Source organism: Megascapheus bottae, chromosome 16, assembly GCF_031878675.1.
Source record: "Megascapheus bottae isolate mThoBot1 chromosome 16, mThoBot2.hap1, whole genome shotgun sequence".
In the NCBI taxonomy this organism is placed as follows: domain Eukaryota; kingdom Metazoa; phylum Chordata; class Mammalia; order Rodentia; family Geomyidae; genus Megascapheus; species Megascapheus bottae.
The window spans coordinates 28803821-28866745 of NC_143524.1; the positions used below are offsets into that span (position 1 = coordinate 28803821).

The 62925-nt window shown below is 36.7% G+C and overlaps 1 protein-coding gene across 1 annotated transcript; it reads right to left on the minus strand.

Moving 5' to 3' along the window:
- Nucleotides 1-18013: 18013 nt before the first annotated feature.
- Nucleotides 18014-55726, minus strand: Slc17a6 (solute carrier family 17 member 6). The gene is made up of 12 exons (XM_090348939.1): nucleotides 55466-55726; nucleotides 52553-52805; nucleotides 50934-51052; nucleotides 36843-36957; nucleotides 35910-35997; nucleotides 34550-34636; nucleotides 31396-31538; nucleotides 27401-27550; nucleotides 21757-21889; nucleotides 21335-21445; nucleotides 20665-20792; nucleotides 18014-20109 (listed from the first exon to the last, which is right to left on the minus strand). Exons 1-12 carry the CDS (start codon nucleotides 55549-55551, stop codon nucleotides 19774-19776), a joined length of 1749 nt encoding a protein of 582 aa, XP_090205065.1. The 5' UTR covers nucleotides 55552-55726; the 3' UTR covers nucleotides 18014-19773.
- Nucleotides 55727-62925: the final 7199 nt, after the last annotated feature.

The following is a 62925-nucleotide window of genomic DNA, read 5'->3' on the forward strand; positions in this document are numbered from 1 at the left end:
TTTTCCTTTTTCCCTTCACCTGACTTCCATGAACCTTTTCAGGTCAGTTTATTACTATGACTTAGAAGAGTCTCTTGACTCCAAAGATTGGCTATATGTTTCTATTCTGTTTCCTAGTTTTTGTTTTTCTTTATTACAATATCTTTCACTTTGGATACTGAAAATTTCTCTACTTTTAGTTTTCTGTTTCCTAGTTTTTGTTTTTCTTTATTACAATATCTTTCACTTTGGATACTGAAAATTTCTCTACTTTAGTATTCTGTTTCCTAGTTTTTGTTTTTCTTTATTACAATATCTTTCACTTTGGATACTGAAAATTTCTCTACTTTTAGTATTCCTCACTTAACTATCTAAAGACAGAAGAGTACCTTCCCCATCTCTGTAGCTCATGTCAGGTGTGTCAGGTGTAGGCCTGGCTGAAAGGAAGGCCTTTATACATGTGCTTTGAACTAGATGGATAAATGCTATTTTTAGAAGAGGTCAAAGGAGATTTCTTCATGTCTCCCAGATCATGCAAGTGAGAGGGAGCGCTTACATTCTCATATAATGCATTAGCCCAGCACGCAGAATTACTTTTCCTAGGCTTTATTCTACTGTCCTATAAAATAATACAGATTATTCTTTGGCATAAAGTGCTTTAACCTTTCTCAATTCCTGACTGCTTTGCAGCACTGCTCTTATTAGGACCAAGAGTAAGATAAACAAATGAAATGAAGGTAAACACTGAAATAAAATAATGCCAATTTAATGGCATTTAATAAAATACATTAGACAAATGATGTTCATAAATTCTGACATTCTTTTCCTGAACTATCCAGGAATAAATGATATTTTGAAATGATTTTTTTCCTCTGATCTTTGAAAAATATTTAATTTTTTATTTTTAAATACATACAAGAGATCTATGTATGAATGAATAAATACATTTAAATAAAATAATTTAAGTGTATAGTAACAAAAGTGTTGCCCATGGTTTCCAAAATGAAATAGATACAAAGAAGAAAGTTTTTCAAAAAATATTGTGAAAAGTTGCATTTTAATGAAATTATTATTATTATATATTTTTTTTCCACCAGGTTGGGCTTGAGCTTAGGGCCTGAGCACTATCCTTTTGGACTTTCTCAAGGCTAGACTTCTACCACTTGAGCCTCAGCACCACTTCCAGTTTTTTTTTTCTACGCTTGTGGTACCGAAGAATTGAACCCGGGCCTTAGTGCATGCTAGGCAAGCACTCTACCACTAGGCAAAACTCCCAGCCCCTGAAATTATTTTTAAATTAAAAAATAAATATCACCTGTGTTCTTATGTAAAACGAAGTTTTGCATTATATATAACCCAAAGATCTATGTATTACACAATTTTATTTGGGGGGAACCACTTTACTTTCTTAGTGATTTTTGTTTTGTTTTGTGGGTCATGGGGCTTGAACTCGGCCTATGCGTCCTCCCTGAGCTCTTCAACTCAAAGCTACTTCCCTACCCCTGGGCCTGAGCACTGTCCCAGAGCTCTTCAGCTGAAGGCTACTGCTCTACCTTTGAGCCCAGCCCCACTTCCCACTTTCTAGAGGTTAATTGTGCCGGGCAGGCTTTGATCCTTGATCCTCAGATCTCAAGCCTCCTAAGTAGCTAGGATTACAGGCCTGAGTCACCGTGCCTGGCTTCTTAGTGATTTTTAAGCACATAGTGCATTGTCATTAACAACAATCACCATGATTTGCATAGTGGAACCACCACCATCTTAAATATTTGATATCCTTCTTACTCCTTCCCTCACTTCTTTCATTTTTTCCCCATTGATTCTATGACACGAATTTCTTGTTCAACGAACACACAGGTAAGAGCATGGGAATTTGTTCAACACAATATTCTTTAGTATGGCCCATTGCTACAAATGACAGGATTCTTGAAGCTAAATATTATGTGTATGCATGCATGCATGCATGCATGTATGTATGTGCATGCATGCATGCATGTAACTATGTATACCTGCATGAATGTATGAGTTTGAATGTTAGTGTTTGTGTACTATTTTAACTATTCAGTAAAGTCAGTTCCATCATATATTGTAAACTATACAACAAACAAGAAAAAAATGTTCATTTGATATGCTAATTTTGTTTCATTTTTCCACATATCTAATGACATGATTCCTGCAAAAATAAATAACTTTCAAATGCATTTGTATTGTAACTATAAGTTATGATTATTAAATAATTTATAACATAATTACATTACATTATAAATATTTATCATGTTAAAATACAATGACCCATTGTTGAGAACCGCTATATTACTTTCCGAAATGATTTACTAATTAAAATTCCCACCTGGTTCTCCACATTCTTCCCAACAATAGCTAGATTTCATCTTTATTATATTATCCACTCTTTATTATATTGGCCACTTTGTTTTGCATTTTTCTAATGGATTTTTGTTAATGAGCAGTTGTTTGTATTCCTGTTGTCTATTTGTATATTCTGTTTTGAGAAATGTCTTTTTAGGCTCTTTACCAATTTCTCATTCATTTTAGGCTATTTTCCCACTTCATATTTTTCTACTATTTAGCTATGTGTGATCCTTATAATAATATACTGCGTATAAGTTTTGGAAATTAACCCCTATCAGACATAACTAGCCATCACATTGCTTAAAAGGTAACATTATTTCTTTGGCTGTACAAAAGCTTTTCAGTAAGATGTAATTCCATACATCTCTCTTTGTTTTTGCTCTATTAGTTTGGGATTATATGCAAAGAAAAACAGGAAAAATCTATTTAGAGTGATGATTTATAAATTTATTTCTTTGTTTCCTGCTGGTAGTTTTCTAGTTTCAGTGTATCATTCTTATATCTTAAATGTATTTGTGCTCAATTTTGATTGGATGCTATCATGGATCTAATTCTATGCTTCTGAAGTTGTGTGTTCTATGTATCACCATTAATTACCAATAACACTGTCCTTTCCCTATTGTGTCTGCATAATAGATTTGCTGAAAAGAACTTGACTGGGATGTGTGTAATTATTTCTATTCTCCATTCTAGCCCTTTGTCTATGTCTGCTGTCCTACTGTTGAGGGCTTCTACTGGTTGTACTCATTTACTGAGGATTGTTTTGGCTGTTTTGAATCATATATGGGTCCATAAAAAACTAATTTTCATTCCTTTTTTTAAGGTTTTTTTTTTGTTTGCCCATCCTGGGGCTTGAACTCAGGACTTGAGAACTGTCCTTGGGCATTCTCAAGGCTAGAGATCTACCACTTGAGCCACAGCTCCACTTCTGGCTTTTTTTTCTATGTATATGCTACTGAGGAGTCAAAACTAGGTCTTCATGCGTGCTAGACAAGCATTCTACCACTATGCCAAACTCCCGCCCTAATTTTCATCTGTTAAAATTTTCCATGAGATTATGATAGATTGCACATTATTTATAGATTGCTTCAGCAACATTATTTTAATAAATGAACCTGAGATATTGTCCCATTTTCTTCTGTTTACTTCAGTTTATGTCATTGTAATTTTAAGTGTACAGTTATCACATCCTTGATTACCTAAGTGATTTTACTATATATATCAATTTTAAATTAAATTACTTATTGATTTTTTGAATATTTTTCTTTGTTTAGTTTTGCTGTTAAGTGTATAGAAATGCTACTAGCTTGGCACCAGTGGCTAATACCTATAATTGTAGCTACTCAGGAAGCTGAGATCTGATGATCATGACTGAAGCCAGGCAGGGAAGACAATTCCATTATATACTTACATCCAATGAGTCAGAAGTGAGCAAAAATGCCAGGAAAGAATGAAAGGCCTGAAGTTCAACCCCATGTACTTGAAGAAGTTAAAAAAAAAAAAAGGAGGAGGAGGAGGAGGAGGAGAAGGAGGAGGAGCAGGAGGGGGGAGGAGGAGGAGGAGGAGGAGGAGGAGGAGGAGGAGGAGGAGGAGGAGGAGGAGGAGGAGGAAGGGCTACTGATGATGGTGAGTGGAGGAGTGAAAATACTGAAGTTTTGAACTGAGGGTGTCTCCCTTACTTGGCAGAACTGGACCACTAAATACTATATCCACCAATGAAATATTCATAACTTTCATAGATTGGTTCTGTTTCTTTCAACTTTTCTGTATTACTTTCTTTGTTTTAATTTTTTTCCATGGAGTCTTTGGGGTCTTTTCCTATGTGAGAATACATCATCTATAAAAAAAAGTAATTTCTTCCTTTGGTAATGCTTTTTTTTTTTTTTTGCCAGTCCTGGGCTTGAGCTCAGGGCCTGAGCTCTGTCTTTGGACTTTCTCAAGGCTAGAGCTCTACCACTTGAGCCTCAGCACCACTTCTGGCTTTTTTTCTATGTATGTGGTACCAAGGAATTGAACCCGGGTCTTTGTACATACTAGGCAAGCAATCTACCACTAGGCCAAACTCCTGGTCCCTGGTAATGCTTTTTTACTTCTTTCTTCTCTTTCATTGTATAGACTAGAGAATCACCAATACTGCAGTTTATTTATGTTACTAAAGGTTCAAATTTCTAACATCAAGTATTATTTTAGGTACAGCTTTGTGGTATATGATTTTTATTGGTATATCCTTTTTATATCCAATGCATTAAGTGTTTTTCACTTATAAAACATTGAGCCTTGTCATGTGTCTTTTCTACATTTATGGATTTGAGCTTAATAGATTCAATTTCTATTCTGTGAATATTCACAATGCTTTGCATATATTGATTCACTATTTCAAGTCAGATGCAAATTCCCTGGTGAAATACCCTTTGCATATGTTGTTGAATGCCATTTGCTTGGATTTGACTGAGAATTTTTGCATATACATTTGTCAGGGATATTGACCTCTTCTTGTGTTGTCTTTGGCTGAATACCTTAGGATGTACTAACTTCATAATAACTTCTTTTTAAATATTTTTTATTGTAATTAATAAAAGGGTTACATGATATTTGTCAGATAGAAGGTGCATTAATTCACATACATTGATACCCTTTCACATGTCTTGTTCCCCATTACCCTCCCCCCCCCACCCCCTTCTTGGTTTTCCCCCCTTCCCTGTCCAATTTCAAGTAACCAAATACAAATGTATCCAATATATCAGATAACAAAGTGAGATATTGTGAACTTCTTTTAAAATATTTATTTATTTGCCGGTCCTAGGGCTTGGACTCAGGGCCTGAGCACTGTCCTTGGGCTTTTCCTCAAGGCTTCCACTCTACCACTTGAGCCATAGCACCACTTCTGGCTTTTTTTTTTCTTTTCTGTGTATGTGGTACTGAGGAATTGAACCCAGGCCTTCATACATGCTATGCAAGCACTCTAACCCTAGGCGATACTCCCTGCCCATAATATCTTCTTAAGTATTACTTCTTTAATCTTTTTGAAGAGTTTGAGGACTGGCCTTAGTTCCTTAAGTATTGGGTAGAACTTAGCAGTGAAGCTATCCAGTGGGGTTTTGTTTGATGGGAGGTTTTCCATTACTGGTTAAATTTTCTTGCACATTTGTTTGTACTCCTCGATTTGTTTCATTGTTTTTGTTTTTTCATTAGTTCTCATGACAAGTTACAGATGCATGTGCATATATGGTCGCAAGTGGCTCCTTTCTTCTATATTATAAAATTTCTTGGCCAGAACTTAATTATTATAGTCTGTCATTATACTTTGTATTCATCTAGTATCTGTTATAATGTCTCCTCTTTTGTCTGTCCTGGGAAAAATTCCATATACATTTAAGAATAATGTGTTTTCTGATGCTGTTGGATAGAATTTTCTGCATATGTGTAGAATCCATTGGTCTAAATCTAAGCCCAATGCTTCCTTATTCATTTAATATTTATTTATTTATCTAGTTAGCTAGCTACCTATCCATATATTTATTTTTTGGTCAGGATGCTCTGCCTATTGCTGAAAGAAGGAAGTAGAAGTCTCATACATTATTTTGTTCAAATTCTCCCCCCCCCTCTCCCTCCATTCCATGTTCTTTCTGGATCTCTTTAGATTTAGATTTTCAGTGCTCTAAAATTGAGGGTTTGTATTTGTTTATTTATAATTGTTAACCACTTTTTAAAAATCAATCCCTTTATTATAATAAATATCTTTGTCTCATTTTACAGTTCTAAATCTTATTTTGCCTAAATAGCTACTTGTGTACTCTTTTGTTTCAGTTTGCAATGAAGTTCTGTTTCCAGTCTTTCACTTTCATTTTATTCTTATCCTTAAAAATCTGTCTCTTTTATGCATTATATCTTGTCTATTTCTTGTATTTTATTTTTGGATTGAAAAATTAAAGTTCAAGGTAATTACTAGTATGTTAGAAATCCTACTGTTACTGTATTCATTGTTTCACAGACTTTTTTATTCTTAACTTCCTTTCTCACTGCCTTTCTTTGTGATAGGGTCATTTTTTTCCTAGTAGTGTGTTTTGATACTTCAGTTTTAAAATGTTGTTATATCTATCATATATTTTTGGTTTATGCTTACCACAAGGCTTACATAAAATGCCTTCACTGTTTTATCAGTCTATTTTAACCTGATAGCAATTATGATCATGTTTAAGGAGATAATATTTTTACCTCAAAATTCTTTTGATGCCACAATTTATACCTAATTGTACTACATGTCACGCAAGATATTAAATATATAAATATATAAAGAAATAAATGTGTTTTTTCCCATCTTGGGCTCGAGTTCAGGGCCTGAGCAGTATCTTTGGACTTTCTCAAGGCTAGAGGTCTATCACTTGAGCCTCAGCACTATTTCCAGCTTTTTTTTTTTTGTATGTGGTAACAAGGAATCAAACCTGGGTTTTCATGCATGTTTAGTAAGCACTCTACCACTAGGCCAAAATCCTGTTCCCAGAAATAAATGTTTCACACATTATTATTGTTATAATAGAATATGGTTAGGATGTTTCCTGTTTAAATACTAAAACAGTGAATTGTATCCTTTAAGATAAATTTTTAATGAGCATGGTTTGCACTTAATCAAATATTTTTTTCCTCAAGAAAGTTTCTTGGGTGGTGGAAGAGTCATTGGTATTTGTGTTACAAATGAGATATCAGGTAGGATCATTTTTCTGTGTGTGCATTTCGGTTAGTGAGCCTCACTTCACAGCTTGATAGAGAAGAAAGCAGGAGTTTTTGAAGGGAGAGCATTCTGAAATGATTTTGAATTATTAGGACTTGTAGTAAAAAAAAAAAGTCCTGCTTTTAGCCTGGAGAACTGTTCTGAAGCTGTGAAACTGTCACCAACCTTATTAAATTAAAAACCTAAAAGACCATATCCTCGTATGGATTAGAACCAGGTTCAAACAGCTGCTGAACCGTGAGGGGTCTGCTTTGTCCCCAATAGCTATCAAGGTGTTCTTTGAAAGTATTGTCTTCTAAGCAAATGGAAGAAAGGTACAAGAGCTCTCCAGCCCGACTGAGCACACGGAAACAAAAGCTATGTAGGACGAGTGCTTTTAGAGTAGTACAGCTTCACTCAGGGACACTGAGACATGTTGCCTTCTTTCTTGTGAGGTGGAGATGGGAAGTGAGGGACACACAGCCAATTAATAGAATTAAACCAAAGATTTCATAGTGTGGTAAATCAAATTCACTAAAAGAATATATTCAATCATCCTCAATAATGTTTTCCACAGGTATATGTTTTCAGTTCTTAAGCTTACCAGATTGCTGGCACTTAAAACTTCCCACAAACTTCATGTGTATTTTTTCAAACTGAAGGTTGCTATTTCTAATTTTTAATGAATTAGAAGAATCTGTTCAATGGTAGCTAATCGTTTGTTGATTCTGTAAGGAAATGGTAGTTGTTTTAAAGTTCAATTTATTAGAAAGGTGCTAACACCAAGAGATAAATTAAATTGCTATTTGTATTTATTACCCTGAAGATGAAAAGAATTACTTGGAAATAAGCTGCAAATCTGCTCCAGTCAAAATGCAAGTGAAAATCAATAATTCATCCTCATATATCTTGCTGCACTTTGCTGGCAATTGCAGACAAAATTAACAGCAAGTCTGACAGCAAAAAAGGAATGACTCTATGATCCCCCTCTTGCCCCCCAGGGATGGAGGTAACACCATTTCAATCCTAGTGGCATGCTGTCCTTGTTTTCCACACTCTTTACTCTGGGAATCTATGGTTAGATTTTTCTTATGGCATTGCGCAGTTTATTATTGGGACAATTATTATTTTCATATAATCAAAAATAACAAGTTAATACTTCTTGCAAGAAACAGTCATTTATTGGGCATGCTAGTACGAAAATTCAATATGATTAAATTAGTAAAGATCAATTATGAGCTCTGGTAAGAAGCATCAATACTTTATAGTGATTGTGAGCAACTGGAGAAGAAGGTCACTGCAAGTCCTCCACAGAAATGTTTTGAAACCCTACTGTCACTAATCTAGAAGCAATCTCATAAACACCTAGAATGAGAAGTGTAATGTATCTCTCTCTCTCTCTCTCTCTCTCTCTCTCTCTCTCTCTCTCTCTCTCTCTCTCTCTCTCTCTCTCTCTCTCTCCCTGCCCCCCTCTATCTCTCCTGCTTTACTAAAAGACTAGACTATCCAATATTTGGTTTAGATGTTGAGAATAATAATACTATAGTTATTTGTGAAGAAACTGAGAAGATGTGTTTATTATCCACAAAATTGAGCATTTTTAACAAAAGTAGATAGCTTCTTAAACACATCCAAAATGACATGAGACACGAGAGTGGCCATAGATCTTTTGGTTTTATCTTGAATTGTGTTGCTAAGTGAGAATTGTCAGAAAGATTTCAACTTTCCACCAGTGTCAAGGGAAGGGGATTCGGGGCTCTCTTATCAACTTGTTAAAAATGTGCAACAGGAAAGAAAGCAGGTTTTAGGGTTAAATGCTTTCTATTAACCTTTCTGAAGGTCTACTACTTCTTCAAAGTCCCTTGTTTTCCTGCATGTCTGTTAGGATTCAGTTAATGTTGGCAAATGCTCATACCTTGTAAAGATAAGACTTAGCATCCTGACTAAATATCTGTACCTTAATTCTGGAATGTAAAGAGAAAGGGAAAAGGGAAAAAGAGACAAGAAAAATAAATCCTATGCTTGTATTTCTCCTGGGCAATATAATCATGGCAGACTATGAAGTTATATTCCCCTGCCAAGATCATGTAGTTTAAATATAGCCACCTAAGTGCTAAAAGTCTTGTGGTTGAGGTCATTCTCAATAAAGAGTCACTGGCCTTAACACTAAATGTGCTTAGATACTAAATCATTTGTTTTCTTTTACTATATTACAATGTGAAGAATATCTTATTCGTAGATTATTTTTTACTAAACATGTTTCCTACAGATGCAAAGATTAGATTCAACTAATTTATGAAGAATTGTATTAGTGAATGGTATCATTTCTGATACTGTCTGCAAACTTATATCTTTACAAACTAAAGACAATGAGAAGACAGGAAAGCGAAAAACATCCTTGTCATACCCACCTTCTTATTTTCATTTTGACAAGGTCTCCTCAACTGGAATTCAAACTGTTTCTCATTATCTTTTACCAAAACCTATTCTCAGAGATATTATTTTTATTTAGGTTTCATTAGTTGACAGAACGTGACTTACTATTGGAAACAATTTATTCCAACACTCTCAATCCTATTTGTATTGACTCATCAAAGATTCTCAAAGTGAAGGCTCATGGCATGTGTACTAGGCCCCAAGACAGCACTGTTTTATACTAATGACCCTTATTTGTTGAGTAGCCCGTATGTTGATTACCTACTGTGGGCCAGGCCCTGTCCTTGACCTTTTATACATAGCCTTACATTGAATCTTGACAGTACCTATAACTGTCTTTTTTCTTATCAAAGCTTTTAGATGAAAATTTTCAAACATTATGCTCCTTTGACAGAGTTTTGAAGTCAACTTAGTAAGAAATGTTGGATTACACAGTACAGTTCTGGATTGTCATTGGACGTTTAGGGCATACTTATTCAATACATAACTTTAATATCAGATCTTCTTTTCCAGAAGAAATGAGAGGAGATTTTTATAAGATATTCTCTGTCTCACTGGGGCTTAGACTTCTATTTTCTATTCTAATTTTCTTTGCAAGAAGAGACCAATAATTGTGTGAGGCTAATGATGAATTGTGAAATTTCTCTTGACCATGATTTCATAGGCAATCCTACTCACATCAAATAGATTTGAAAAATGACTGAACTTTAAACTGTCTGTCTTAATCAAATCTTTATTTGAGTATACACTCTTCTCTTGTATTTAAAGAGCACAATCTCTGTGGTCCTTAAGCTTATCAAAAGGTCACAGTCAGATAAATTATAAGAAGCGAACTGTAGCAAGCAAAAGGAGTGGAGATTTGTAGCAAAGGGAAATAGCAAATACAGCTATTGAAGAAACTCAAGCAGTCAGGGTTGGTGAATGAAGGAAGAAAAGTAAACTAATTTCTATGCGTATCTATACTGACAGAAGTGAAAAAGGTAGATCCAGTGCTACGTCATTCTAAGGAAGGCTTCCTTGGAGACCATTTCACAGTCCAGTTTTTAGTATAGACCGATTGTCCTGGGAACTTCCTTCACTCATTTATGACTTTGAAAGTTACCAACTGCACACTATGGACACATTTTTAGGAGCATCAACTTTGTAATATCTAATAAGCTATAAATAATATATAGTGACAATTTGCTCTTAACTCTTTTCTTCCTTTTACCTATTGTTTATTCCTGACCTATCTGATTGTTTCTATTTACCCTCTTGTGCTTTTCTAATTGCCCAGGATACTTCTGTACTTCGGATGTAATCCTAGATAATTCCTATAGCTTGTTCATCTGCTTTTGTTTTTAATAAGAAATGTTTTAATTCTGTATGTATGCATCAAGATAAGCACTTTATATGCCCATATTTATGTATCAAATGATGGAATACAAACAGAGCAATATGTCTGACTATTTGAACCTTGCATTTTCCTTTAAGGCTGGAATATGAAAGTGAAGGAGTAGCATTTGTGAACACAGACACACTAAAGACAGAAGGACAGCAAGTTAAATATGTTTTGGTCTTCTGTTTTCTCAAATCATCCTGCTAACCCTGGATCTCCTAGAAGGAGATGTTCTTAGGTAAGCCATAGAAGGCATTATGGTTGTATGTACACAAGCAAGCCAAAAATAGAAGTGCTATAATAGATGCTCATTTTTCCACTGGATCGGTCACTCTGTAATCACAAATCCTTATGGATTAAGCGTTCAAAGGATCTGTATTAGATTTATTACCCCCCACAGCAAATTCAACAGTGGTACTCACTGGACATTATGTTGAAAATAAACTATAAACTTGTGTGTGGGAAAAAAATCTTGTGGATGGGTAGGCAAAACTGTGAGAGAGCAAGGGAAAGGGTGACATTGTCCAAAATGAAATATAACCTTACCTGACTTATGTAACTGTAACCGCTCTGTACATTACCAGTACAATAACAATTAAAATTTAAGGAAAAATAAAACAAATGAGAGAGGTCATTAGAAAAAATAAGATTAAATTGCAATAACCTGAGAATCCAGGATCATTCATCATATTTTTGATTATAGCTTCCTGTTCTATTTCTGTTTTTTTTTACCAAATAAATGTGATACATCCAATTTTATATTCAGTGATCAACTTTACCTTGTATCTTGTGTCTTAGGTGCTATATAACAAAGGAATCTCCCTCACATAATGATAGTTAAATATGCTTTATTTGAGACATGCTGCCTTTGGCCATGAATCAAGGCCCTTTCAACAGGTGGTTATGCCATCTTGAGTTCTTTCAGACTCCTATTATGGATTTCACTGACAGGTAAGACATGAGTTAGCATAAAGGTATGAATTTCATATGAGATTTTAAGAGGAAGGCTCAAATGTGGTTTCTATAACTTCTATCTACAACACTTTTTTTTTAGCAAAATGCAGTCACCTTGGGATACTTAACTACAAGCCTAAACGACAAATTTTTGCCTTCACAATATTTTATTCCACTGGCATTAAGTTTTCCTTATGTTTGACAACACATAACAAAAAAGTGATACTTCACATAGGAAATGGTACTTCCATTCCTTGGGGAAAACTTTCTTTTAATACACATCATTTCCACATGAGTAAAGTCTGCTGGGAATGAGTCTGCTCCTGGCAGACTAGTATATTTTTTCCTATTTTCCTTCCCTACTAAATGCTCTCCTTCCTTTGCACAACATGCTTGGTTTCTGCAGGCTGTAGTGTTTGGAGTCTCCAGAGCGACCAGCTGAAAACTGCTTTTTATAAACCTGGATTCTTTCCATGAAATACCTTTGCTAAGAACTTTAGCTTGTCTTGAGCTGTGAGCATCAAAAGGAAAGATAAAATACATCCCATACTTTTGTGGAAGATTAGAGCAAAATCTCCCAGCCCCCAAGAGGCCAGGTTTAAGAGATCTATCAGAGGTGAAAATTCATCCAGAACTCTGTACCAAAGCAACATGACCTGAAATTAGGCAGCTTCATGCAGAAGGAAAGGATATGCTTTCAAAACTCATATGTTTCTATCTTATTCATTGTCGAATAGTCATATATAGACGTTGTGGCTATGGACCAGCAACACCAGGCCAAGGAGGCCATCATCTTACATCAGTAAGAATTCCTGCAGGTCCTCTTAATGTCAGCACAGCCAGGGGCCTGCAAGTGAATTGGCTTCCCAACACCTCATACAGCAGAAGCCTATTGGGCATGGAAGTCGAAGGAAATCTCTTCAACAAGAAAGCTGGACATAGAGAAGGAAGAAGGCTTTCCAACTTGACTGTGGAGTGCCTTCACTGAATACTAGAACCTAAATTGTTTAGAAGAGTTCAGATTGTATTTGATTTTCAAACCCAATTTTCATTCTTAGCATACTTGGCTGACCTACTGAGGTACTCACAATTACTTATTCTTCTTTTAAGCACTAAGGATCAAACTCAAGACCTTGCGTTTGCCAGGCAGGGGCTCTAGCACTTGAGTCATGGGCTACAATTTTTTTGAGTAGGGTTCTTCATCAGCCAGGACTGTGATCCTCTGGCTTGTGTTTTCCTATGTTGCTAGAGAAAACAGATGTGTGCCACTGTGTCCAGTCATTGCATTTCCCCTGTAAGTTAGGATAACAGGCTTGTGGCATCACATAATCAATTAGTTGAGATGGAGTCTCATAAACTTCTTTTTCCCAGGGTTGGCCTTGAACCATGATGCCCTAATCTCCACCAAGTAGTTATGAGTACTCTCTTGAGTTGCCAGGCCTGGCTTTAACAGATGCTGTTTACAAATAAATACAAGACAAAAAAGAAATAAGTAAAACTTGTACCTTCTGGAAGTTGTTATTATAGTGAATTCCTTCCCGTAAGTTTCTGAGTAATGTGAAGCATCGACTACAGCGGAAAAGAAAATCACCAAGTGAAGGAAAGCAGACTTTTGAATGATTTGGAAATCCAGTCACACAGCCAAGTACACTTGTTTTATGCCCTTGTCTCCAGTGCTCATTTTATTTCTTGCCCTTTGATACAGGACTTCTGCCTTCTGATCCTTGAGGGAATCGACAACGTGTCTTGTCAGACAGACTTCTTGTCAACACCGTGGCAGCCATGCATCTCTGTGATATCTTCCTCACAGTCAGGAATCTGTGCTCACTTTTCCATTGTGTTTGCTGGCTTGTTTACGGGGTAGGAGTATTGCATGACCACATTCCTTCACAGTTCAACGACAATGCCAGGAAACCAAGGCACACAATAATCCAAGCCTAAAAGGGCTGATCAAATTGCCCATAATAAAAGAGAGGAAAGGAGAGGCTAACATTAAGAGCAACTGTGTTGTAGTCACAAATTGAATAAAAACTTAAAAGCTAAGAGCCTGTTAGATTCTCTAAGAACAGAGAAAGGCTATTACATATTACATTGTAGCTTCCAAAAATTTATGTTGAAATCCTAACCTCATTTGTCATAATCAGTAGAAACCTAGGGCTCTCCTAGCAGTGATTTACAATAGAGCAAAGCCTAGATACATAAGGCCATATAGGATGAGGCTAAATGAAAAGATCTCCAGGATATAGAAACAACAGCCATATAATGTGTGATTGTTTTTCTTAATGTACTATGTTATCTCTCATCTCTTTTGCTGTCCCTTGGCTATTTCATATTGCTACAGTATTTCACCTTGTTATCTGATATTTTGTATATATGCGTATTTGGTTATTTGAAATCAGATAAGGAAGGGGGGAAAACAAGATGAGGGCTGAGTGTGGGGGAGGGAAATGGAGACCAACCTATGAGAAAGGGTATCAATGTATGTGAAGTAATACACCCTCTATCTGGTGAACATAATGTAACTACTCTACTAATTGCAATAAAAATCTATGAAAAAAAGAAATCTTACAAAAGATACTTTAAAAGACACATATTTTTATGTGTCTGACACACAAGGCAGAGACATAGGATCACAAGTTCAAGGCTACCTCTGGTTAGTTTGTGAGACTATCTCATAAACAAAATATAAAAATAAGGGCTGGGGGCCAGGAGTTTGGACTAGTGGTAGAGTGCTTGCGTAGCATGCACAAAGACCTGGGTTCGATTCCTCAGTACCACATACATAGAAAAAAAAGCCGGAAATGGTGCTAAGGCTCAAGAGGTAGAGCTCTAGCCTTGAGAAACTCCAAGGACAGTGCTCAGGTCCTGAGTTTAAGCCCTGGACTGGCAAAAAAAATAGGGCTAGGAATATGGATCAAGTAATAAGTTACTTATATGTGTGGCCAGAGAAAAGGAAGAGAAAGAAAATGAGAAGAAAGAAAAAAGGAAGGAAAGAAGAAAAAGAAACAAATGAGGGAAGGAAAGAAGGAAGGAAGGGAGAGAGGGAAGGGATGGAAAAGAGAGGAAAAGAAGGGAGAAAGGAAAGCAGGGAGGGGAAGGAAAGGAAGTGAGAAAGGAAAAGAAGGAAGGGGAGGAAGAAGAGACAGAAGAGGGAAAGGAAAAAGAAGGTGGAGGTCTATCCAATCAAGGGATATTTTTAAAAATCCAAAGAAGAAAGAACCAACGTTAATGAAGCCACAATTTGAAGTTACCATTAAGATGAGTGTATTGTTCCTTGGTTTGAGTGCATTACAAATTTTGACAGAAGACACTAAGCTGGAGATATCTCCAGAATAAATATGCTCCAAAGTATGAGAGAGAAACTCAAATCAATATTTGTACTTTCTCATTCCCCGATGTATAACCCTTCTATTTGAGACTGAATGTTCAAAGAGAACATTTTTTACAATAAATACTATATGTAGTGCTTTCCGTGTAGAGGCAAGTCTGCTTTGGAATCATTACAAAAAATGTACAAGACATGACTCATGCCTTTCCCCCTGCATTTGGGTCATCCACTTTCTTCTGTGGGTATTGAGTCAGACTGGAAGGAACAATTGTGCTGTGCTTTTGTTCCGACATCTGTAAATAACCCATGGCCCATCAGCTTTGCCCATCTTGTCTTTTTCAGCAATTGTGCAGAAGTTGCTTTCTAGTCCATTTGTCCCAATTCCTGGATAACAGTCTCCCAGACAATCTGACCATCTCAGAACTAGCTTAAATTTATTTTTATTTCAATTATGAGATACCACCTGGACACTGGTAAGATCTCTAAGGTGCTGAATGATAAGCTTCGTAGTCTTATATGGCTTCATATCTGCTTCCAAGCATACCTGATACTCCCCATTTCCTAGCTGTTTTGCCAAACACACCATCGTTATATGTCTGTATGATGTGTTAATGATGTTGTATCTTCCTGTATGTCTACCTTTTGTTTATCAGGAGGAGAAATACTTATTCCACCTTAGATATCCAACTCGGTGTTTTCTATCTTTTGAATAAATCCAGTGTGGAGAATATTCACTACACTTACCTCTATAATTCATTGTGTGTGTATTTCTATTTTCATTATTGTTTCTGGAATCCCTCTCTATATCCGTGTGTGTGTGTGTGTGTGTGTGTGTGTGTGTGTGTGTGTGTGTGTGTGTTTGCATGTATTTGCCAGTCCAGGGGCTTGAACTCAGAGCCTGAGCACTGTCCATGTGCTTTCTCAAGGCTAGTGCTTTTGATTCAAGCACCAATTCCAGCTCCTTCTGTGTATGTGGTACCGAGGAATCAAATCCAAGACTTTTTGCATGCTATGCAAGCATTCTACCACTAGGCTATACCCCCAGCCCCTGAAATATCGTTATATTATGTAGGACTATGGTTCATACTATGGAATAAAAAACCAAACTACAATAATTTCATATAGGGTAGCCACAAGATTAACTTCGTAATGGCCATCATATCAAATGATTAGCTGGAAGTAAGATGCAATAGCAAATCAACTATAATTTTGAATTTGCAAGTCTTGACGTTTATGTGTAAATTATCTTTGTTTTTTCATGGAATAAATCCCAGAAATGTTTGCTCATTTCTAGCCAACAAAATGATTGGTTATGCTTATTAGTGAAGCACTGATTTTTATCTAATGAAACTCCTAGTCAAGCAGTAAGTTTTAAGTAGATGGGTTATGAAGGGATTTAGAAATAAAAAAAAAAAGTACTTTCTTGTCAGGGCCCACATAGTCATATCCGGCTTCCCTTTGCATAGACAATGCATAGGAAGTTAAAAATAGGCTCTCATATACCTGCCATCCTTATGTAGAAAACAGAATTTCTAATAATAAAATATAGACTTTCAATATTACAAGGCAGATATTAGGGTTAAATGAAGCAATGCATGGGTAAGTATGTTGTAAGCTATAAAATAGTAGGTGTATATGATAATAAAAATGAAGTAGTCAAAAATGGAGGATGGGAGGAAGGAGAAAAGCAGTGTAAATATTGCACAACTGGGGAATGTTATGGAAGTGGGGAAATAGTGCATGAGTCATAACATTTTCACTCCTGCCTTCCTTCTTATGAAGATGAGACTGAGAAGGGAGAGATATCCCCCACTTCCCAACTGACAAAACTCTGGGGCTTATTTTAGTGGGGTATGGAGGTAGTGACTGAAGCAATGTATACTGGTTTAATGAATTACTTGAAAAATAACTGGATATATAGCCATCTATTTTTTCTTCGAGTCAGTTTCCATATTGACCTTCAGTCTCCTCATCTGTAAGGAATGTCAACCAAATTAGCCCAAAATTCTTTGAGCAGTACAGTTTCCCAAGTCTCAGATTCTATGTCTCCTACACATAGAAAATAACAGATTGTATGATAATTACATAATTCTCTTTCAGCATACATGTAGAATAAGGGCCAGAGGCTAATTTGATCACTTTTCCAATGACAAAGATATCCTATTGGGTGTTCAGCTTACTGCTTATTGGTTTACTTAAGATATTTTAATATACTATTTTAATGCACTATTTTATCTTGGTAAAGTCATTTTTTTACATTTTTTTATATTTTTTATTGTAATTAATAGAAGGGTTACATGATATTTGCCAGATAAATGGTGCATTAATTCCCATACATTGATACCCTTTCACATGTCTTGGTCCCCATTTCCCTTCCCCCTTGGCAAAGTCATTTTAAACTCTAAATTTCCCTTTCTGTTTTTTTGTGTGTAGCCTGGAAATTAACAGATATATGCCTTCGTGGGTCAGTATGAAATTAAAGTAGTATTCAAAAATAAATAACCAGCATAGGCCGGGTGTGCAATGAAATTTAAGTCATGGTGTTGTTCTGAGAACTTCGTTTGTTTCCTAATATTTTGTCTGTTTCTCTAAATTTAGCATCAGCTAGGACAATACTGATTGGGAAAACGGAGCTCAACTAAACAACTATTGTTTAGCTTAATACTCTACAGAATTATATCGCACACAATCTACAGAATATTATGTTTTTCCACTAAATCCGAAGAGCCTAAAGTGGCTGCTACTCTTAAATTTAGCTTCATTGGAATATTCACAAGGTAAATTCACATTAAAGCTACAAACTAAGCAAAAAGAAAGCCCAAATTAATGTGTATTTTTTAACAAAAGGATAAATAGAGCATTTTATTAACACTTTTTGATGCCACAAAATGACAGTTCACATATTTTTATTCAACACAACAAAGTTATGGTCACATGATATCACTTTGAGACACAAAGCATAAAGTATTTTTTATTTTCATGAAGTTGAGAAGAATTTGCATTTTTAAAAACAAATTTTATGTTTTATATTTGCAGTAGCAGGGCCTGCACTCACTACTAGCACAACACAATGAACAGACAAAATATCCAGAACAGACAATTAAATACACCTATAATATTTTGTGTTGACTTGGGAAATGCATTAGTATCTTTTTATAACATTATAAAGAAATCTGAAGGTAGCAGTTTTCCAAAGAAAATAGTCATTCCAACCACCCAAACAGCTACTATAAGAAAAATGAAGTTACTATACAGAGAGGAAATTTTATACATTGCACTTATTGCTTGGTACACAAATGTTGCAATTCCTGTTGAGTTATATTAAGAAATGACAAGCAAAATGCCTCTTCCTCATCTAAAATTGTGACTCTATGAAAGCAGAAATTGCAGTCCCCTAACCCAACATTAGGTGTATGCTATATTTGGTATTGTGTGAAAATTGTTTGTTTTTATATGTTTATGAATATGTATAAGATATACAGATATATAGATATAGACATAGCTATCATTTTAATATAATTTATTGTCCTATCTAAGACAAATATCTCTTTAATGGGACTTTAAATAATAAAATTTTCTACTTATAATATCTCTATTGTTTATTTTCCCATATTACATAGAGCTCTGTGGTACAGCTTTCATATAATATTTAATTGTTAAAGAAGGACTCTAAACCATTTTCTATTTCTTTTGGTGTTAGTATTGCATTTTAAGGGCTATATTTTCATAGTAAATTCTCTCTTAGATTCTTTATGGTGTATATTTATATATCTTTTTTTCTATGCAAGTTACAACCAGTACAAAGTTGTAATAAAAATACGTTGAAGTCTATTGATTTTTATAATTTTTTGCAAAAAATTTTGTAATATGCTACATGTAAAGTTGAACTTCATTGAAATGTAAAGTGTTTTATACTGTCAGGTAATGAATGAAGAACATGAAGCATACCCCTCACTTTACAAATTCTCTTTCACAAAAATAAGTGTTTGTGTCCTAGCATTTTATATAAACACTGCACAATATTCTTTTTTGAGGCACACAAAATATCCAAACCATTTAATTAATCCTCAGAATTTTCCAGTCGTTGCAATTTGCTAGCTGTTCACATACCCAATGCTTCTTCAGTTGAAAGACATCTCAATTTCTCAAGCATACTAAATATTCTCAACAGCTGATGTCGCCAATTTGAAATTTTCATTATTTTTTAAACAGGACTTCTGCATGATATCTTGCAATATAGTGTAACAAATATATAAGTGCATTTTGCATGATCAAGTAGCTTTGGCTTCCTAACTTCTGTAGGATGAGATGTGCCAACTGCTGTAGTTGTGCTTTATTGAATGGTAATGAGTTTTAGTTCATAGGAATCCAGTGAAGAACTATGTGTTTCTACACTGGTCCTTCAAATCACGAACGGAAGAATGATGGCCTGAATGGAAAGGGTGAATGTCACAACTTCTACAGATTGCACTTGATGGTAATTTCATGGGTTTGGATTTCATTTTTACAGCAAACTTGCCTGGTTGATATGTTTAAATTGTTTACACCACTCTTTGTTATATTTGTGTGCAATCACAATTAATTTAATCACAAACACTAAAAGGACACCCAGTATTAGTTTTGTTATGAATAATCATCTCGGTCTTTATAGGCATATGCATCTTGTACCTCCTCTTGTACAAATTCTTCCTTCTTTTCCCAGCCATTGGGCCAACCTCCATTGGCCTGTGTTGTGGCACCATAAGATTTGGTGGTACCATAATTTATATAATTTTGAGTAATATCTCCTGTTTCTTCATCAAGTTCATCTTCATGGATAAAGCCACACTTTTCCTCACTTGTTTCCTCAGGGTCTGCCCACGGTTGTTTCTCTCCCGAGGCAAATATTGCATAAAAGATTACTCCACCATAGTGGACTAGAGCAGCGATCAGGAAAACATACTGCCACTCTTCACGTGACTGTGGAAACAGAAAAGGAACTGTGATAATAGGCACTCCATGATGGAAAAATTGTACCTCTTCTTTTCAGGAAATGCTATCTTTGGAGATAGCCAAGACCTGTTTACATAAAGCAATCGCTCTTATTATCGCATTATTATATAATATGCCTTGCTAGTGATAAAATAAAATTTTCTATACATGAAAGGACAAATAGCTGTCAATAATATTCTTCCAAGGACAACTGAAAATTAGTATAAATTGGGGTTGCAAATAAAGCTGGGGAGACATCTTGGCTGTTTTAATGACCAATGAGGAAAGGTGTTTTCTTTGACTCACAAACATAATATAAATAGTTGTTATATACAAGGCCACACTCTGAAAAAATAAATAAGCGTTGAGAAGCACCTTGCTTCTACATTAGGGAAGGCTACTGCCTCAGATCCTAGAGAAATAAGTTCTTCTAGGCCATTGCTATCTTTCTTACTTAGAATATGCCAAGGAGAATACAATAATTTTTTCCCAGCCATGGCAGAGATTCTTCTATGACTGAATACTTACTCTGTTCTACCTTACCTTGTTTTTTGTCATCGCACCAACAATAATAGGACAAACCATTCCTGACAATGTGCCAACACCGTTTGAAATGCCCATTAAGATACTAGCATATCTTGGAGCAATATCCAGGTGGTTCACATTAAAGCCTGAAACACACACACACACACACACACACAAGCTTTGACTAAAGGAACCATAGAACTCTATGATATAGAAACATCACCACACAACTCCTTAAAAAGATATCAGGCAACAGCATATGTCTCACAACTACATCTCCATCATTTAACTAGAAGACATATTAGAAAGGAGTGAGGTATGGTTTGCCATCCAAAACTTAATATATGAGATGTGAAAATGTTCTCTTCACAAGAAACAAAAAAGAACAGAAACAATGAGAAAAACAGTAAATGGGGGAAACTCAGTATTAACACATCTATAAATATTTCTAAATGTTTTGACTATAAGAATACTTATATTTATTTTTTCCAATTATATTTTATTGTCAGGGTGATGTATAGAAGGATTAAAGTTGTATTTGTTAGGTATTGGGTACATTACTTCTTGAACATTGATACCCCTTCCTGTGTTTTTCTCCCAGTTTCCCTCCCCCACCCATATTTATATCGATCATAAGCATATATACTACCAATATCATTATGTCCAATGTATAAAATATATATCTTACCAGATATAGCAAATCCGCTAAATCCCACTGCGAGTACCAAAAATGAGATAGCCACACCCCTAGTATGAGAATAGCCAACCACCAGAAGCAATGTGGCTTCCATTCCAAAACCTTTGGAAATAAACACAATGAAACATGTTAAATAATCTTAAGAGAGTATTGAGGCCTTCATGGGTTTAATTTTTTAAACCCTCAGACAATCCAGAAATCAATGGTCATTAAAGTTAAATTAGTTCAAACACAGACTATCATTATTATTCAATGTGGAAAAATTGAAGATGGGAAAATGGCTTGATATGAACAATGAAAGCACAAATTAAGCAGCAAATAAGTCATTCAATGCATTTAGAAGCCCCAGTCACTTAGATAGTTGAGAAGCAAGTGAACTAAGCACATGTCTTGGCTGCCATGTATCCACTTACCCCCACAATTCATGATCTTTCTCACTGTAGTAGTTGAAAGGATTTGTTTGCTTCTGAGGAAATCTGCGATTTGCCCCCCAATAGGCACAATAATCGTCATGACTAAGTGTGGCACAGCAGAGAGCATGCCGACCTGAAGAAAAAGAAGGGGGAATTATATGTACCCATAAATAATGTGAACAACTTCATGGCTCTGGGTTTCTCAATCCATCTTCAACTGTTTATGTGTAAATAGGCAACATGGGGAGTTCAGAAAACTACTTATTCCTGGAATGAACCATGACTGCTGCAAAATAAACAATGAAATCTAAGGACATTTAATTTTTTTCTTTAATTTTCTTGAAAAAAAGTATTGCTATGAGTCAGTAAATTTTGAATTCATGAATCAAGTCTCCTGAATGAGTCACCTTTATTTGTCCATTTTATTTTCTTAAATGTTCATACCCAAATTTATCCTCAATGTTAGGGAAGAAGAGGGAAAGGAAAAAGATACAAAAGGATAAATGAATCTTATATACCTTGAAAAGGCTGTAAAGCTTGATTTTTATTCATAAGGTTTAAATTGGATATGTAGTGTGTAAATGAGCACATATATATGTGTGTATATATTAGATATTAATACACTTTCATAACATGGATTTATTTCCAGTTAATTCAAATCAGTTCTTCATTTGGGGGCATTTTCTGTCAGAATCAATATGTGGTTACATTGTTATATGATAGCATATGGTTTCTTAAATAATCTCATAGTAAGTATTCTAATTTAAAACCTAACCCTAAAGCATCAACACATTTTTAGCCATGCATTGTGGATAAAACAGTGTTCCCTAAGTATTGTGAGGATACAAAGTACAAATAAAATGTATGTAACTTGGGTATTAGCACATATATGCAATGTAAATGTACAAAGAAGTTTTATAGACATGCTTTCTTCAAGTATATGGAGCCAGGCACTGGTGGCTCAAGCCTGCAATCCTAGCTAGTCAAGCGGCTTAGGTCTAAGGTTTGCTGTTCAAAGCTAGCCTAGGCAGGAAAAATCTATGAGACTTACTTCTCCAATTAATCACAGGAAAAGCCAAAAGTGGTCCTATGACTCAAGCGGTAGAGCAGAAAGAGCTCAGAGACAGTGCCCAGAACTGAGAACAAGGTCGAGGACTAACCATTTTACAGTGATGAAGATTGCAGCGTAATAGTCACAATTTGGATTGTCCATGACTAAATAAAGTATTGAATGACTAAGTAAATGCTCAGGTATTTTAGTTATCTCTTCCACACAGAGTGGACATTTTAAATTTTATCATTAAATGAAGAAAATGAGACTTAGTCAGGGTTAGCTTTTGCCAGGGATAAGTTTCAAGCCAATTCTACATTATAAAGACTTGAACTCTTAACTCATATGTGTAATATAAGTGCTTTCTGAGAAAGCAAAACAATAAAATAAGACAATGCATGTAAATGTTTTTGGGTTTTGGTGTGTGTACATATATATGTATATATATATAGGGCTCGGGCTTTGAACTCAGGGCCTGGACACTGTCCTTGGACACTTTTGCTCAAGGCTAGCTCTCTGCCACTTGAGCCACAGCACTACTTCTGGCATTTTCTGTGTATGTGTTTCCAGGTAATTGATCCCAGGGCTTTGTGCATGCTAGGTGAGTGTGCTACCACTAGGTCATGCTCATGGCCCCTAAAATATATTTTAAAAAATATGTGAGCTGTGCATTGGTGGGTGTTATTCTAGCTACTCAGAAAGCTGATATCTGAGGAGCTCAGATAGAAGTCAGCCTGGGCAGATAAATTCAATACTGTTACCTCTAAATAATTAGTAAGAAGCTAGAAGTGTACTTGTGGCTCAAGTTGTAGAGCCTTGAATAAAAAAGCCAAGCAAAAGTCCAAGGCTTTGAATTCAGTCCTCACTATCATCATCTATACACACAAATACCTTAAACACAGCATGCGAAGGATTTGTATGAATTAACACTCCATGCTTTTTTTTTTTTTGCCAGTTCTAAGGCCTTGAACTCAAGGCCTATGCACTGTCCCTGAGTGCCTTTTGCTCAAGGCTACTACTCTACAACTTGAGCCACAGCATCACTTCCAGTCTTTTCTATGTATGTGGTCCTGAGGAATGGAACCCAAGGCCTTGTGTATGCTAGGCAAGCACTGTCTCACTAAGCCACATTCATAGCCACAAATCATGCCTTTTCTATTCAGCCAAAAACCTTAAGAGTGGATGTATTTCCTAAATCTACATTAATTGGCTTATATTTTGTCTCAATTTTGAAACATCTGCCAAAAAATAAACTTTTGGGGGCCATCATTAGGCTTTCAACTCAGACTTCCCAACTGCCAGGGAGGTGTTCTACACCTGTACCTTCCTCCTCCTTATTCATTTTGATTTGGTTATTTTACATAGGGCCCCCTTTGCCATGAGCCAGCCTTGAACCTTCTACCTATCAACCCTATGTATTCTAATAGCTAGACTTACAGAGTCACTAAGCTCTCTTCATCTTTCAAGTAATAAGTGAAAAATTATTCACTTGGATATCCTCCACTTATTATTTATTCAAATGAATATTTTGGTTACTTTGACTAAGCTATGATAATCATTTATTATTTGTTTCTGAAAATACTGTGTGAAAAACACTATGGAAAATGCACGGCTTTAACAAGGTGAAATATTCCACATCACTGGCTAGCATTTACATGTATCCTATAGCATAGATCCTTAGGTAACATGTGAATATAGTCTGTATGTAATCTCAGCAAGTCAAGAGAAGTTCGCAAGCTTCAGGAAAATTTTCTTAAATGTCACCTCAAGTTAGGTAACTTATCATAAGCAATCACCACATGACTGGAGTGCATTACTGATGAGAAGAATCACACAACAGTTGGCTCATTATTTTAAGGTTTTGCAAGAATAAACTAATTTTATTTGAATCTAAAATTTACTCTGCAAAGAAATCACAGAGGGACATCGATCCCTCCTCTATGTTTCTCAGGGCCAAAATTAGGATGACATCTCTCTGCAGCCAATGTGTTTTCACAAATTGGGAATCTCCCAGAAGAAATGAGCAGCTAGCCATTCAATCTGTGATTTCTCTCCCCTATATATGATGCTCAAAGAAACCATTTCTCTATCTATTGTGATGTGCTCTGTAGTCAGACCTTTAGAAGTGTTTATTAATCTTTGCATTGGTCTTCCTCCATAAAATCATCTCAAGTGAATTGAAAAATGTTTGAATAAAATACAAAAGTAACATGTAGACAAATACACATAGATGTGTATATTAATATACACTCATATAATATACATTATATAACATAAAATATATGTTACATATAATATACAATACATTACATATAATATATATTCTATAATAGCATTAGAATATATAATTGTAGCATATACCTTATATTATATATTACATATATTACCTATATTACATTATTTATATTAGTATCTAATCCTATATACATGATTCACTTACATAGCTTGGTTACCCTAATACATATTTGTAGTGAAATATTATATAAACTTCATAGGGTACTTAGCTCATTTTGTGTATGTATGCGCATATCTTATATTTGTATGTATATACCAGTATTTCACTGTGAAGCCCAAATTCAAAGACTTGGATGCAAAATGCAGAGGATTATTCCTCCATTTCCTCCCCTATACGTATTTCAAGTAAATTTGATTTTTTTTGAGAGTCTAATAAAAATTCTGCCAGGCACCAGTGACTCACGCCTGTAATTCTAGCTATTCAGAAGGTTGAGATATGAGGATTGAGATTCCACACCAGCCAACATAGACCCATACGAAAGACTCTTATTGCCAATGAATCACACACACACACACACACACACACACACACACACACACACACACACACACACACACGGGCACGCGCGCACCAGAAATGAAGCTGTAGCTCAAGTGGTAGAGCACTAGCTTTGAGAAATTTCTGTATGGCATCCAGGCCCTGAGCCCAGGACCAGCATAATACAAATAATTAAGCAAAAATAAATTTTAAAAGAGCAAAACCTTCAGACAAACCTGTCTGTGTAGAATGTATCTATAATTTTAGTTTACAAATATAATAGGTGAATCAAGTAACCCGTGTGTATTATATATTTCTGGTTGTTTTTCTTTAAAATATCATTGAGTTCTTAAAGCAATTGCAATTAATTGAAGGAACAGGGTCAGAATGATCACACAGTTCTATTAACATCTGTCATCTCCTTCACTTCCCCCACCAAGAGACCTGGCTTTATGAATAGCTTCTCAGTGTCATATTTGTCCTAGATTATGAAAATGGACTCACACCTCCAGCCTCCTTTGTGAAGAAGTGTAACACCTCTCAGAGCTCCAAAGACTACCCTGCGACTTCTGATCTGCTTCAGAGAGAAGAACCCTGTCGAAAGCAGCCATTTTTTCTCAGGGATAGGTACCACAGTTTCCTTAGAAACGGGGATTACAAAAGAGCTCTTAGAATAGCTACTCCTAAACTCAAGCTTCCTTCAGTTCCAAGCTTCAGATAGTCTTTTAAGCAGGGACATAATATGAATAGCAGGAGCCCAGCTGGATTTATGTAAGGACACAGAGTGAAATGGCAAGACCATTGCCAGTGCAGACAAGTGCATTCAGGCTCAACAAAAGGGTTAGCAAGGGGCTGGCATTTAGTAAACCTTGATAAATGCTTGAATGGATCTGTGATTTACCTCGATTTGAATGGCATAGTAAAGAGAATTAACACCAAAATAAATGATCACAGCCTCGATTCTGTTATGTACAAATGTGACTTTAGGTACACTTAAATCATTTTGACAGTTGCTCTTTCACCATTAGCAGAATGGAAATGATAGTTTCCCACCTAGCCAATCAAACAAGATGGTCTGTGAAAATGAGCGGACTTTCAAACCCATAAATAAAGTCGTATTTCAAAGCTCATCTATCCTTACTGAAAATCTCAAGATAATTTTATTTCTTGAACAAAGGTCTGGGGAACTCAACAGGCTGTGCTGGAACTGGTAATTGCATGTTTTGTCTCAATCAATGAACTGTGGACATTTGGGGATAAAACCATGGTTTTCTTTATGAATCAACAGAAAGATTCATAAATTCTATTCAACAAATGCTTGCTAAAATAAACAAGAGTAAAAAAATACAAGGATATTCCTAGTTTTTTGCCAAACTTACATCTATTAATGGAATGGGTCAGTGAAAACATTGAAGAAGAGTTGTATTAGCAATTACCATTTTTTGGTAATTATTCTATGTACCAATTTCATTCAAATACTGAATCTTTTGTTGTCGTTTTTATTATTATGTTTGTTGTATTCTGAGGCTTAACTGAAATAACATGTATTGACAGGGGAGGTCTGCATTGTTTCTTACAATTAAGACAAAAGTTCCAGAAAGAAAAGGACAAGATTTGTTTTGCTGAATTCCTAGCACTAGAGAGCAATTTCATTTAAGCAGTAGAATAGACTAGACAGGCAGGCAACCTACTCTATTTCCCAGCAGATAACTGCTGAATAAATAAATGAAGGTTAGAATATAAACTCTTTGCAAACAAAATTAATACCTACTTACATACAAAAATTATCAACTATTTAAACAAGGCCAAATGTTACATACCTTGCTGATTTCAAATCCAAATACTTCCTCAAAATATGCTGGCTGACTAATTAGCAACAGATAGAAAGTCCAGCTCCTGCAGAAGTTGGCAACAATGATTGCGTAGACTGGCATCGATGTAAAAAATTTCCTCCATGGTGTCTTGAATTTCTGAAATACCCCAAAGAGAATATTTTGACTATTTTCAAGTATTTTTATACAAATGGGAATGACTGTTGCTTTGGATTTTCAGGATGCATTAAGCAAGGGATGAATGAAGTAATTGTTTCAACCTCTCAGTTAGCCTTAGCTATTTGAATAAGTATTGAAAATGTGAAAAATAAAAATCAACCCCTTTTTTCTAATTAAATTGTTCTAGCTTTAAGAATTATGCAGCAGTTTGTGTTTATGGAGTCTCAATTTCCAAAAGCACAGATTCTGGTTTCTAAGAATTTTCCATATGTTTCAGCTAAATTACTTCTGCCAAATGACAGGTCTGGCACTATCCCAAATATTTTCATTTAAATGCTGTTAATATATTTCAGAAGAAGAAATCAGAAGAAACTAAGGTTGTGATATTTGAGATGCTCTCTTAAGTCATTTACACCACTACATGTGTTTATGTTCTCTGAATAGTTAGTAGCACAATGTTCTGTGACTCTGGAGTGCAGAACTTGCGAATGTCACGTGACATACAGCTGAGTGTGCCATCCAGCATTCCCTAGCCCATGGCAATCAGTTGTTTAGAATATTGGAAACATCAAAATTACTAACCTGTGTATGATTGGCTTAAGTTAGTAGGTGTATAAAGCAATCAGTTATAGGAAATACAAAGTTGCAAATTACACTGTTTTGTCAGCCTATTTGTTATTCTTTGGGGTTTTCTTGGGGGGACTGGATTTCACATACTAAATTTCTAGGGTTTTTTTCACCTAATTATCTTTAATTCTTTTACTTCTTTTTCCACTGTGCCAGGCTTGTTTTTCATGCCAAAAATCCATGAAAATGGATTACAAAAGTGCAAGAAAAAGATGTTTTTAAAGTTTCTTATTAATTTTTACTCATGAAAATAAGCAAGTAAATCATTAGTCTTAATTTTCTAAGATGGTTTATTATTAATCATAGGTTCAGACTTCAGCATTTTAAATATTAAACTTTTCATGAATTTAATTGCTGAAAGAAAACCACACCTCTATGTTGGTTTTAATACTTCATTGTATTTGAGAAGCATACAGTCATGCTTATCACAACTGCATTTGACATGTTGTTTAGACATCCACTCTGGACATTGAAATAATAGGTTTGAAAAAACTGCATAGTATTACATTTATAGCTGAATCAGAAAACAATTATTTGGAACTGTTGGTAAGATAAATTGTTGCTGTTTAGTAGACTATCTTTTAGCTAGAAATTGTAGCTAGAGTCAAAACTACTAGCCTGTATTTAGCGTCTGCTCACAGCCCCTGCCGGTAGGGGGCGCTAGGGCCCACTGTAAGCCCATGTCCCACCCATCCCAGTCCTGCATGATGTCTTATTTCTGGAGTAGCCAACAAGAGAAGTCATCAGACTGCTTTAAATGGTCTTTCTTCAGTAAGGAGGGTGTTCTAATGCTGACCTATCAAGTTCATGGAACTAAAATGTGAGGGTTTTTTTTTTCTTTTTAGCCCTGGAATTTTCACTTCAGTATATTTCACAGGAAATGTCTCATATTCATTAAAGGCCCTGATATGCTCAGTAACAATAGATGGCAGTCTTTTAGCCTGGGATGAAATACCAAAAACAGGTGTTTTCTGAAAATCACTTCAAGACACATGTCACATGGAAGCATATTTAGAATAGAGGGAAGTACTTAAAAGAGAGGAGGAGGGAAAGGGAGTAAAGGAGAGAACTTTTGACAGAAGGAAATTATTGGTTGTTGGTTAAGATTCTGAGGTGCTTGATTTATTTGTCACACTTTATGCAAACTAGTTTTTTCCTCTTTTTTTTTTTTTCCTTAACTCGAACTGGACACTGTCCTTGAGCTCTTCAGCTCAAGGCTACCGCCCTACCCTTGAGTCAAGCACCACTTCCCATTGTTTAGAGGTTAATTGGAGATGAGTCTCAGGTCCTTTTGTACCAGGGCTGGCTTTGAAACTTGATCCTTAGATCTCAGCCTCCTGAGTTGCTAGGATTACAGATGTGTGCCACTGCACCAGCTCCTCTTTTTTTTGGAACTCTCTGATAGCTGTTTATTAACTTCTGCATATTAATGGTGCATGAAATGAAAAGTTTGCATTATTTAATTGCATTTTCAGTGCAGGCAAATCCTAAGAAACCAAATAATTACAAAAAGCTTCAAAATACTTGATATGCATAATAAGAATCCTTAAAGATAATATTTTATTATTAAAAAATAAATATATGATAAGAATATTTTCCATATAAATTCTATTACTAGCATTTTAATGCTTCAGTATTTCCTAAAACATGTGCAATATAAATGCACATGTGTAAAATCTACATTTAGAATATTTCAATAAAACAGATCTTTTTCATAACTGATATTGAATTTTCCAGTTTTTAAAATTAAATCTTAATTGAAATTGTCTAAAACTTGATTATATTGAACTATGTCTAAAACTCATTTTGCTTTACAGATAGAGTTATATTTCAGGTTCCAGGTAAAGATTCTTATGGAAGTTGAGCACTGGTGGCTCATACTTGTAATTCCACTACTTAAGAGGCTGAGATCTGAGGATCACAGTCAAAGCCAGCTGGAGTAGAAAAGTTCATGAGACTCTTATTTACAATTAACCACCAGCAAACTGGAAATAGCAGTGTGGCTCAAAATGGTAGAGCACTGACCTTGAGCCAAACAGCTTGGGGATAGTGCCAAGTCAATGAGTTCAAGCCCCATGATAGTGAAATAAAAGAAATTACCTGTGGATTTGCATTTCTTTTATGACCAGAGATGTCGAGCATTTCTTCATGTGTCTATAGGCCATTTTTATTTCTTCTTCAGAGAAGACTCTCTTTAAGTCTTTGGCCCATCTTTTAATGGGATGGTTGTTACTTTGGAGATTAGTTTTGGAGTGATTCAATTTTTTGAGCTGTTGATATATTTTAGATATGAGGCCTTTGTCTGTTGTATGGTTAGTGAAGATCTTCTCCCATTCTGTAGGCTTCCTAATTAATTTAGTAGCTATGTCCTTTGCCATACAAAAGCTCTGCAGTTTAATGCAGTCCCACTTATCCAGCCTTTCTCTGATTTGTTGTGATTCTTGGTCCTTATTAAGAAAGTTTCGACCTGTGCAAAGGAGGCCTAGTGTATTTCTTATTCTTGTTAGGAAATGGAAAGACTTAGAAAAAATCATATTAAGTGAAGTAAGCCAGACTCAAAGGAACATAGGCCCAAGAGTCTCCCGCATTTGTCATAATCAGTAGAAACCTTGGGCTCTCCTAGCAGAGATTTACAATAGAACAAAATCTAGAGACATAAGGCCAAATAGTATGACACTAAATGTAAGGACCTCCAGGATAAGGAAACAAAAGCCATATAATGAGTGATGGTTGTCCTTAATGTACTAAGTTATCTCATCGCTTTTGCTATCCCTTGGTTATATCATTTTGTTACAATACTTCACCTTATTATCTGATATATTTTATATGTGCTTAATTGGTTATTTGAAATTGGATAGGGAAGGGGGAAATCAAAAAGAGCAGGGGGAGGGGGGGAAAGAACTGGGGACCATGTCATGAGAAAGGGTATCAATGTTTGTGAAGTAATACACCTTCTATCTAGTGAATTTAATGTAACCTTTCTATTAATTACAATAAAAATAAATTTTTTAAAAAAAGACATTACAGGTGGAGGAAGTCACAGACATCCTTAAGTAAGTTAAGGAATGTGTGTGGATATAAAAGAAAGATACCATTGATAACAGATTGCTTTGGTTGCACAGTTCTTATAAAAGAGCCAGTTAAGGATAATGAGAGCTCAGTAGGATTGGGAATAGACACCATAAGAAGATTCTTACCTCCATTGCACCTAGAAGATTTGCACTCTCCCCAATACTTTCTTCTATGTACCTACGCTCTTCATCTGTAATAGTAGGGTGCTTTGCAGGGCTCTCATAGGATACCAAAAGCCAGAACATATACCAGACCATTCCAAAACTTCCTGAGAGAAACAGTTTAAAAGAAGCAAGTCAAAGGAAGTCAGTACTTACGTTATTACATGATGAAATACTAGCCTAATCTCAAAACCAAAAGATTCTATATAACAAGAACTGTTTTTGCTTTTTGTCTAAATGATGACTACCATTTCTTCTTGCATCTTGCCACCAGATTTTAAGTTTCTCTAAGGCTAAGCTTGTGGCTGTATTTCTTCATTTCTATTTGACAATAATGATACTCAAGAATCTTTCAAGAAGTAAATAGTGAATGGTGTAATTTGGAAGGTATTTAGAAGTCCAATAAACAGTCCCTGGGTAATTCCTATTTCAAGTAATCTGGAAATTCATGTCCTCAGATAATTTTTGTGGGATTGGATCCTTTTCTCATTTACCTTGAATATATGAAAACAATCTGCATTTAAAGTAGCTCATTGCCATTTCCTGATATCACCTTCAGACCTGACAAACAGATCCAAGCAAAATTTTCATGGTAAAATTTTACACTGTTGGTGCCTTTGCATACCATTTTGTTTTCTGTAATACTATTGCTTAATGATTATTCTTTGAGAAAATTAAAGTTATGAAATCCAAGGCCACAATCCAAGGATTGTTTACAACTCCTTTTCATCATATTTTTATTTAGAATTCTCATTATTAAAACATTTTTGAGGGGGTCATGGGGCTTGAACTCTGGCCTGGGCTCCATCCCTGAGCTCTTCAGCTCAAGGCTACCACCCCATCTCTTGAGCCAGAGCCCCACTTGCCATTGCCTAGTGATTAACGAGATAATATTCTCTTGGCTTTGTATTCCCCGGGCTGGCTTTGAACCTTGATCCTCAGATCTCAGCCTCCTTAGTAGCTAGGATTACAGGCATGAGCCACTGTGCTCAGCTTATTAAAACATATTCTTATTTCATAATATAAATCTGTACACACTAATAATAGAAAGAATTTTCCCTGCATCTGGTGATTTGGGTTTTCTTTGACACTACTCTCATTTTTCCCTGAGTAACAATTTAAATGTCCCTGATCACTATAACATACTTTTGGCTCATTCAGTCTCAAAGATGTCGTACATATTGCAATACATACCTGCTGATATATTGTATACTGAACATGGAAGTAAGGTAAACACCATGTGAAAGTTTGCATAATGTAGTTGAGCCTAAGAATCTCCAAACTCACATAATGGCTAACTAGGTACATGAGCCAATCAGTAACAGAATCTATAGGAACTGCCATTATCAAATGGAAAAGAAGTTCAATTTTATAAGATTGTGGCAAAGTTAAAGGAGATAATAGTATGTATGTCATCGAGCATAACGGAGAGTTCAAACTAAGCACCTGACACATAAGAATTGATTGATTCAAAATCCATTGTCCTTCTGTAGCAATTCAACTAAAGTGTCATATGTCCCCTTAATGTTTTGTATGCATTATTAGCCTTTTCAGTTTACTCTACTATTTAAGTTTAACCTGTTCATTTTCAAGTATGAATTGAATGCATGGCCCAATTACAGAAAATAATTTACAGAGAAGTATAGCAAATAAATAAGCATGATTTATCGTGTGGTATTTTCAGATTAATATTTTGACTTTGAATTTCTTGCTCAACTATAAATATCAGATATCTTGAAAGAAGTGTGTGTAAATTACTGTTTTTAATGTTTGATAGGTATTGATTACTTCAGTGTTTCATAATATTTTAAATTATGTAGTGAGCTAAAGCACAATCAGAATATTTCATGTATAGCCATACAAACTATTACCATATAGGTAATATTGCAAATGCTTTAGGAAAATTTAGGCAATTTAGGCAAATACTTTTAAACTTTGTTGAATTTGGACTCCTCAGAAAACTTTCCTAGAACTGTTTATAGATACACACATGGCTTACAATAAAGAACATGCATGGGTCTAAAATCTAACTATTGCAAAGAGAATCCATTTGACAGCATTCAGTGAGAACAATCACTTGCCTTGATGAGAACATTTCAAAATGAGAATGAATCCGGACAGATGTGAAGCAGTCAGATCCTGTTCGGCAGCATGGATTGATTTATCTTTCAGATTCTAATGCTCATGTCTAAAGATGACATTAATCAATGAGAGTATCTGTTGGAATCCAGCTCTCTAATATAGTTCCTTTCCTCATTATTGGCATCTTAATGAGAAAAACTTCAGGGTACTTGGAAGTAGTCAGCTTTTTAAAGCCTTTTATTTTCTGTTTAGATGCATGGTTTAACTTTTTATTCTAAATACAGAGGACACGTGCTTTTATTCTGGGGAAATGAGGTAGAAGATGTGCTCTGGGACCAAAAATATGCTGATAGTTCTAAGAAATTATTTTAGTGGTGTGAATTTTGTGCTACCTTCTTCAGATTTTTTACCCTTACTCAGTCTGGGAGGAGCAGACCAAGAAACTCAGCAAAATGATAACTGAGTTTCTGTCCAGTCCTTTCTTCCATAAGTTTAATAAGGAAAAATCTTTCCCTCATAATTAAATGCATAAAATACAATTCATGCAATGTCTCCATAAGCAATGTCATTGACTTTTGTGTGTATGTATGCCAGTCCTGGGGCTTGAACCTAGGACGTAGGTGCTGTCCCTCAATATTTTCTTTTTCTCAAGGTTAGCACTCTATCACTTGAGCCACAGCTTCACTTTTTTGGTGGTTAATTGGAGATGAATCTCATGGACTTTCCTGCCCTGACTGACTTTGATCTGTAATCCTCACATCTCAGTTTCCTTAATAACTGAGATTACAGGTGTGAGCCATTCATGCCAGACTATCATTGACTTTTAAAACAAGAAGTAACAAGTCAGGAAAAATAATGGGCATCGAATATCCCCTTTGCTTCTTCTGAGACTATGAGGAAAATATTCTTCACACATGAAAGTAGTGAGCACACACAAAAATTCAATCAATTGTCTATCTCTGAGTATAAGAGAAATCATGTTCCTCGTAACCTAGACACATTCCATTTAATGCTTTCCTGTAGAAATTTAACATACCATAGACATAAAACACCGAAGACCAGCCAGTGTACTGAACAAGAATACCAGCTAAAGGCATCGCAATCACAGCTCCGGCATAGGAACCTAAAGGAGAACAGAGGATGGGAGAAAAGAAGGAAAGGAGAAGATTAGTAGAAATTTTTGACTCTTCTGATTGGTTCTCACATGTGCACGCTCAGATGCATACATACATACACTCACATTCCCATCGACCCACTCCAAGCTTATATTTGATACAAGAAACTTATCAAGCTTATACAGAAACATAGGACCACAGAGAAGATATACCCTAGACAAAATATATTTCAAAATAACAAAAAGAGCATTGCTAGTTAGCCTGTGTACTGTACAGACTTACAGTAGTTGGTGACAGAGTGAGTCAACACAAGCTAGACACTGGAAGGCTTTCTTTTTAAACTTAAGAATCACCTCTCCTTGTAACACAGGTTTGCAAGTGGAGATTTGTATAGTGTTTGTTGGCTTTATTTTAAAATTGATGAAACATGATTCTGAAAATAATGTCTTAGAGGTATCAGCCCCAAAAATGGTTTCACCTCTGAACTATGGCTTAAGCCTGCATGTTTATGAATACAGCAGGCACTGATCCTTCACTGTGGTTTACAATAAAGGGGCATTAAAAAAATTGATGAGATTTTAAAAAATCAACGTTAATAAATTCTTTAAAAAATTGATGAGATTTTTACAATATCTCTAATATCCAAATTTAAAGCTTGGTTTATATTCTCTCTCGTCAATTTTGGGGGGAAAATTGTTTCCTTCCTTATAGGTTTAGTATCAAAATAGAGATCATGGTTACTGTATAGTCAAAAATAGCCTTAAATGAATGAATTGTCCTAAAAGATTTTGCAAGCTATTTTCAGATTAACCAAAAAACTCCCAATTTAAAAATTAAAACTGGGGTCTGTTAACACCACTTCTTAAATGATCAGTAAGGTCAGATTTCTGTCAAATAACAGTTTTAATGCACAGAAAGATATTGCAACTGTCCTTAGCAAGATAGTTGGTGGCTATGTTAATTTTGATTATAGGAGCTATGTCCAGTTGGTTCTATGATTTGGATTTTATCACTTTCACCTCCAATAATTTTAACATATTTCTGTCTAATAGGAATCCTCATACACAGTTAGATTTTAATACCAGATCGAATTCAAAGTAAAATTGAATACTTGCAAACATAAATCTATAGTTCTTAGTTCTTATACTTTATAAACAAATAGTTCTGGAAACACTTGTGTCCCGCCTCAAATCGGCATCGATTTCAGGGGAGTTTATTCATCTTTCAGTTCCAGCCATGATTTCATACAACTTCAGCACTACATCAACATCTAAGACTCACCACAAAAGGATGTGGTTGCCAGCCTACTCCTCTCCAGGGGCGGAGCCCATTTACTCCATATCCCATGACAGGCCGGATATGTGACACCCTGCAATTGGGAAGACAAATATCACCATTAAGGATGCAGGCCCATTGGAAACTTAGCACAGGCCTTCCCTGACACATTTTCTTTGGGACAGCTACCAGGTGTTAGGGAAAACTGCTACTCGTTGATTCCACAGAATTTTATTCAAAAAGCTTTCATTCCATACCACATAAAATAGTGACTGTTTCAAATGCCTTTATCTTTTAGGTCTTCCACGTCAAATTCCTTCGATTACAATAACAGAAAAAAAAGACATTTCTTGTATAAATCAATTTAGCTGAGATTCTTAATGGTTTGTGGAACATGGGAGACCCCCTTGAGAAGCATCAAATCTAGTGTTTCCATATGTGAGGAGGAGGTAGGGCCTCCATCACTAGAACTCACCCTTCCTGAAAACATTGAAGACTACAAAATTAATTAGCTTTTTTATTGCTTTTTTTTCTTTCTTGGCTGAGAAGGAATTTTTTTTCAGTTTCTGAATAGTTCATATTATTTATCTATTGCTACTACATTCTTTGTAAAGGGAAGATATGACAATCAGGCCAAACTCAATTTTTTAAATGGTATTAGAAGGCTTATCAAGCAAGAGCCAATTATTGTATTTATATTATTAAAGAATGTATTCAATTAAGTATTAAAATAGAAAGTTACACTTTTAAAGGCCAGAAAAGATTTAATTTAAAGCTTCTAGAGGCTTAGTGGAAGGTGTAGGCTCTGTGTTTAATCTTCAAAATATCCAATCATCTAACATTTTCAGCATTTTAATAATAATTGGGGGGAAAGGAAGAAATAAATTTATTGTGCTAAATATTACCAATTTAAAATGATTCTCTCTTCTAGTCCCATACCTCAACCAGTCCCTGTAATATTCTAACAAAGATGACACATCCATAATGCACTCTGGCTGCTGATGGGATTAGCATGTTTAGGGTAGAAGTAAGAAGTATGGCCGCTCCAAAAACCCTGAAATAGAAAAGATAGAAATATTGTTCCAAAGAGTTAACTATTTATTGACATGGATTCAAAATTCTCATGTCAAGTTAAGAAGTTAGGGTGATCAACCATTGCAAACAATCTTAAAGAAGACTATTTTTTTAACCACAATAAATACACTTTAGATTTATTGGATGACAACTGAAAATGCATCATTGAACAATATAGAAGTTATTAGACATCATTTACATTATAAGAAATACAAGAAGGATCCAATAAATCTGATTATACTTCCTCAATTTATGTAATTACAAGGTAATGATTCATATTTAATATTCATTAAATATTTAATGAATCATTTCAAATGTGTTTGATTCAAATCCCCTTCTACAATGTAAGTTACTGATGGGCAAGACATTATTTTTTTGCCAGTCGTGGGGCTTGAACTCAGGGCCTGAGCACTGTCCTTGGACTTTTCTCAAGGCTAGTGTTCTACCACTTGAGCCACAGCACCACTTGCAATTTTTTTTCTATGTACGTGGTACAGAGGAATCAAACCTGGATCTTCATGCATGCTAGGCAAGCACTCTACCACTAGGCCAAACTCCCAGCCCAAGAGATTATTTTTAACATGTATCTTTATTAAATTCCCAGTACTTAGCACAGTGCCTGACACATAGCCATGGATAAATATTGGGGAAAAATTAGCAAACAGGTATTATTTACCTATGCAAACTGTCTAAATCTCTCACAGACACACACAGACACACACACACACACACACACACACACACACACACACACACACAGAAAAGTTATATGAATGTGATCATATTTTAAATGTTCAAAGTAACCTCACATTTAGATCTCACAGCCTGTTTTGTTGTGTTATAGTTTTTGCTTAAATTTATTTCTTTATGTAGTTGTGTGAATGGGTTTCAAATCAGCACACGCATTTGTGAACAGAGTGCATCTCGATCAATGTCACCTCTTCCATCATTCTCCATCACAGCACATGTAAGTCATTGTATTTAGTGTACCTGTGTAGAGTTTCTCACCAGCCTTCTTGCTCCCTCTCTTCTGCCTTCGCTTTCTTTATGGAGTGGGGTTATGGGCTAGGTTGGTGGATTAACTGCTTAAGACACACTGTAAGTTATGTATATATGTGTGTGTATTCTATATTGTATACTGTACATAATTATATAAAAATGATTCAGGAAAGAATTGCAGGTAATATAGTGCTAAAGGCTCTGTCCATTTGTCCCATAATTTTAAGAAAATGTTTGCATAATTTTCATGCTGAGAAAGTGAAGTACTCCTTAACTGGAGAACTGTCATACCAGTGTGTTGTGGAGATGTTTTCATACCACCTATGAACTTACCTGTGAGCATCCCAAATCACACAGCAATGATTCAGTTCAGTCAAGATTGGTTGCCCCATAAAATCTTAATTTTCTTCCAGAGGCACATTCAAAGGAAACTGTTAACAGCCTGGTTTCTAATTAATCTGCTGCTGGAATTTGAGGAATGATTTATGAGGGGCTGAAGCAGGCCAGTTATTTTCTATCAATCATAGAAATGTGAATTATATATGCAGCTTCTGTCTGGCTTGTCTCCACCAGGGTGAATGATCCCTCATCTTGTGAATGTTCATTTCCGTTCTTCTTCTGTAATGTCTGCTGAAAAGATATCTTTGCTTCTCAGCCAAAGACATTACAGCATGCTAAGATTTTAGAGGGGGGTGTCTCTTTAAATCCAGATCTCTACAAGTATCTTCCAAGTATTTTGAAGGTATAGTAGGCAAATTTTGTTTTCTGTGAAAATAACTTTACTAATCATCCTTTCTTTTTTGTATCAAGATATCATACAGTGTTGTCATCATATTAGTTGGTAAGACATAAATTTAATCCATGTGCTGGTTTATGATTTCTCAGCCTCTGCAGTGCTGATTATCTTGGGCTGAACAAACTTTGCTTTGAAATGCCTGTAGGGTGTGTTGTATGATGCTTAGCATGATCTGTGAACTTTATGGCTAGATAGATGCCAGTAATGTGCTCTCTTTTAACCGCAAAGTATAAAAACTAAAAATGTCTCTAGCAATTGTTAAATGTCATGTCCTCTAGAAGACAAAATGATCCCTCAGTATAGATGAATTAAGTATGACCTATTAGTTGTATGCCTGCTACAACCAGAGCTTCAATTAATGAGCACTTATTTACTTGATGATAACACCATGACAATATTTCACATGACATCGACTCCATAATGAACAATTCAATGGTAATGGTATTACAAATACATTCCATTATACACAAAAGAACTAAGACTTATGTTAGTGATGCCTTTTTTTCCCCAAGATATTACTTTTAGTAATGGCAGTTTTAGTTCTAGTTCTGCCTTAGTTAAAAGCCAGGGAGGGCTTTCATTAATTTTTACAAGTGAAAATGTAGCATATGCTATATAGTTCATAATGCATATTTGAATTTGAACTTTAAATATAAATAATAGTCTACATATTCAGCTGCATATGGTAATGCATGCCTATAATCCTAGAACTCAGGAGTCTGAGATAGGTAGATTAAGAGTTCAAGGCAAGTCTGGGCTGCATCAAAATATATACAGACCTCTTTGACTTGTAGTAATAATCCTGAAACAATACATTGATTGATTTCACATTGTTCATACTTCTCTTGAATGGTGTTCACAATTGCATATTCTCATATCACGTTGAAATGCTTCTAAATGTATTCATTTCTTTCAATATTCATTTTGATTATGATTATCCATTGCTTCTGAAAATGCATTGCCCTTACACTGGCTAAGACTAAAGCCCATCAAACTTTGTAAAACGTCATCTTGCTGAATTTTATATAACTTTGAAACATGTTAACATCCAATGAATAGGAGCTATGTGCTCGCAAGCCTTTCCCTAGGTGGGAGGCCTTTATACTTTCTCTTGCCATGTAGACAGCACTCATTGATGCACACATTCAAACCTTTGCCACACTTTATTTAGAACAGTTTCATGCCAGGCAATGAGGATTATATTTATAGAGCACCTCCTCTACTTTCCCATCCACATTCATCCCTAGAAGTATCACAATGATAATAAAACAGGCTCTGTTAAGGGGCAGATATCAGCGGAGAAGAGGGACATGAGAAAGGTAAATGAGAGTGAATAAATAGACTTTGGGAAAGAAGACAAAAGAAAAACCCCGTGGAACTGATTTTCAGACATAGGTACGTACAGTAGAGGCATGAGGACTCTAGATTGGTAATTTACAATGTATGTATGTATGAAAATGTCACAATTAAGACAGCTTGTGTGCTAGTAAATGAAGTCATAGTGATAATATACGATAGTAATTATAATAAAAATTTAAAAGTTGCTATAACTTACAAAAAAGAGTGTAGTGCTGTGTCACGATTAAAAATTAAAACTCTCCCCAAATAAAGAACCTGATTGAGTAATTGAACAGACATTTCTTGAACACAGAAGTACAAATGACATGAAAAAATGCTCAACATACATATCAATAAGGAATATAGAAATCAAAACACTATTGAAATATTTGAGTCTGAATGATAAATATCAAGAACAGAAATAGTAACAAATACTGAAAAGAATGCAATATTAAGAAACCTACATGTACTGTTGGAATATAAACTATTTAGCAACCACTATGCAAATTGGCATAGAAGTTCTTAAAGAAAAAGAAGAAGAAAGAAACTACCACATGATCCAGTGGTTTTGCTCTTGGCATTTAACCAGAAAACACTGTTCACAATAGTGAAGCTATAGAAACAGTCAGGATTCCCTACAACTGCTGTATGGATCATGGATTTGTGGCACATAAATACATTGATCCTAAAGAAAAGTGAAGTTGTGCCAAATTATGTAATTTACAAAGCAACAACTGGAAATGGAGATGATTATATTAAACTAATAAGCCAGATTGACAATCATAAGTGTGTGTTTTCTCTCATAATGTGAAACCTAAAAGACATGCACATATTCAAACATATACAGAACTATGTATCCTATGTATAAATACATATGTACATGCATACATACTTGTGTTTCTGTTTCTTTAAATACAAAGATAGATTGTGAATACAGATAGTGATAGAAAGATAAACATACATAGGGAGAGGGGGAAATGATATTAAAGCCTAAACAGTAATAAAAGATATTACCTCTATGAATGAACATGGCTAAATAAAACTCACTGAAGGCTGTTGGATAATAGGGTCTCTGGAAAACTGAAGAAACAAGAGTGAAAATACTGCAGGTTTATGTGCAAAACAGCATTGTGAGTGAAATTGCTTCAATAATTAGCATGCATGTAAAAAGAGAAGAATAACAGGAATGTAACACAGGTCATGGCTAGGGTGTAGGAACTAATAGGAGAGGGATACTCCTATTAGTGCATAAATACTTTATGCACATGTGTGAATGTGGAACAGGGTGGCTCGCTGAGATTGGTTTGGGAAGAGAGAAGTGGTTTGAGATGAAGACAGTGAATCTGATCAAGGTATATCATGTGCACATATGAATATGTCCAAGTAAAAACCTCTTGGGTTACAATCAACTGTTGTTAATAAAAATGTAGGGGAAAAACAGTGGTTTCAACAGAGCTAGATTTTCTGAGTTCAAATTTAACTCTGTACTTATTACTGAAGTGACATGTGCTTTATTCCTCATTTCTGAAATGATAATATTATCAAATCCAATGTACTAGTACATAAAACACAAATAAAGGGCATTCTATGCAGTTAAAAGACAGGTGAAGCTGGGTGCATCTGTGGCTTATGCCTGTAATCCTAGCTACTAAGGAGGCTAAGAGTTGAAGATCATGGTTCCAAGCCAGCCATGGCAGAAAAGTACCTGAGACTCTTATCTCAAATAAACTACTCAGAAAAAGCTGGAAGTGATGCTGTGGCTCTATGGTAGCCTTGAGCACAAAAAGGCTCAGGGTCAGTGCCCAGACCCTTAGTTCAAGCCCCAGCACCAGAAAAAGAAAGAAAGAAAAGAAGGAAGGAATGAAGGAAGGAAGGAAGGAAAAAAAGAAGGAAGGAGAAAGAAAGATAAAGAAATGAAGAAAGAAGAAAGAGAATGCAAGAAAGGAAAGAAAAAGAAAGAGAGAGACAGAGAGACAGAGAGACAGATTCGAACTTGGACAATGATGCTCAGGGTAGTAGAGTTCCAAAGACTGTTGTGAAACATGAGAGTAGTCTGGCACCTTAGAAACAACCCCCAAAGTATGAAGCATTCACGCAAAATATAAAAATGGTCAAATACTGAATGGTGGAAAATCCATTCTCATCTTAATCTAATAACATTATAAGAAAGCTTTCTCCTCTATTCCTTATTTCACAGCTGGAGTCTCAGACAGTGGGTTCAAATAATTTTCCATGACATAGAAAGAAGAGAGCGAGATGAAGCATTTGGTTTGCATTTACTCTATCTGGTTGATGATTTAGAATATCTCATCAGTAAGCCCTATTACATTTAACTAGTAGCAATAATAAGAGTAATTACCACTACTAAGAGTGTCAAAGGGGAAGAATACCTTTATACACCATTGGTGGGAATGTAAAATAGTGCACCCATTGGGGAAAATCAGTTTTGTGGTTCTCCAAGAAATCCCAACATCAGACCTAATGTGTAACTGTTTGTAAGATGCTTTCTGCATATATAACCAAGGAATGTAGTCATCATACACAGAGGTGACTACAGCTTGCCATGCTTATGGTGGTACTATTCACCATAAACAATCTAGGTAGTCAGATTTGGTGCTGAACCTCTTGGTTCAGTAGGTTTGAGTAATGCTGAGAGTTACATTTCTAATGAGTTTCCTGGTGACACATTGGCTTTCTTCTATGAGATATGAGATGTGTTGTCCCAGGTAACCACAAAAGGCAGAGATATGAGAATGTCCAACTAGAATACATATAACTGAATATTGAAGAGTAGGTTTTCATGGAAGAAGAGAGGGGAAATGGTAGGATGGAACCATTTGCTAAAACCCATCTTGCCCATAAAAATATAAATTGAAGTTCAATTTTTCTTGTAAAAAAGAGAAAGTCTTTGGTTCCATTTTCACTGACCTTACTGATCAGATCAAAAGAACAGCTCCCATTTTTTAGGACAATTAGTTATACAAGTTCCATGATCTTACTACAGTAATTCAAATTTCAGCCTTAATAACTTACTAGGTATAAGCTTGTGTAAGTAGTCATTACCCCCATTTTTCTAAGCCCATCACTCCCATTTTTCTAGTTCAAGTTTGTCCCCGATCAAAAGGCCTAATAATAGAATATATAGAAGCTTAAAATTATTTCATACTTGTATTCTTTTTCCTATGGATCTATCTTAGAATTGGGTAATATAGTAGCTAAGGAATTATAAAATATCCTTTAGTAAACTAAACTATAATTGAAAATTAGACATCCTGGCTTTTCTGTCCTATACAAATTTTTGTATGGACTTAAGAAAATAAGTCAAATAATTCTATGTTCAGTTTTTTAAGGAGTAAAAGAAGGATCTGGATGCCGGTCTTTTGGGGTGACTGTAGGAAAGAAAGATGGTGTACCTAAAAACAAAAGTGATGTATGTAATTATTATTCAGTTCTGAATACAAACGCCTCCTCAAATGAACACTACAGCAATTAAAAGATGATCTATAATTCATACACTCTCTCCCTATCCCCCAAACACTACTATTTAGAAAGAAGGCCATTCTATTGCTGAGCAATCGATTCCACAAGGCCTGGGAAGTCTTTGTGTATGTATTCATTTGCCACTCTTATTTATTTATTTAGCCTGTCCTGGGGCTTGAACTCAGGGCCTGGGTGTTGTCCTTGGACATTTTTTGCGCAAGGCTAGCACACTGCAACTTGAGCCACAACGCCACTTTCGGCTCTTTCTGTGTATGTGGTTCACTACCACTAGGCCATGCTCCAGGCCCTTGCCACTCAATTTTACCTATTGTTTCTTCTGTGTTGCACCTATTTGAACTGGCTTCCTGTGTTGCTTTGTTTTCTCCTCACTTTAGTCTGAAAATGCTTGGAAGAGCAACTGGAACCACTGCTGAAAACCTGTACCACAAACTACTGGATTCTTAACATCCAATGCTGTCCAAACCAACTTAGCTGTGAAATTCTTGGTTATATTCCTATGCCTGTACCGCATGGCAGCAAATATCCCAGAGGATCAGGTCGGCCCCCAAAGATTTCCCCTGACAAGGTGACAGGACCTTTGGTGACATGACGCTTATTCCGATGGTATCCATTTTTCTTAAGTTCAATCAATGAATTTCCATTTGAGCGTGGCTTGTTACTGAACATGAATTCTAGTGTTCCTCACCCCAGGTGTGGAACTAATCCTCTCCTAGAGGGTTTGCAGGAGTAGATGGATTCAGCCTGTTTAATCTATTTAATCTAATCAAATCAGGGTCTGGGTGCCTCCCTTTGTCACATCTGATGCCCCATTCCCATATTAAAAAAGGACTACCCAGGCATAAGCCAGCCCCCTGTGTCCCTTGGTACATCATTAAGCTGTAAAAATGACTTCATCACTCATGACAGAGAAATTGGAATGCCCCAGTGGTGGCATATGGCGATGGAAGAATTGCTGTACCAGCTGCCCACCTGACCCACTCCTGTGAAATCACCGCCCTCTTTTCCAGAGGCTGCCTCTGCACTGCAGGGGTGGAATGCTGCAGCAGCAGAAACCACAGCTCAGGAGGGGCGAGAGGACTGAGGAATTGAAGAAAGAAAAGCTCTCTTCAGCAAAGCACGTGAAAGCCCAGGAGACTTCTCCCTGCCTCAATACATATAACCATCATTTGTCTGTGGTAAAGGATATTTTCTTTTGTCAGAAAAATGTAGGCTCCATTACTCCAGATACCTAACCTATAGAGCCAACAATGGGAAGGGAAGCTAGAAGTTTGAGAAGCAGCTAGATAAAGGCAATAGAAAGAATCATCTCTGGCCTTAAAAGGCAAGGTGACAATGTACAATTTCCACCATGGCTGAAGGTGGCCTTCTGCAGTAAATTTTATATACAGTCTGAATTATTTTCTGACAAAAGAAATTTGCACTATTTTTCACTGAAAGAGTTAAGAGACCCCCTTCTTGCAATACATAAGTAGAGAGAAAAAAGTGGTAGATAGAGAGCATGTATTTGTGTATGTGCATAGCTATCTGTCTTAAAAGGCCTATACCAATTAAAAAATTAAGCACATCCTTATTGTTTGATTTGTATGAAGGAAAAAGAGATTAAAAAGTAAAAGAAAAAAGTGATAATGGGGCCTAAAATGAAAAGATTTTACACTTAAAATGCGATTTTTAAAAATCATGCCAACTTTTTAAAAAATCATGGAAAGTTTGTTTTTTAATCAGTAAAAACAGAATATTTACCTGATTGGTCAAATGTTATTTTACAAATAAAAATACATTTTTTTTTTTTTGCCAATCCTGGGGCTAACTCAGAGCCTGAGCACTGTCCTTTGACACTTTTTCCTCTAGGCTAGCACTCTGCCACTTGAGCCACAGTGTTACTTCTAGGTTTATCTGTGTATGTGGTACTGAGGAATCAAACCCAGGGATTTGTGCACGCTAGGCAAGCACTCTACCACTAGGCCACACTCCTGGCTCACACTTTAATTTTTAAATCATGTGTTTAGATACTTGCAGTTTTTTTCCATGTAAACAATAGAAGGGTTACATTATATTCACCAAATAGAAGGTGCATTACCTCACATACATTCTTTCCCATGTCTTGGTCCCCATTTCCCTCCTGCCACCCCACCCCTCATCTTGTTTTCCCCCTCTTCCCTATCCTATTTCAAATAACCAAATACGCATACATCCAATATATTAGGTAACAAAATGAAATACTGTAACAATATGAGATAACCAAGGGACAGTAAAAGAGATGAGATACATTTTTGAGAAAACATTACTTCCTTCAGTATTTCAAAAGAGTGATCTGAATAATGTAGCAAAAATTTCCAAGGAATAATAATCCCTTCGTTTTTTTTAACCAACAAAAGGCCTAAAGTACCCTCAGTCTTGTTCAAATCCCTAACTTCAAGAAGCTCAAGCTAGAAAAAGAGTAGAGAGACAGTCCGAATTATCATGCATATTCCTGGTGATTATGCTATAGCACGTGTAAGCCACCATTAAAGCATGGAATTTGTCTAACAGAATAAAAGAACAGCAGCACTCAGGATGTGAACAAACATTGTATGGAAGGTAGTCCATGCACACATAAGTGTATGTGACAAAATGAAAAACAAAACAAAACAAAAATCTAAGGATCCCTTGGGTGTGGTAAAGGCTTCTGTCTCTAATTCATGGATTTCTCCTCTGGATTTAGAGAGTGATAAATGATGGTCATCCATCGGAGAGCAGATGGCTTAGCCTGTTACTGAAACACGTGTTAACAATGCAGCAGCCAGTATTAGGCAAAGATGCAGTACAGAAGTAGCCTGTAGTCCCACATTACAAGACACTTGAACTCTCCTCAGCATTCCGTGGGAAGAATGGAAGCATCAGTACCTCTCTCACTGTTCTTGCTTGTAAAATGGAGCAGGTTGGAATAGATGAGCCCCCTCCACTTTTAAACCTGGGCTCCTGTCAAGGGAGGCTATTATACTCTCCAGTCAATGTAATCCTCGGGCTCTTCTTCAATTATATATATATATATATATACATATATATACAAATATGTGAATATATATGATTGTATAATATTCAATTGTATATATAGTATATAAGATAAAGATATATGATAGATAAATACCTCCTTTGCCAAAGTTGAGTTAAATGTGCAAGAAATATCTGAAAACACAAAATACTACACTATAAATAATCTTCTTGACTAAAAGATAGGCTTAAAGGAAAAACAAAACCATAGCTTACAACAGATGAATATAAAATTAATTTTTCTAAGTATATATAAGCCTGACTAGAATTTAAAGATTATATAAACTGAATTGCTAGCATTACTCTCTACTGTATATATTCCTGAGATAACGCTTCAAAAGATTTTAAATGAGATTTAGATAATTTTGTGGGAAGAAGTTTCATCTCTAAATTTACAAGTGTATTCACAATAATGAATGACAGCATCTGATAATTATACTTCTGAGCATATGAAAAGATTTTATGCATCCCTCTAACTGAGCAGAAAAAATAACCATGTGAAATGGGTACTCTGTCCTATTTACAGAAACCTAAGGCAAGGACCGAAGAGGTTAAATTATAATTTGCTTTCTTCAGTTATTAAGGAGCATCTGATCATTCCAAACTCACATAGTTTGGCTTTAAAATTCAAGTTTTACTGGTATTAAGATCCAAAATATCTCATTGTAATGTTCATTTAATTAATTCAATAAATTACATGAGCAAGGCTATATTAGCAGTAGAATGATGCTATATATATACATATATATGTATATACATATATATCAAAACTACCTGGATTCATACAACTTACATTTACTCGGAAAAAGGAAGACATTAGACAAAAATATCAAGAAAAAAATATTGGTGGTAAGTGCCATGTGAAAATTATAATAGCACAAAGAAAACATGACAAGAACAGGGTAGGAAAGAAAGTTTGTATAGGTTGTATGTAATAATACCAACTAAACAAAGGCAACAGTCTTTTTATATATACTGTCATAAATTAAAACCGTAGTGTTGGTCAAATTTCCTTTGGTATATCAATCTATTTATCATACTCTTGGCAGAATAGTAAATAATACAAAGTAAACAAATTTCTCTTATAATCAAAAGCTCAATTTCCTTACAGCAATTTGAATGCTTGAATGCATGCCAAACAGTACTGAGGAAGTCCATATTTGCAAATATTTGAATTACAATGAATCCCCTGCCTTGTATTATTTCAAAATAAAATTAACTGTGGCCTTTTCATTGAACATTAAATATTCTCTCATCTTAAAACACTGCAGATTGCTAAAAAGGAATCTTCTTTTGTCTTCCCATTATAAGGCCTTCTAAGGAGAGACAGATTCTTCTCCTTTGACATGCAGGAGCTCTTAAGGAGAGACAAAGGACAAAGGATTTAAGAGATCTTTGCTTCCCCTCCTCCAACTCTTCCTCTCTGAGAGCCAGAAAGCCAATGTACCCAGACTTCCACAGTAAGAAGACTTAGAATCTGAATTCTAACCGAGAGTAGGGGCTCCTTTGTGCTCAATAAAGGTAGAAAAGCCAAATCATGGCTGCTTCTTTTTCATTGAGAAATGTGTCAGGAAGTGTAACCAGGAGCCTGTTTCTCCTGAGGAACTTTCTCCATACAACTCAAGTTCCTCTGTGCCCACAGTAATGATGGCAGTTTCCAAAGTGAGCTTCTTTTTCAACTACAGGGAAAAGACTCCACCCAAGGGAAATTGCCCTCTACTATTAAATTGCCTATATGGAGTCGTTTATATGAATGGCCATGCAATGCTTGTAGATGAAAGACTGATTTTGCTAGGTTGTTTTTTACTTTTATTTTTTATTATTTTGGAATAAAAATCCATCACAATAGAAAATGTGCATTTTAAATCAATTCTATAAACATATCATATTTTCATTTATAGAAAGCTTTCTAATATAAAACTTTCCTGGGCTTTCTAATATAAAATTCTAGGATCAATTGGAGATCCACAACATGTTAATAATAGGTCCACCTGAATGGATTTATTATTTATGATTTTTTCATATTTATTGTTTTTCTCTTCTGGTGAAATTGGGGACCGAACTCAGGACCTTACACTGATTAAATAAGGGCTCAGTCACTTATGCCTTTACTTGAAAGACATAGGGATGTTGCTCGAAAAGATAGAGGCTTGTCTTGAACTATAATCCTTATGATTGCTGCTCTCCAGTGTCTGGTATTATAGGTATGAATCACCATATGTATTTTTCTCACTTTCATAGTCAGAAAACATATGGTATATACGTTTAAGATTTATTTTCTCAGTAAGCTTCAAATGTATTTGTAATCTGTTATAGTTTATTAAAGGAGAGAAACTACATCAAAACTTTCAGATATGTGTCCATGAAATTTTTATATGCTAAGTTACATTTTACCACAAAATTTTAACTTTTTCAGACATGCAGAACACAATATACAGTGCAAGATAAAATGAATTTGGGCCTAAGTAAAATTCTAAAATGTAGAAGCTCTTTTCTTTGAGGAGAATTAAACTAATAAAGTTAAAACCTAACTCATCATTTTTCTTTTCAGTGCTGATAATATAGCTTGCATTTGTTTAAATGAAGAAAATCTGTCTATTGATCCCACCCCCAGAGTCACAAGAGTAAGGTGCAACATCCCTGAAGAGTTCTCCTGGCAGGAACTCTTCAGCATTTTAGCATTTGGCAAGCTGAAGATTCTGGCTCTGAAACAACCCTTAAAGGTACAGCCATTGAAATACATATTATAGCATGTTGCATTTTTATATCATTTTATTTATTTTTTGTAGTCCATGATGAATTCTTTGTTGGCTTATTTTTATCTCTTCAATTAATATGTTTGATATGTACCTTTGGGCTTTCTGGGCACTTCATTGTATTTTATACAGTAAGTGTTAGGAATAAAATGATAGAAGTAATTATAATAGAAATCCCAACATGAAAATTTACCTGTCCAGAATTAGTAATAAATGGAATTGATACTTCTCCTTTTGCCAATGTTGTCTTTATCAGAGTTATAAAACTGGACTCTAGCTATGTTAGTCATTAAATCTTAGGTTGATTCAAATGTTTATCTCCTGCCTAAGTGAAATCCAGCCCCAATTGCTAAAAAGTATTATTGCTAATCTGACACACTCTTGCCTCGTCATGTAGAAAACACTGCTTTCAAGTCCTCATTGTAGCACTAAGAAACTCCCAAATAAATTTCCAGGCATTGCAGTGGAGGACTGGGGACTCAGGGTCACGGCTCTGGGAAGACTGAGGCTGGAAGACGGGAGGAAGGGAGGGAGGGAGCTGGGAGCTCGCAGTTAGCCTGGGGAGGGCGGCGGGGGGAGGTAGGAAGGGAAGGGAGAAAGATCCTCTAAGAAAGATGCCTCCGGACTGCCAGTGCTTAGAATGTATTCTCACTGCCACAGGAGATAGAAGTCTGAAGAAAGAATGTCTCCTAGTATTTGAGGTCTCTAATCAGCAAGATCAGGCAGGCGGGTGAGCGAATGTGCATTGTGAGTTCCATACTTCACACTAAAGGAGTAAGGCTGTGTGTGTGTGTGTGTGCGTGTGTGTGTGTGTGTGTGTGTGTATGTGTGTGTTTAATCAAAATACACACAATAAAGGGGCAGGGGTGGGGGAGGGTTCCTTTGGCTCCAGCTTTGAGACCTGGACGCGGAGGGTGGAGGGGGGTCCTTCCAGGAAACTGGCTCTAGGACCCAAGCAGCGACCACCACCCCCAGGCGGGAGGCCCAGGGGCGCAGCTGAAACGCCTCTTCACACCCCAGTTCCCGCCGCGGCAGAGCTCGTTAACAGGTGGAATCTCACCCTGGGAGCCTGGAATCCCTCCAGCCTCCAAAGAAACACGTCCTTTAGACTCTGAGCATCCTCTGAGCTGGCGCCTAGGCCGGGGCACTCCTTGCGCGCTGCCAGGGATTCAGCTCTAGGCAGGGATCGGGCACCCAAAGATGTGCCAGCGACAGGGCAGAGCTCAGCAATCCCCCATTCCCCACTTTGCCCGAGCCCCAACCGCTGCGAGCTTCCAAATCTGCCCTCACCTCCTAACCTGTCTTAAAATAAGTCGACCGTCTATCTGGAGAACCCAATTCAGTCCCCTAGACGAAGGGAAACTCACCCAGACGAAATCTTGGTGTCTCTCTAAGGAGACACCCGCAATTCTGTCCTTTTGAAGGTGTGCTCCGGACTGGAAGATTTCTTCCACAATTTCTCAAACCCCGCGGATCGGTCTTTGAAAACTACAAACACCAATCCTTAGCCCCCGACCCCAAGCCTCCAGCTTTTACCTGTTGGCTGCCAGGCGAGATGCGATGTATCCACCCGGAATCTGGGTGATAATGTAGCCCCAAAAGAAGGAACCGTGGATCATTCCCACCGTTTCTGGGTCCCAGTTGAATTTGGCTTTCTACAGTGTGGGAGAAAAACAAAAACAACAACAACAAAAAAAACAGAACAGAACAATACAAAACGGCGGTGTGAGGAGAGCAGAGTCAGAATGGAAGATTCGCCTGGAGCACTTGGCGAGCGACCACTCGAGATATGGGAGGCATGTCTTCCTTTCCGCATTAGGGTGGGGCAGTGGGGTTCTGTGGCTTAATTTTTCGTTTCCTAATAAAATGGTCTCGTGTAACTCAAAAGGCAGTACTCAGGAAGGAAGTGTTTTTACGACGAAATACTAAGCCAGCCGTCCTACATTCGTTTCCTGAGGAATCTTTAGGGCCCTTTTCTTGGAAATTCAGACTTTTCGAGAAGGTGTCCCTTATCCAGGTAGGGATAAAGCCTCGCAAGGGATCCTGCAGGGTCCATTAGATCTAGGCAAACCGTGACTTTCAGAAAGAAATTCTCGCGATGTGACCTAATTTGGGGGAAGGAAGACTCAGGCTTGCAGGCCCAGAAAGACCCCAAGTCTATAACGCCGGGGATGGGTTTGAGCAAACATGGGTTGGAATCTGTTTCTTGGTGAGTTAGGAGGAGTTACAGAAGGGGGTCAGGATTGTGGGGGAAGGGGGCTAAAGTCTGGAGGTCAAACGTAACTCAGAGCAGTCCACACAGCTCCCCGGAGTGAATCCTGAGAGAAACCTAGGCAAAATATCCTCCTCGGAACGGGGACAATCGTTTATCTTGGTGAAGGAATGAACTGGTACCTTTTTTCCCCCTCCCTCTCCTTTTGAGTAAATTTTAAGACGCAAGGCATCCACCCCTCCCCCCTTCCCACCCCTCAGTGTCTCCTGAATTCCCCAGAGCCCAGTGAGGCAAGTTTCTCTGTAATTCTCAGTCCTCCCAGCCCTTTTCTAACAGGGTTTACTTGGGGGTGTTGGTGGGGGGGATGCGATAGTCCTAAACAAAAGGACCCATCCACGACCTTGAAGTGACCTCCTCTGTCTTGGCATCACAGCCCAGCACTGTTCAGATGGTGGAGTGGCTGCCCTATGATGCCCCTCAGGCCATCTATTTTCTCTCTGGGTAGGCGAGGTGGACCTTGGCAAAGGCCTTCCTCAATCAGTGTGCACAGCGCGTTCCGTTTCCCATTTTTGGTTTATTTACAATGGATGGGATCTGGAGAAGTATAACTGGGAAGAAAGATAACGGAGGCGCTCCTAATTGTTACACTACATTAATATCTATCTATCTATATCTATATCTATATCTATCTATCTATATGAAGTAGGCATTATCAGCCATCAGCTTGTAATGGCTGTTGGGACATCCAGCTAGTGTGTTCTTCCTAGATGGGGAAGGGAGAGCTTGGCTAGGAAATGGCCTACAAAGAGAACCCAGACCTCCGCGAGCCCGGTGTCCAGTGGGGAAATGGGGTACCCGTAGGGGATGCTGCTCTGGGAGGCCACGACGAGGCTGGGGGTGGGGGGCGTATGGGGGGCGCGTGCGCAGGCCCGGGGTTGCCCACCTCCTTGATGACTTTGCCCCCGCGGTGGATCGTGCTGTTGTTGACCATGTCCACGATAGCCACGCCCAGGTTACAGCGGATTCCAAAGGAGATGCAGAAGCCTAGGCCGCTCATGATGGCGATGATGTAGCGGCGGGGTAGGCCGAAGCAGGTGCAGTCACACAGCGGGGCCTTCTTTTCGGACACCTCCAGGGGTTTCCCATCCTCGGTCAGCTCGATGGTCTCCCCGCCCTCCTGCTTCTTCTCCAGTACCCTGTGCGTCAGGTTGAGGGGGGAAGCATAGGCACCCCAGGTTAGGCAGCTCCCTAACACTTGTATAATTTCGTTCCCTCGAGACCGGTGGAGGCTGAGGGGAGTCGCGCTGACTCCCTCCTGCGTCGCCAAGACAGGTGGTGAGGCCTCTCTCCCGGACGGAGACGTCCGCGGGGCTCTCCAGCACTCACCATCCCTCCTTCCTCCCCAGTGCCACCACTCCAGGACGTGGAGGCTCAAGCTTCTAATCCCTATTATCTTGGGATCAAATCTCCAGGGTCTGCATTTGGATACCGGTCACTACGACCTAACTTTCAGGGTTTAGGATTTGTTGGGGTAAAGGTTAGCTCAGCGGGCCGTCCAGGGCTTCCGCGTGCACACACCTCCACCCTCAGGTTCTCGTCGCGCAGACACTGACAATGGCTTAGGGTGTTTTCCAACTCGCAGCCTCTGGCCTGCAACGCTTCCCCCCTCTTCTCTCTTTCTCTCGAGTTCAAGCGGAAGCTTGGTCGGGGGAGGGCTGGAAGAAGGATGGGGAATGCAGAGATCCACCCCGCCAAGGAGCCGACACTCCCTGTCCTGGGAGGCCAGTGGCCGCACTGAGAAGGGCGGGGGTAGCTCTCTGGGAGGGTCAAGCACTCCCTGTTTCTCTAGCCGTAGGGTTCCTGATCAAGGCTGATTTCCCCTGTACACATCTTCTTAATTTTTTTTTTCCTTTTTACTCCAGTTGGAAACAAAGGCCTCCGCAGCATATGGCCGACACTTAAGCTTTCTACTGCTAGAACATGAATAATTAATTATCCACAATCTTGCGTCATTACTATCTGGATTATAAACACAGAAAGATCTCCCCGAGCTCATTTCCAAAGACAGAATGGGAGACGCCACCCCTACCAGGAGCCTGCATTAACATTTGTTCAGTAGTGCCACTCCAAGTAGATTTCACCTAAAAAAATTAACATAGTTTTCACACCATTCCAGCCATCTGATTCAATTCTTTTTGAGCTTTGGTCCTTGGGGGATGGGGAGAAAAGGAAGGGAAAGGAAGAATGGTGGAATGGTGTTACTGAAAAAAAAAAAAAGATTTGGTTGCTATGATCCATAATCTACCCCTGCATTTTCTAGTCTTTAAAGAGTGTGAAAGGTAACAGCTCTATAGTCCCCTGATACTGATTATTTTAATACTTGATCCATGTCTAGGCTTACAATTTGCAATGTTTCTCCCAATCCACCAAGGAATTATTTTTAAAGCTGTGTCCTTTTAAATGCTGCACGCATCTACTTGCTTTCTCTCACACACACTAGTGAAGCAAACGAAATTTTCCGATCAAGGTTGCACGTCTGAGGATACTACTGCTGCAAAGAAATCTGAGGCTTCCTTCAAACACTTTTAAATTCTAGAAAACGTCACCTGGAGAATAACTCAGAAGGGTATTTGCAGTTAGGTGAAGGTATATCGCTGAAGAAAAATTGGAGCCTTAAAAATCATTGAAAATTGTGTGTCCAGAGAGGAAAAATAATTGCCAACTTGATATTTTTACATTGTCTTAATATACCTATAGATGCATAACAGGAGACTGCACCTTGAATTGCCCACCTGATAGCAGCTGGCTGGGAAAGAGAACGCCCTTTGCAGGGTGGCTTTGGGACTGCAGGGCGCCTGCGGTGTCCACTGCGGCGTAAGTAGATGATGGTGCTTGTGTGAAGCCCACCAAAAATGCAGAGATTTGGAAGGCAGGGAATTGCACTGGTTATCTTCTCTACAAGCCTTATCATTTACAAAGGCTTCGTTTTTCCAAATGTGAACATTTGTGCTCTGTGGCAATCGTTTATCCTTTTGTATATGAACTTTCTCATTGATTTTTTTTATCCCCATAATTAACGGAAAAAAATTGTGTATACTAGAACAAATCGGAAAAGATTTTAATTTGTTCAGTTTCCAACGTAATTAGCGCCATTACTGAAAGAGGAATAAAATATTTAAAAGTGATATCTGGTACCTTCAGAGTGATCTTTTCCGATTATTGCAATTATAGTTGTTTTAATCAGCACGGCTACATTTTCCAAGCATGAAAGATACTTCCATAAGAAGCTAAATACATAAAAATATGTGTAGTATTTTAACTTCTGAGACAGGAACTACTTCTACTGTCAATTATTAGTATATTTTCAAATCTGTTCATTCAATATCAAAGGACGATTGCCTGGCTAATTCTCTACTATAGTTTGAAGCTGATTCCTTGTTCACTTTTTAAAGGATATATGTATATATATATGAATTCATGAAAGATGAAAGAATTTAATTTTTGGCATCAATAAACAAATACACACAAACTCTTTGAACAGGTGCTAGTCAGTTCTTAATTTCAATGAGAATATGTCCTCGGTGGGAATCTTCAGGTATCAAAATAAAACTCCCACATTCAAAAACACATATACCCAGCAGATAGGTTCATTTAGTATAACATTCCTGCATTAACAAGCACGTTTCCAGAGCAGCCTCCTCCTCCCCCCCCCCCCGTTTTTCTTGCAGCAAAGAGCAGGACAAATACCTACTGATCATATTACAAACCTCTCTAACTAAACAAGATTTTCGAGAAATAGCCCTTAACATTCCCCTCCCCTCCATGTTGAACCCCAGGTAGGCATGAGTTTGCTTACCTGTAGATCTGGCCGAGGGATTTTCCAGCAAAATTCTTTAGCCCCTCTGTTCCTGGGGTCAAAATCCTTTGTTTTACGGTCTCCATTCTTGCCTAGACTGGTGTCGGATCTTGCCAGTTTGAGATAGTGATTGCTAAGAAAGAGGAAGGATGCGCATATTGCCTTACTCGCTGCAGGTAGGTGTAAGCTTTTTCTTCTCCGAGGACTGGTACTGGTGTGCCTCCAGCGAGAGTGAGAGTGAGAGCGGGGAGGGAGCGTGAGGATGAGAATACAACGGAATAGCTGCATACAACCCACGGGGTTCCTAATAGGAGAGTTGGTAGACACAATCAGAAAGTCTCATTGGAAGGGGGAGGATCTGGTGGCTCGAGGCGCATGCAGTGCCATGGTATTTGGGCGGGTGCGGGCGGACTCCTCGTCCTGGAAGTCAGTTCATGGTGGGGGGGGGGGAGTGAGAGAAAAGATGACAAAAACAACAACAATGTAAATTCCTGATTTTCTTTAAAGACTAATTGCGCTTCAATCTTTTTTTTTTTTTGGCTTTTAAATCGAGGATTCAGTAATGTTACAGAACCCTTTTGCAAGGACAAAAGCAAAAGAATATTGCTCCTGTGAAGAATGGTGGCACTGCTGTCAAAAGCTAAGCTCCTTCAAAACTCAAGGGAGCCCTTTGGTCTCAGGTGAGCCATGCTGCTGTTAGTTTTTCCTCCCTTTCTGATGGTCTCCTCCCATCACGCCGGCGCAATTCTGCTCTGCAGTAGAGTCGAATTAAGATGGAGAAGGTTAGTTGTTCCTTGAGGACGCGAGTAACTAACAGATGCACGGCTCCAATTTGGGAAGCATCATTGAAGAATTTTCAGAAACGCTGACTGAGCTCTTCTGGGCAAGTCTCAGCTTAATGGTTTCAGCACCACGGACAGAGTAAGTTTCAGGAAAACAGGATGCTGCTTTTGACTAGCCAGTTTACCAACTTTCTGTCCCCTCCCCTCTCCCCAGGGGAGCTGGGCAGATAGCAAAGACCATTCCAGGGCTCTTCAGCAACGGGCTTATGCTATGGAAACCAATTGGGAAGACGCCATCCTCTCAAGGTTTGCAGAGAGAACGCTGCACTGAGCTTCACCCAGGAGGACTTCATTAAAAATTGACAAGTTTCTCGCAGCTTGCTACATTTTTGGGGGCCAGTATGCTGGTTCCAGTTTTGATAGTTTTGCAGGGAAGGAACATAACATATTTTACTAAGTCTGAGAAGCTTCTAGAATATAAAATGTATGTAAAGGTAAAGCATAATTACATTGTTCCTGTGTTTGATTTAACCAAGAGTAGAAAGAAAGATAGGCAGGTTAAAAACAAAGGGAGACAAATAAAGAGGTGGGGAGAGGAAAGAAAATGAGAAAAAAATGAACAGCTGTCATGTCAGAATACATAGTTAAATTAGACACAGACCATTGGATTTAAATTCCTTATGATTTTAAGCTGTTTTATTTTGCCAACTTGCAATACAATACAGAAATATCAATGTACTTAAGAAATGTGTGCCTCTAACTTCAGCTAGCCAATAAACTAAAATTGATGATTTTTAAAAGATTCATATTAGTGTACTTATAAATCCATTAAAGCCTTCTTTTCTTCCCTCTGTGCTAGGTTCTCCTAAGGCAGAATTTTTGAGCCATGTAAAAATTTGGTTTTACCCATGTAGGCATATTCTCCATGGATTTATTTCATTTTGTGAAACAAGCTTTGCTAAATTAATGTTAATTATTAATGTCTTTCACATGAATTACACCACTCACCTAATTCAGGAAAATGCTTATAGAAAAGCTTGGCCTTGAACCACATTCCCAAGGTCAAAATCTTGGATGTTATTTGAGCCAAGGAGGTGAGTAAATTGTATGTTGGGACCATGGGACTGAATCTCAGGAGTATGGATCTAAGTCACAAAATCATAGAAAAGTGATTTTTTTTCTGAATGGTTTTGGAATGCCTTGCTCACCACCAGCTCAGATATGAAGAAATTAAAAGGAAAAAAAAAAGCACTCATTAGGCAACTTCTGTGTAAATAAAGGTCCAGCTACTCACAATTCACAGAGATGCTTATCACAAAATAATCTGTGCTTTCTGAAAGTTCAGTGACTCAATTATTTTGGCTTGAATCATTGAGTTCTATCCATGACTTTTTAATTCTAGACACTTGAATTACATCTGAAAAGTAAAACATAATATGGGTTTGTGAATCTGAGGTGGCAATACAAAAATGATTTTCCTAAGCAATTCTGCTTAAGTTTCTCCCCCAAATAATTAGAAATCTAAACTGACTACAATGTTATGGTCAGGTCCCTCTATCTGTCTGTTTATCTATCTATCTGTCTGTCTGTCTGTCTCTGAAATATTGTTTCTAGTTATAGAATCATATTCATCTTTATAAAAAATACCATCTGGTTCTCTCTTCTGCTCTCTTAATAATAGTTTGTTTGAATCAGAACAAGTGCTAATATTGATTTATTCATTCTAAAAATGTTCATTGAGTGCCAAGACTAATTCTAGTTCTGGGAATGCTCAGGAAAGATCTCACAAGCTTTATGAGAGATAGACACATAAGTAAATACAATATAAACAAATAATTGTAAAATTAAGGAGGTCAAATACAGTCCTCTGTGTGTGTGTGTGTGTCAGTGTGTGTGTGTGTGTGTGTCAGTGTGTGTATGTGTGTGTGTGTGTGTGTAAAAATATACAGGCAAGATTTTAAGGAACATTATTTCATTATCTTTCTAAATGCTTTAAGAGAAATGTAGCTCTCTGTAAAAGAAGACACCCCAAAGGAGTTGGGAAGAGTCACCATTCAACCAAAGGAGGAATGGTTACCAAAGACATAATATAGGGGAAATGCTGTGTCTGGAAAACTACAAAAATAAATGTTAAATTAAAATATTGATTCTTAAAGCAGCTCAACACAAAAGATAATGATCTCAATACTATTTACTAACCCAACAGAATTTCTTCATCTGATCCCAAATTCCAACTACTGAGAAGGACTTTTATGGTCATTATAAGCATACCAAATTTAACTTAGGCAAAAAAGAATGGTCATACTTATGCACTCATTTTTAAGAGTATGGTTTTTAAGCCAGCTTTTTTTTTTCTGGACACTCTCATTTAGTCCAAATCTCTACATGAAGTTTTAACGATCACTTAAATTCCATCATTAGATACATTTTCCTCTGGGAGAACGATTACTGTTTAAGAAGGTTTCATTGGATAGAACTAACATGATAGAAGATGACAATTTATGAATTGATTCATTTGCATGATGAGCTCACCACTTTTAGTTTATTATTATTTATTATTTTATGGGGAGCAAAGTTGGATAGAAGAATTTTGGAAAGTCATGCCTTGGGTAATGAAGATGAAGAAACAGCACGGCTCTGGTCAACTTTTCACATGCACTTGTCAAATGCAGTCTGTCTAAGATTAGCACTCTAATAATCATCCAAGTCTGATCAAATCACATATTCAGCACCAATCACTTCAAGTATAGCATTTGGTCTCAGCTGTTTGGATTTGGGATCTACATACTGCTGATAATCTTTCCTGTAACTTTGAATAGACCACTTACTATTAATAAATTTCAGTGTTGTAACTGGCACAAATAAAGACTAATAAGATCACAGTTCTGCCTTCTGGTTGTGAATTTTCATAATGCTTTCATGAATTATTCACTGACGTCAAGATTTTTATCCTTTTCTTCTCCAAATGAAATTTTTTCCAAACTTATTTAAGTCAAATGATTAATAATAAACTGAAAGGAACAAAAATTATGTAAAAGGTTGGGTATTGTGGCTCCCTCTTGTAATCCTAGCTACTCAGGAGGCTGGGTCAAAGCCAGCTGGGGCACTAAAGAACCTGAGACTCTTATCTCCAATTATCCACTAGAAAATGGGAAGTGGGGCTTGGCTCAAGGTGTAGAGTAGTAGCCTTGAGCAGAAAAGCCCAGGGATGGCTCCCAGGCAGAGTTCAAGCTCCATTACCAAATCAAACAAAAAAAACAAAAAAATGTAAAAATGTGCTCCCTTTAGAAAGTTGGATCTTCTCTTTAACTTATTTTTCTGTGTTTTACTACATTCACATTTACAGTTGTTCAGATGATAGCATGCACAGCTTTTTAAAATAGTTATGTAAGATATTACTTAACAATGAAGTGGATTTAGACTTGTTTATATTCACCCCTAAGGAAACACTTTTTGGAAAATTATTTAAACATCTTGTAAATGTTGCCCTCTGGTGGATGGCCATGTTAATACTTCACAAATAATTTAGGCCTACTTATATAACATTATACAATTGTTTTCTTTTTCTTTTTATTATTTGTTTAAAAAATTACAACTATTACACAGTTTTTTGTGACCAACACATCTGTGATTTTTCTTGTAGAATGTTAATTTTTTAAATAAATAAACTATGTAAGAGTCCCCCATTTGACCAAGGAATTACTACTATAAGGAGATATCACTGTAATCGAGATGGTATGATAATCACACAGGGACAGTGTTTTGAAATTTTCAATCCCATAAATTAAATTGTGATGGTTTAAAAATATTTATAGTAGTAATATAAACTTTCTGTTTCTCCTTGCATGATCATTTTTCAAACAATCCATAAATCATTGCTATGATGCTTTACAGGCAAATTTAACTTAAAAATTGCCTTAAAGTAATGAATTCTTATTGTATCTTGAATGCTGCATTTTTCTCTTTGCCATTTCAATAAATATTCACTCAACAGATATGGGTACCTTCTGTGGGGTAAGTCCCTAATTGGGGGACCTGTTGCTCTACTAATTGGCATAATAAAACAATTAACTCAGTGACAAATAGAGTAAGGAGAAAATATCCCTAAGAAGAAAACTGCTTTGAAAAGCATAGTTATAGTTATGTCATTATTTGCTTTTAGGTTCTTAAGTAAATGCTTACTGTAATAATTGCACACATCTTTCAGGTGGTGGCTATTTAAATAAGACTCAGGGTTCATGTGTGACTTCTTTCTTTTCTAAGGCTTTTAAGAGGATAATTTTTAGTTCAGCATTATTTGATTTTACTTTACAGTGTTATCCTTTGAGATATTTCTGAGAATTTATCATTATATAATTTCTGGAGAACCAGAAATAGAAGTCATTCTGTTTGTCTGTGACTGGGAGTTTGGCCTAATGGTAGAGTGCTTGTCTAGCATGCATGAAGACCCAGGTTTGATTCTTCAGTACCGCATATACAGAAGAATCATATCTATGACCATGCTAGAGTACTCAATATGGCTATATTTAGTGGCCTAGCATAAAGTATCTTTAGATTTTTTCTCCTTTGTTAAAAACTAGAAACAGGAAATAAATATGGGCGAATTCTTCCATTCAGTATTTTTATTTTAAAAACTTCAGGACCGGGAGTTTGGCCTAGTGGTAGACCGCTTGCCTAGCATGCACGAAGACCCAGGTTCAATTCCTCGGTACCACATACATAGAAAAAGCCAGAAGTGATGCTTATGGCTCAAGTCGTAGAGCTCTAGCCTTGAGAAAGACCAATGACAATGCTCAAGCCCTGAGTTGAAAACTGGGGACTGGCAAAACAAACAAACAAACTTCAAGAATATAATGACACATGAAATATGTCCTTTTTGTATGCATCTAACTTACAGAGGTAAGTTAGGAAATGTAGTTAGACAAACTTACATATATTATCTCAATCCTTTCTTTCTATAATTAAGAGCAATTTTTACTTGCCATATGCCATAGAACCATGGGAAAACCCAAGATTTAGAGTGAATGCCAACATTTGAGGAAATAAGAATAGCAATAGTCATTCTTTTCTGAGACCAGGATAGTGCCAGATTTCACACTTGCCACACAAGAGTCATATGGAAAGTTACAGAAAGTCATGGAAATATTGTGGTTATAAATTGTTAAAAGGCATGTTCATAGAAAGTTATAGTTGTATAAGTGATAACTTGGGGAGAGAGAATTAATAGAAAAAAGAAACAACTTATACAACTTAAAAGACAATGTGGAGGCTATCAAAAGCGTGCCCACCAAAGCTTTTGGCAGTTTACAAATAAATGAATATACTGAATTATCTATAACATTTACATTCTGTGATGTCTTATGTCATTGTTATTTCTCTCCTTCTGGATGCCAGTGTCCTATTTTGCATTCACTATCGTGGGTCGATGATTCTCTTCTGCAGGTACCACAACTTTGTGACCCCAAATTGAGGAAAACCATTATTATCTGACCTGTAATAATATTCAATGTTTGTGCTTTGCTGGAAACATCTAGAGATTTGGAGGGCTCATTCTCTGCTTCCTCCAACCCTAGCATACACATATTTTTTATGTTACTTAAGCCATTGGAATTAGCAGATAAGGACCTTTCTATTTCTAGAATATGTAGTGATGTATTAGAAAGTAAAGATTTGAATATATAATATTAAAATAGAAAAATATCCAAAGCCACAATATTTTCCTACTGCAACCATACTCTAATCATGATTTTGGAGATGCAAAAATAAGACCTGCAGAAATAAATACAATGGTGATAACTATTTCCCACCTTCTGCCCTCTGGTGGTGGAAGAGAGAAAAAAGGATTCTGAGTTAACAGACCTCAAACATCACATTATTTGAAAGTGAATGGGTAAACATGTCTACTGGAATGTTTGTATTGTACACGGAGTTTTCCCTCCCAGCAAAAAGATTTGTTGATGAGTCTTGAAGTGGGTTCCACACTTAGACACTTTTGCAAGTACCTCCCTGTGAGAAGAATGTGCTTGCTTCTGTGCAGTACCAGGTCCTTGATAATGCTCTGGCACTGTTTGGATGCTTATTGTAAATCCCTTCAGTCACTCATTTGGGGAGCCAGATCGGATCAAATCACACTGAAGCCTGTTCTTCACTTACAAATGAGAATAGCTTAACCTAGAATCTTTAAAAGTATTCTTTTGAGGAAAGATGAGTAGGTGAATGGAGAAAGGATCAAGGTTTAGATATAGAAAGAGTGCTGTAAGCATCATCAAACAAAATATGAAGAAGGCAGGCTAAAGGAAGTCTTTGAGTGTCAAGGTTATATTTTTACTTATTGTAATGAAACTGAATATTTGCCAGGTCTTTGGCTAAGTACCAAGAAAACAGATTAACAAGATAGATAATTGCTTTTAGATATCTTTGTTTTTAACTGAGAGAGTTAGATTTCTCCTTCTGAATAGTTGGAAAATCAAAGCAATTCCTAACAAAAAGGAGTTATAACCATATTTGATTGGAAGGGAAAGTAGCTGTTCATTGAACACAGTGATGTGACTAAAAGTCAGGGGAACCATCCATTCTGAAACTCATTTTTAATTTTTTTAAAATTTAATTTCTTACTTCTTTTTATTGTTATTATAAAGGTGATGTATAAAGGTTACACTTACAAAATTTAGGTAAGGA

Excerpts from the sequence above, each read along its gene's own strand:
- Slc17a6 (XM_090348939.1), bottom strand. The coding sequence starts at position 55,551 with ATGGAGACCGTAAAACAAAGGATTTTGACCCCAGGAACAGAGGGGCTA. Across the intron at positions 51,053-52,552 it reads GGGGCAAAGTCATCAAGGAG|AAAGCCAAATTCAACTGGGA; the intron begins GTGGGCAACCCC and ends CCCACACTGTAG. Across the intron at positions 21,446-21,756 it reads AAAGATCATGAATTGTGGGG|GTTTTGGAATGGAAGCCACA; the intron begins GTAAGTGGATAC and ends TTATTTCCAAAG.